Source organism: Chionomys nivalis, chromosome 13 (genome assembly GCF_950005125.1).
Source record: "Chionomys nivalis chromosome 13, mChiNiv1.1, whole genome shotgun sequence".
In the NCBI taxonomy this organism is placed as follows: Eukaryota; Metazoa; Chordata; class Mammalia; order Rodentia; family Cricetidae; genus Chionomys; species Chionomys nivalis.
Window position 1 is genome coordinate 41,936,239 of NC_080098.1, and position 69,461 is coordinate 42,005,699.

The 69,461-nt window shown below is 43.7% G+C and overlaps 9 protein-coding genes and 5 non-coding genes across 14 annotated transcripts; 5 read left to right on the forward strand and 9 right to left on the reverse strand.

The window, feature by feature from the left end:
* Positions 1 to 1,794: 1,794 nt before the first annotated feature.
* H1-5 (H1.5 linker histone, cluster member) lies at positions 1,795 to 2,466 on the reverse strand. The gene has a single exon (XM_057787759.1). The coding sequence runs from the start codon at positions 2,464 to 2,466 to the stop codon at positions 1,795 to 1,797; it is 672 nt and encodes a 223-aa protein (XP_057643742.1).
* A 7,084-nt stretch (positions 2,467 to 9,550) lies between these two features.
* LOC130885916 (histone H3) lies at positions 9,551 to 9,961 on the reverse strand. The gene has a single exon (XM_057787761.1). It carries the CDS (start codon positions 9,959 to 9,961, stop codon positions 9,551 to 9,553), a length of 411 nt encoding a protein of 136 aa, XP_057643744.1.
* Positions 9,962 to 10,894: 933 nt separating this feature from the next.
* On the reverse strand, positions 10,895 to 11,290 carry LOC130885918 (histone H2A type 1-E-like). Its single transcript, XM_057787763.1, has one exon. The coding sequence runs from the start codon at positions 11,288 to 11,290 to the stop codon at positions 10,895 to 10,897; it is 396 nt and encodes a 131-aa protein (XP_057643746.1).
* Positions 11,291 to 11,583: 293 nt separating this feature from the next.
* On the forward strand, positions 11,584 to 11,973 carry LOC130885928 (histone H2B type 1-C/E/F/G/I-like). Its single transcript, XM_057787772.1, has one exon. The coding sequence runs from the start codon at positions 11,584 to 11,586 to the stop codon at positions 11,962 to 11,964; it is 381 nt and encodes a 126-aa protein (XP_057643755.1). The 3' UTR covers positions 11,965 to 11,973.
* Positions 11,974 to 19,651: 7,678 nt separating this feature from the next.
* On the reverse strand, positions 19,652 to 20,162 carry LOC130885929 (histone H2B type 1-C/E/F/G/I-like). Its single transcript, XM_057787773.1, has one exon. It carries the CDS (start codon positions 20,151 to 20,153, stop codon positions 19,773 to 19,775), a length of 381 nt encoding a protein of 126 aa, XP_057643756.1. The 5' UTR covers positions 20,154 to 20,162; the 3' UTR covers positions 19,652 to 19,772.
* A 287-nt stretch (positions 20,163 to 20,449) lies between these two features.
* On the forward strand, positions 20,450 to 20,842 carry LOC130885919 (histone H2A type 1-E). Its single transcript, XM_057787764.1, has one exon. The coding sequence runs from the start codon at positions 20,450 to 20,452 to the stop codon at positions 20,840 to 20,842; it is 393 nt and encodes a 130-aa protein (XP_057643747.1).
* Positions 20,843 to 22,469: 1,627 nt separating this feature from the next.
* On the forward strand, positions 22,470 to 22,782 carry LOC130885932 (histone H4). The gene has a single exon (XM_057787776.1). The coding sequence runs from the start codon at positions 22,471 to 22,473 to the stop codon at positions 22,780 to 22,782; it is 312 nt and encodes a 103-aa protein (XP_057643759.1). The 5' UTR covers position 22,470.
* Positions 22,783 to 33,412: 10,630 nt separating this feature from the next.
* Positions 33,413 to 33,805, reverse strand: LOC130885920 (histone H2A type 1-E-like). Its single transcript, XM_057787765.1, has one exon. It carries the CDS (start codon positions 33,803 to 33,805, stop codon positions 33,413 to 33,415), a length of 393 nt encoding a protein of 130 aa, XP_057643748.1.
* Positions 33,806 to 34,091: 286 nt separating this feature from the next.
* LOC130885924 (histone H2B type 1-K-like) lies at positions 34,092 to 34,481 on the forward strand. Its single transcript, XM_057787768.1, has one exon. The coding sequence runs from the start codon at positions 34,101 to 34,103 to the stop codon at positions 34,479 to 34,481; it is 381 nt and encodes a 126-aa protein (XP_057643751.1). The 5' UTR covers positions 34,092 to 34,100.
* A 4,404-nt stretch (positions 34,482 to 38,885) lies between these two features.
* On the reverse strand, positions 38,886 to 38,968 carry Trnal-uaa (transfer RNA leucine (anticodon UAA)). Its single transcript has one exon. It is a non-coding gene; the product is annotated as a tRNA-Leu (tRNA).
* Positions 38,969 to 45,469: 6,501 nt separating this feature from the next.
* Positions 45,470 to 45,543, reverse strand: Trnai-aau (transfer RNA isoleucine (anticodon AAU)). The gene has a single exon. It is a non-coding gene; the product is annotated as a tRNA-Ile (tRNA).
* Positions 45,544 to 46,071: 528 nt separating this feature from the next.
* Trnat-agu (transfer RNA threonine (anticodon AGU)) lies at positions 46,072 to 46,145 on the forward strand. Its single transcript has one exon. It is a non-coding gene; the product is annotated as a tRNA-Thr (tRNA).
* Positions 46,146 to 61,944: 15,799 nt separating this feature from the next.
* Trnaf-gaa (transfer RNA phenylalanine (anticodon GAA)) lies at positions 61,945 to 62,017 on the reverse strand. The gene has a single exon. It is a non-coding gene; the product is annotated as a tRNA-Phe (tRNA).
* A 4,109-nt stretch (positions 62,018 to 66,126) lies between these two features.
* Positions 66,127 to 66,220, reverse strand: Trnai-uau (transfer RNA isoleucine (anticodon UAU)). The gene is made up of 2 exons: positions 66,183 to 66,220; positions 66,127 to 66,162 (listed from the first exon to the last, which is right to left on the reverse strand). It is a non-coding gene; the product is annotated as a tRNA-Ile (tRNA).
* Between the last annotated feature and the right edge of the window lie 3,241 nt (positions 66,221 to 69,461).

Here is a 69,461-nt window from a genome sequence, read left to right on the forward strand (position 1 = left end):
AGAGGGGCAAAACATTAGAAGGCAAATAAAACATAGGCAGCAAAATGAAGCTAGCATTGTCATTGTAGAAACTTCATTAAAAAGTATGACCAGCACTCGGAAGACAGAGGCAGGCAGAACTCTGAGTTCGAGGCCAGCCTGGTCTACAAGAGCTAGTTCCAGGACAGGTTCCAAAGCTACAGAGAAACCCTGTCTAGAGAAAAAGTAAATAAAGAAGGAAGGAAGGAAGGAAGGAAGGAAGGAAGGAAGGAAGGAAGGAAGGAAGGAAGGAAGGAAGGAAGGAAGGAAGGAAGGAAGGAAACATGGCAACAGAAATTCCAGTTACTTTGCTCTGTATAGATCAAATATACAAATCCACAGAAAAATTCGAATTGCCAGATAGTGCTTACACTAAAAGCCAATTCTGACTCCTACAGTCAGACTAAGTATAATTTAAGTTCTTCATGAACATTCAGGCATTTCACATAAAATAAGCCTGCAGCGACCAAGAAACCACATTCCCAGTACTTACATTGCTAAAGAAATCGTGACTTGAAAGTTGTTCCCTTAAAGACTATTTACTTAAGCATTCTTGACTGCCCAGGTGGGAAGCCTGAAACGGTAAACAATGGATTACTGAAATGTTGACAGCAATCTAACCTTAAAACTGAAAACAACACACACTCTCTAACGCCTAAAACCGACCTAATGTTATATAAATAAAACAAAACTCCCGTTTGGGTGTCACACCAGCCACGTTATTAAACCTTTAAAACAACAAAAGGACTGTTCTCAAGTAACTTCAGTGTCTGTGTACCACCAATGGCAGAACACAGTAACATTGCATAAAATGTGTAAATGAGGACCGGGTGGTGGTGGTGCACGCCTTTAATCCCTTCACTCTGGGGCAGACGCGGACGGATCTGAGTTCGAGGTCAGTCTGATCTACAGAACTAGTTCCAGGACAGTAAAAGCTGTCATATATTGCCTCAAAAAAAAAAAAAAAAAAAAAAAAAAGGTAAAATGACTTGGACAGTTTTGTTCAGTCGGACACGGCGTGTTTGGCACGGGACGTTGGAAGAGATGCCAGTACTGGGTGTAGCTCCTTCAGCACGTGTAAACCTACACTGAGTAACTCTCCTTGGGGCTGGCTTCTAGAGGTCCAGCGACCCGGTCACCGCCCACATAGGGAAGGACTTCCAGCCGGGCGCGGACTTCGCGGGCTGAAGTACTGCGAAGAACGGGAAATTAAAAAAAAAAAAAAAAAAGTGTTTAAATCGCATTGGCAATTTAAACAAGTAACATGTATCTGCAAACGTCACCGACTAACTGTCCAATCAGGGTAAGATTAGAAGAAAACCATGATGCCGTTTGGCTTAGATTGTTATGTTCAACCAATAAACTCGGTCTCTTTTCGCGCCCTGCGTTATTTTAAATTATGAAAGCTTCACTGCAACACATGTGAGCAGTGGAAAACAACATTCCTAACGTACAATGTTTTAACAGGTGGCAATGGTGCACGCTTAAGGACAAGTGTTGGGGAGAGTGGGAACGTCCGTGGTGTCGATTGCTGCACACTGCCCGGAAAGCTTAAGTACTTATGTCAGTACCTGAACGGTATAAGTAGTTTATCACATTAAAAATCCCACCTCGGCCAGTAATTCTAACATTAGCGATTGAGCCAACAATTGCGGCCAGGTTCCTCGACTCAACAAAGACCGGACCATTTAAAAGGAAGTGTACAGCTACATTCAACGAGCTCTCTGGGTGGCTCTGAAAAGAGCCTTTGGGGCTTTGTTGCTGTCAGAAGCAAACCTACTTCTTTTTGGAAACAGCCTTCTTTGCCTTAGCAGCTTTAGGCTTAGCTGTCTTTGGCTTGGCAACTTTAGGCTTAGCTGCTTTTGGCTTCACAGCCTTGGGCTTTGCCGGGCTCTTAGCTGCCTTTTTAGGCTTAGCAGCAGCCTTGGCCTTCTTAGGGCTCTTGGCCACCTTCTTTACTCCAGCCGCCGCAGGCTTCTTTGCTTTCTTCGGAGTTTTCTTCACGGTCTTCTTGGCCCCCGCAGCCTTCTTGGGCTTTTTCGGGGTGGTACCTGCAGGTTTCTTGGCCTTAGCAGCCCCGGCCTTCTTGGCTTTAGGCTTTGCCTCCCCGGAAGCCGCCTTCTTGTTGAGCTTGAAGGAGCCGGAGGCGCCGGTGCCCTTGGTCTGCACCAGGGTGCCCTTGCTCACCAGGCTCTTGAGCCCCAGCTTGATGCGGCTGTTGTTCTTCTCCACATCGTAACCACCGGCCGCCAGCGCCTTCTTGAGCGCTGCGAGGGACACGCCGCTGCGCTCCTTGGAGGCGGACACAGCCTTAGTGATGAGCTCGGACACCGGCGGGCCGGTGGCCTTGCGCTTGGCAGCACCGGCCTTTTTCGTTGTCTTCTTCTTGGCGGGAGACTTTTCCACAGGAGCTGGTGCAGCAGTCTCGGCGGGAGCAGTTTCGGACATGGCTATAAGATGCTAGCAAAGTAAAGAAAACCTAACTCAGAGAGCAAATTTTGCAATGCTCCTTTGCTCAGGCTCGGGGCTTATATAAGGCAGAGCTGGGCTGTGATTGGTGGAGTGTCCAATCCACCGCCCTCTGGCCGCCGCGACTGAATGTTACAATCCCAAATTGTGTTTGTTAGTCCCCAAATTTTTACTTACTGCTGAAAATAATGGCACAGAAATTGGCAATTTGGAGTTCCAAAGGAGAACAGCCTTCGGGTTCACATACCTGTGCGTGCTTTTTTGAATCACACTCAACTGAGCAAAGATATTTTTAAAAATCCCTCCAGTGTTCACGAAGAATCCACCAAGCAGAAGGCATCCTCATAGTTACTTGGGTATTTTTGAAAACGTATACGAAGTAGACAAGGAACATTATTTAAGAGGATTTGTCCACAAGTCCTGCCTTTAATTTTTGCAAGAGTAAAAGTAATAGATGTTTCGGTTTGAGTACAAACTTTGTTTCTGAGTGTAGCAAATAACACAGGTACCGGATGGGCTACAGACTGAAATTAACCATGGTAGATCTTTCTCTTTAAAATGGTCAGGCTCCTGGTGCTTTCCGCACATTGATATCTTCAATGGAGAATGCAAGTTTTCAATTGTGAAAGTTTTTTCTTTGAAGTAGGAAGATTAGACGTCATTGACTTTAGGTGGAAATGGATTGGCAGGCAAATCTGCATTTGTTCTCCAGTACCCACAGGCACTCAACTGTCTAACGCCGGCCCCAGGGATCTCAGGCTTCCTTATAGATTCTCCCGATATCAGGCATGTAAGTGCTGAATATATATACAGGTAGGCGAAACTTCATACACAAAGCTCCAAAAAGTAACTCAAACATTCAAAAACAAATCAGACTTCAGAGACTAACCTGATTAATTCCGAGTCAGAATAATATATGAATCTGGTGGGGAGACTGTCACTTCCTAGTGATATTTAAAGACAGAAAGTACAAAAGATATTTTACATTAGGAAAATTTAAAATATTCAGAAAATTATTAGGGTGGCCCTACAGCCCTCAAATGCAGTGGTATGAGACGGCCAGTGAGAAGTTAAAAACACAGAGCAAACAGGCATGCTCTTAAGTAAATAAATAGTCAATGCCAATATAGGTTTGGTTTGGTTTTTTTTTTGTTTTGTTTTGGGTTTTTTTTGGCATGTTCAGATGCCAAGCAGGAAAATATATTAGAATATTATTAAGGGGCCAACAGTTATACAATTTCAAAGAATTTGAGAAGAATAAAACAAGGTAAAGAGAAAAGGTGTGGAGAAGTTTGCTATATGGAAAAAAGTGAAGCTTGTTATGGGGAGAGACTATAGGTTGAGAAGATGAGCAGAGTTCTGTACTTATTAACTTATGACATCATCAGATGGATTTAGATATAAAATAACAAAGGACGCTATTGTTTTATTTTAAAAAGAAAAATGCAGTTTATTTTGACAGTTAGTCTTGATCCAAGTTTACCTGAACATGCAGACAAATACAAATTACACAGCTGAGGCAAGATTACAAGGTCTTTTGTTGCTACATCTTCAGGTGATTCCAACATTGAACAATAAGCTTCCTGAAAACTTATCTCAAAAAAAAATAAAAACAAAAACTGCCTTACCAATAAGTAATGCCGGACGTAAACAAGGGCGCAAGAGACGCCAAGGTATATTTTTGCTAGAAATGATCTGAGAATGGTGCATACAAAATAGCCAAACTTGCCGGGCGATGGTGGCGCACGCCTTTAATCCCAGCACTCGGGAGGCAGAGGCAGGCGGATCTCTGGGAGTTCAAGGCCAGCCTGGTCTACAAGAGCTAGTTCCGGGACGGGCACAAACCCTGTCTCGAACAAAAAAAAAAAAAAAAAATAGCCAAACTTACATAGTAAATTCTATTACTCTCAAAGCAGGAACTTCTTTAACCATAAAAAATAACATTTAAAGAAAAAACGTCAAAGATGGTATGTTACTTTGAAAACTTAAAACTTTACTTCTTCACCTAGCACCGGGCTAATTAAACACCAACAGGCCAGGTTACAAGAGTTCAAGATTAGCAATACTTCCAGAAAAGCCTGGTCTAGAGCGAAGCATTGCTTTAAAAAAAATTTAAACGGGAATTTTAAGCAATTTCAACTACTAAAATTCTAGATCCTGGGAACACTGATATGCAACATAATGGGGGAGGGCATTCTACATTAACTACTAGCATTTTCAAAGGGTGGAGTTAAAGGACATACTTTGATACTCAATTTTGCAGTTCCTCGTGGGGGAAAAGGGAGAGAGGATTAGAAACGCACATGGACTTAACATTTAAAGAAAACCTAGAATGGGGTTTAGCTATAATGGGATTGGATGATTTTATAACGTGCACACGAGATAAGCAAGTGTTAAACTAGAAACTGCAATTTGCAGCTACTTATGGCGAGTGACTGGATTAGTCTCGGTCAATAGCATGAAGGTTATAGTTCTTGTAAATGAGATTTAACAGCTCCTTTTTGGTGATAAGGGAGGGGCTCTGAAAAGAGCCTTTTGCAGAAGAAAGACAACCAGGAAATTTACGCCCTCTCCCCGCGGATGCGGCGGGCCAGCTGGATGTCCTTGGGCATGATGGTGACGCGCTTTGCGTGGATGGCGCACAGGTTGGTGTCCTCAAACAGACCCACCAGGTAGGCCTCGCAGGCCTCCTGCAGCGCCATGACGGCCGAGCTCTGGAAGCGCAGGTCGGTCTTGAAGTCCTGCGCGATCTCGCGCACCAGACGCTGGAACGGCAGCTTGCGGATCAGCAGCTCGGTCGACTTCTGGTAGCGCCGGATCTCGCGCAGCGCCACGGTGCCGGGCCGGTAGCGGTGGGGCTTCTTCACGCCGCCGGTGGCCGGGGCGCTCTTGCGGGCGGCCTTGGTGGCCAGCTGCTTGCGCGGGGCTTTGCCGCCGGTGGACTTGCGAGCGGTTTGCTTTGTGCGAGCCATCTCAGGAGACAAGAGGAGCGCAAAGAATAAACTGCTCGAAAAATCCTACGTTTATATAACGACTCTCCCTGCTGGATTGGACAGCAAACTGCTGACATCACAGAAGCAGACAAGGGATTGGTCCGCGTTGAAACCCAATACTAGAAGGGAACTCGTCGCCTATGTTGTCTTCTAAATGTACAATTTTCATTTTATACGTAACAATTGCTCTAGCATATCCCAGGAACTATGATCACAAAAAAATGTTCCTTGGAAAAAAATCAAAGTATGTTTATATTGCTTAGAAAAAGGAGTCATTTGGCGGTACAAATTTAATGGAAACTTTGAAGGAAAAATTGACAAGAAATTACTAATTCCTGAAGTCATCCACACTTCTCACACTTGATCGCACGCAAGAACGGCTCCAACAGTTCTATCCCGGGAAACTGCGTTAGAAATTGCAGTTCATACTGCCTTCTCGCAACTGTTGCGGCTTTGGCGCCAAAACATTCAAAATGGTGAACCAGCAACTTCCTGTATTTACAAACCCCTCGGGCATTGAAATTTAACTCCGGACACTGGCTCGTGATTGGCATTCGTTCACTAGTTACACGGTTCAAGGTGTAAGGAAACCCCGAAATTATTCATACAAACAGCAGCGTATACAGAAATTTATGCTGCCCTGCTGCGCCAGACAGATGGCAGGCTAGGTGATGATCCTGTGTATTTTGTAGGTCTTTGCAGTGACGTTTAGCACGGGCTTTAGCCAGGCCCTTCTCTCCTTTAATGTGGTCAGATTTGCCTGATACAAAAGACAATAAGGTCAGACTGTTATGAACAGTTTTTTTTAATCTGGTAGGAAACAACTTGTGCCACCAACATTTATTCAATATTTACCAGAGAACTTTATCAGAATTTTCAGTAAAAAGGGTCCATGCAAGTCAGTTTTGTGTCTAACCCAGAGAATAATGATGTGGACTATGCAACAACATCAACAAACTTCACAGTAAACGTCTAAGCACCGGCAGAGCTAAATGTTAATTTCCAAAGAGAATATACTGTCATACAATCGGCACTTTAAAATTCTGTTCTCCTAAGTTTACATATAAATTATATAGATTTTTCTAAATGACCACGAACCACATATAGAATCATGAATTCATGAAAATAACAAAAACACTTAGGGGGAAAGGGGGAAATGAGTATGGACACAGAAAATTCAATACGAGGCTGAAACAGTGGTGAGCTTTAAATGTCAAGGGATATTTGAGAAGGATGCGAGAATGATTATTGGTTTTGTTTTTGCCATACTGGGGTGAGGATTAGGGTTGACATTACTGATTTCTAGCTGGTAGCAGTCAAAGAGAATGTGGAATACCCTACACAGTGTAGGACAGGCCTCATAATAAAGAATTTTCGAGCCCAATACGCTAACACTGCAAGTATTTAGGAAATTTGAGTGGAGAGTATAAAAATTGTGCTATAGATATGGAACTAACAGAGAAATTATGTAACACACTGGAAAGTCTTAGCAGAGACTTTGACATATGGAAATATGTCATAAAATAAAGACATCTAGTCGTGGGTTTTTTATATATAAAAATAATATATATGTTCATATATATATATAGTAATAATAACTAGAAAAAGAAGAGAATATGAATGTAAGAGAGAGCTATGATGGAAACATGGAAGAAGGTGAAAGAGGACTGGGAGGGGGAAATGATGAAGATGTGGTATGTTTATGTATGAAATCCTCAAAGAAAAGTCCCACCAGTTTGATAGATCATTTAATAAAGACTAGGTCAATGAACAAATAGAAAAAAAAAAAAAAAGGATCCCCAGATTCTATAGAGGCCTATGGGAAAATCTCCAGCCACGTCACATTTGGAGCTACCCAGTGCTAGTGGGCCACCCCGGCTTTGGAGTCAGGCTCCCCAGCCTGCTTCCCTCACAGGAAGGATACAATAGTCTCGTGGCTGATGGATTTGGACTCTCAGTTCTGATCGAGTTATTTCTGACGTGTGGAGTGCAAAGCACTTTCCTTCTAAGAGGAGCTAAACAGCCTGAGCAGTGCATGCCTGCAGTGGCTGCAGTTACTGGAGCTTACATGCGGTTTGCCACCAATTGCCAAACTTCTTGTCTTTGCTCCGTATATAAATATTTCATTAAGAGGGATTCAAACCCAAGTCGTGTGTGCTGCTTTCAATCCCTTTCTTTCTCTCAGACTTTCCACATTTCTGGTGAGAAGTGATCCATGTTTTCTTCATTTCGAAATCATCCAAGAAGCAGGGTTCTTGCTCTGTATTAATTTGCAGTGTGTAGAGATATGAAAGTGCTGTTCAGACCTCACTCTGTCCCCTCTCTCTACCAGTGGAAAGCTCCTAGACCTCCTCTCCTCCACACTTACACATAAGAGGAAGAATGACTGAGGATAGCTTTCTCACAGGACGACTGGAAAGGCAAGAGTCTTGTTTGGTTCCCCAGATTCAAGCTGTCCTATCTTTCACAGCAACTGAGTTTTCCCCCACCCACCTACTCATCTTATCTTCAGTATCAGTGACTTTGCCTTTATAATGTGTCAACAAGTTAAGAACTCCTGGGAAGAAATGTCACATTAAATCTTAACCAGGCAGTTTGTCTAAGTACGTTTTCAAGTGTAATTTGCACATACAAAACAATACACACTCATGTCCCTTACTGAGTATTTCTCATGGAGTTACTAGTTTGTAAGTGACTGGTTTTGGTATCTTGCAGAAAAGGTTCAACAATCCCCTTTCCTTGCAAAGAACTACTTTAAGACCAAGAAGCATTCTATGAAATAGGAAGAGTCCTGGGAGCACTATTTGAATTCCTGAAAAAGAAATCGTGGCTCTGATTCTCTCTCTAATGAAAGTACAAAACAGAAAAATAAAAATAAAAAATAAAAATATTTCCTGTACCTTAAGGTTCAGTGCCTGAGGCCTTTAAATTAACCTGGCAAAAGGCACGCTAACAGGGAAAATTATTTATGAAATATACTAAGTTTTGCAGCAAGCCCAGAAAAGTCAACCATACAACTTATCAGCTATTCTAAGGGTAAGGGAAGTTAATATGTGGAATGGTAAATACAGGGGTAAATTTATAACAGGAAAGGTAACCTCGTGGGAATTCCTGGGAGCATGATGTTCTTATATGTCAGGCCCGACAACTTAGGGAAATTTCCATTTATGAACTTTTAAAGAAAAGGGAAACTTCTACCAAGTGTTTAACAATCACTGTGTTCACTGTTTTAGCTTCAATTAATCCTTATATCTAAGTAATATACTTACGATCAAATATTAAGTACCCTGTGCAAGGTATTTTGAAAGGTAGCTAGTTTTGGTGACCGTGGCTTACTTTGGTAATATTCTCCTAGATGAGGTTCAGAGTTCAGTACTGAAAGAAGAGTGGAGGGTCTGAGAAAGTCTCTGGCATTCCCCCACCCTCCTGTCTTTTCTCCCAAATCTAATTACCAGACAGAATTCCTCTTCAACAGAGCAGGAAGTAGAAACTAGAGTCGCAGTCCGCAAAAGCTGGGCGTTGGTGCAAGGAAGTTCATTCTTTTTTCTCCTTTGCAACGCCGCATTCCATACCTGTGAGGACTCTGCTGCACACAGGTCAAGGACGTGGACCGACAGGCCTTGCAGCAATTGCCCTTGGCACTACAAGCACCGGTCAAATACTGTGGATGGAGCAGCATTTCCAAACCACCAGTCTATTTCATATACTTTACTTCAAACACAGAAGCACACATACTCTGCTGCCTTGGTGCCTTTCATTAAGCTTTCAGATAACCTAGTGAATTAGGAAGTTTAGAGCTGCAGTATCACTGCTGACAACCTTAGAAGAGTGGGTTAGAGAAATCAGTGATTTTAATCGCTGGGACCTGCCACTACTGTGTCACGGAAGGTTATGAACTAAATCTTAAGGGAAATTAAGTTTACTTCTCTAAGATAGCTAGTGTACTACAATATTCAATAAAGTATTTAATACAAGTTGATATTCTAGGACGCTTGGTGCAATCAGCCTCTCTAGTGAGAAATGTGGTGGCTCTGAAAAGAGCCTTTGGGGAAGAACACGCCAGAGAAAACTCAAGCCCTCTCCCCGCGGATGCGGCGGGCCAGCTGGATGTCCTTGGGCATGATGGTGACGCGCTTGGCGTGGATGGCGCACAGGTTGGTGTCCTCAAACAGACCCACCAGGTAGGCCTCGCTGGCCTCCTGCAGCGCCATGACGGCCGAGCTCTGGAAGCGCAGGTCGGTCTTGAAGTCCTGCGCGATCTCGCGCACCAGACGCTGGAACGGCAGCTTGCGGATCAGCAGCTCGGTCGACTTCTGGTAGCGCCGGATCTCGCGCAGCGCCACGGTGCCGGGCCGGTAGCGGTGGGGCTTCTTCACGCCGCCCGTGGCCGGGGCGCTCTTGCGGGCGGCCTTGGTGGCCAGCTGCTTGCGCGGGGCCTTGCCGCCGGTGGACTTGCGAGCGGTCTGCTTCGTGCGAGCCATTTCCGCACAACGAAGTACTACAAAATAGAAGCTGCTGAAGGAGTATTTATAATCAGAATCTGAAGCTGATTGGACGAGAGTAAACTGGGCCCAGCCCACTCAACTATAAAGGTATTGGTCAACTGTGCACGCGCGTTGGCTTTATTTTTTTTGCGAATCCTGCGCTTAACGTTTGAAAAGTAAATGTTAGAATATTAAACCAATACAACCGTTAATCGGGAAGCTGAGGCAGGAGAATCGCTTCTAGGTGGAGAACAGTCTAAATTATATAGTAAGAGATCTTGTTTCAAAGAAATGTTTGCAAAACTTTTGATAGCCTTGGTGATTTATGGGCTGTTTGTTTATTCCTCATGAATACGTTGTTTCATACATCCTTTTTCCATTTGACATAAGTGCGAGTGACAATTTTTCCTAAGTACACTAAAACGGTAAATAAATATGCCAGGTAATGTTTCCTCGCAATTATCGCTTGTAACTAATATGCTCTCAAACGTCTTTTATTTTGGATGTTAAAAATTTAACACATTCTATATGTCAATTTTGGGTCTATCAATTTTCCAATTCAAATGGCAAGTGGCCACCGTCTCAACCGTCTACACAATTACTTTAAAATTTTCAGCGTTTAATACATAGGTAAGAAATTCAAGGACTAATTTTCCATCAAATTTAGCAACATTGTACACAATTTAACTGAAAATGGCACGCTTTCAGTTGACTAACCAAATATATTAAACTATTACATATTTTAAAACAAGGTATTAAACCTTATGTGAGGGGAGTTATGAATGTGTAGGGTAACATTAAACTTAGAAACAAAATCGTACAGATCAAACTGATTGATTCCAACTCATATTGCTATCCACGGAAATGCTCAGATCTTTTAAAAGACGGAGTGGGTGGCTCTGAAAAGAGCCTTTGGGAAATTTAGGGGACTTATTTCCCCTTGGCCTTGTGGTGGCTGCTCTCGGTCTTCTTGGGCAGCAGCACCGCCTGGATGTTGGGCAGGACGCCGCCCTGCGCGATCGTCACGCGGCCCAGCAGCTTGTTGAGCTCCTCGTCGTTGCGGATGGCCAGCTGCAGGTGGCGCGGGATGATGCGCGTCTTCTTGTTGTCGCGGGCCGCGTTGCCAGCCAGCTCCAGGATCTCGGCCGTCAGGTACTCCAGCACGGCCGCCAGGTACACCGGGGCGCCGGCGCCCACCCGCTCCGCGTAGTTGCCCTTGCGGAGGAGGCGGTGCACGCGGCCCACGGGGAACTGCAGGCCGGCCCGGGAGGAGCGGGTCTTGGCCTTGGCGCGAGCCTTGCCGCCCTGCTTGCCGCGTCCGGACATATCGGAGATAAAACAGCCTTTAGTAGCTGTGTAGACGAAAATGGCAAGAGCTTGGGCTTTATAGTTTTCGCTGGGCGCGAAAAAGAACCCTTCCGATTGGCTGCCTTTTTCTTTTCATTTAGACCAATGGGAAGCATTTGTGCCATGGCGTATTTCTATTGGGCCATAGTCCAGACGTCGTCCAAACATTGCCCAATTAGAAGTGTGCTTTTCTAATCCTCATTTGAATAACGCCTTATAAAAAGGGAGGCCCTGGACCACCTGCCGTTGTAGTTCTGGTAGACTGTGTCGCTATGCCTGAGCCAGTGAAGTCGGCGCCCGCCCCGAAGAAGGGCTCCAAGAAGGCCGTGACCAAAGCGCAGAAGAAGGACGGCAAGAAGCGCAAGCGCAGCCGCAAGGAGAGCTACTCGGTGTACGTGTACAAGGTGCTGAAGCAGGTCCACCCCGACACCGGCATCTCTTCCAAGGCCATGGGCATCATGAACTCGTTCGTCAACGACATCTTCGAGCGCATCGCGGGCGAGGCGTCGCGCCTGGCGCATTACAACAAGCGCTCGACCGTCACGTCCCGGGAGATCCAGACGGCCGTGCGCCTGCTGCTGCCCGGGGAGCTGGCCAAGCACGCCGTGTCCGAGGGCACCAAGGCCGTCACCAAGTACACCAGCTCCAAGTGAGCGCTCCGACCTCACTCTTAACCCAAAGGCTCTTTTCAGAGCCACATACATTCTCAAAGAGGAGCTGGTTTGCTTCTAAACTAATAATTGGCAGCGGTAACTGACGTTGTTTAGGCTTAGGAGCTCAGGTTTGTCTGTTTCTTGGGTCCTGTTGCTAAAACTACACACTCGCGGCGCTAGCTTTGCTTTTATTTGTAATTTTAGATCCTACGAAGAGTGATGGAAGTTTGCCCTGTCTTGTCCGTGTTGTGATGTATTACTTTTAAATCCCCTTGATAACTGCTAAAGCTGAGACATAATAACTTTTATTCAAAAAGTCACCTGTTTTTCTCTTAGAGCTAGGTTTTAGGGCCCAGAGCTCTGCATGTTAGATGATGCTTACTGAAGATGAAGGAGGCATATTCCAACGCAACGGGACCCGTTTTCTTTGTTTTGTTTACACAAAGTTTTGTTTGTTTGATTTGACACCAGGTTTCATCATTTAGCTCTAATTAAATGGATCTTACTGCTTCAGCTACTCATGACGTCTGAAGGAGTAGCTGAAATTAAAATTTATTACCAAAAAGAAATTAGGGTGGAAAAAGACAGTTTCTGTACATTTTCTAGTCTGGTATATGCAAATAAAGTATATGAACAGCTTAAACTAGTTGAATATCAAACAAATGTTAGGACACTAATTCTGAAAAATGTATGTCAGCTATTGTCTGACTAGTGATATGTTAAAGCCTAACCATTTTCCCTAATCATCCCCATTAATCTCTACAGTATATTGCGTGGCAAAATCTGTTGTCATCCTTCCTTTAAAGATGAGGAAATTAAAATGACCAAACTGAAGCCACAACATAAATTCAAATCTTGTCTGAGATGAAACCAAACTGAAAGACCCATCAAAATATGATCCTGAGAAAGAACTACTTACTAGATTATTAAATAAATGATTTTAATTGTCCCAGAATGTAATACAATTGCATCCATTTGTCTCTTCATTTGGGTTTCGGTTTTCTGGGGATCACTTATTTGGCTTTTTCCCCCTTAATTTTGTGTATGTACGAAAGAGAGAGGAGTGTTGCTCTGTAGCAAGACTTAAGGAGAAAGCCTCCTTCCTCATCTGTATTCCTCTCCATAAACTGCAGTTTAGAGACAGAAGAATTTCAGCTGAGCCGGGCGGTGGTGGGGCATGCCTTTAATCCCAGGCAGAGGCAGGTGGATCTCGGTGAGTTCAAGGCCAGAATGGTCTACAAGAGCTAGTTCCAGGACAAGAACCAAAAGCTACGGAGAAACCCTGTCTCGAAAATCAAAAAAAAAAAAAAAAAAAAAAAAAGAATTTCAGCTGAATTCCTGTGGAGGGTAAACTTTCCTTCTCTACTCAGAGTGTGCCATGATTACATAGATGACGATAAACAGAGAAGCCAAAGAAAAGTGTGTACATCTATTGCATGAAACAAAGTGAATACCTACACTTCAGAGAAATCTCGAAGTCTATATCCCTTTTCAGTGCAGGAGGGAGAAAATACTGGAAAACTGGTGGAAAGGAACTGACCTGGGGCATGCTCTTGGGAAATCACTTGCAGCAAGTCTATATGAGCAGGGAGCTGATCTTAAGTCTCTGCTGAGACAATCTGTACTTGAGGCACATTTGAAAGAAAGCCACAATGTGGTAACTTCTAGACATTTGCCTTTGTTCATTTAAGGGAAATTCAAATCAAGTCCGCCCTGAATTTAATGGTTCTCAAACACCCTCAGTCGGCAGTGCAAAGGACATAATTTGGGGTAGCGTTCAGCAAATTCCTTCACTTCGTATCTGTATATGAAAAGACAAATACTTCGATTTAGACATGTGCTATTAGACTCAGGAGCAAAAGGAAGAGAAACATACCTCACTGCTGCATCACAGCACAGGAAGTTCCCTTAATATTGTGAGGGCCCCAACTCAGGTGCTACCAAGTCCTTAGTCCAACCTATCTTTGTCTGAACCTCAGCTCCTTTGCTCTCACTTTTGAGGTGTTGATCAGCGGCCTTGGGTAACCTAGCAACTGCTGAGCCTGCTCTCTGAGCTCCTTCTCATTCATTAGATGCAATTTCGACCTGACGTATTTAAGCCAGTATGTCCTTCACAGCCCTCATTAGGGGCACCTGGCCTTCCTTCACTCCCACTGGACCTGGACATCAGTAGGTTTGTTCCTCGTGGTTCTAGAACGCTATCCTCCCTAACGCTTCCAAAACTCGAGGTCCAGGTAAGCTGCAACACCTTTTCCATTGGGTTTGCTGTCATCTTCATAGCGTGGAAAGTAATAATTTATTCCTTGAAGTGAAGTTTTGGGTCATTCTCATCTTTTTAAGTTTTGGATCCTTGGTGCTGAGCCTAACATAATTAACATAATAGGTAAAGCCCACATGTTTTTGGTGAATGAAGGAAGGACACTGGCCATAATTCCTCAATTTATTTCATCCCTGTAGGAAGTAAAAGCATTCCGAGAAGAAAGGTAAATGCATCCATGAAGTAGTGCACAATGGAGCTGCAAACGTCCATGGAATCAGGCTGTCAATCACAGCCATGTGTATTCACCCAGCAGGGGCACACTTTGACAGTGAGCTAGGAAAGGGGACTGCCACCGTTTACTGGTTAGTTTTTGTCAACTTCACATCAACTGCAATCACACTGAGAAAAGGGAACCTCAATAGAGGAACTGCCTCCATCAATCAGATGGGCTTGAAGGGCATTTTCTTGATTTATCATTAATGTACGGCGGCCAAGCTGACTTTAGGTAGTGCCACCGTGGCCAGCTGCTGTAGGCTGTATAAGGAAGCTGGTATAAGTCAGAAAACAGGATCCCTCTATGGTCTTTGCTTTAGTTTCTGCCTACATGTTTGTGGTGGCCCACAAGTGGCTCAGTTTCCATCTGGAGGCCATTCAGGCTTAAAAGTCATTCGAGTTCAGACTTCCCTGCTCCGCCTGCTCCAGTATCCTTGAGAGCTATGAGAATGTTCTGATTAAGCCCATGGGAAAGAGCATTTTGCCCACGAGAAAGAACACATTATCTACTAAGATACAGGCTGCTGACTGCCAGCCAAAGGCATACCCAGATGAAAAAAAGAAGCTGCTTGCTTCTAGCAGTTAGCAATAGATAGCAGCCCCTTGCTCGTTCTTCCAAGGACAGAGAAGGGAGATGGTTTACTGACTGCAGGGCTCTTTGTTCTGCTTTCTGTCCTTAATCTGTATAGAAGCAGGTTCTGAAATAAACTCTGGGCTGTTTGGTATTGGCCAAGAGCCCTCTGGAATCTACCCTGTGTCTCTGTCTCAGTTCCCTTCGTCCACCATTTCCTCCATCTCTCGCACCCTTCCACGTACTCAGGTTGACTCGGAGCGAGCTCTGCCATCCCTAGCTTGAATTTCAGATCCCACTTCCCTCAACCATGAACTATAACCCAGAAGATGGAACAAACCCATTCCTCCCCTACGTTGCTTTGGGTCATGGAGTTTTATCAGAGCAACAAAAGCTAACGTTTGAGTCTCAGAAGACAAATTTCCCTGAGATGAAAGATTGGCAGATAAGCCTGAACCAACTCCAGGCACTGTGCCACCTCACCAGAGGACACGTTCCTGTGGTGGCAGGCATTGGACACTTAGAATGAGGCATGCATTGCAGTAACCTAGAAAGTACTGAAGACATTTATCTGCCCGCTGAAATAAGAACACTGGATGGTACAGAAACTTTTACACAGAGCAGTCCCAGAAAACCTTACCTAGGAAGGATTTTGGAAACAAAGCACACATTTCTAGCAAAGTCGTTAGGTTTGGGAAGGCAGAATGGCTAATGGAGGCCAGGAAGAGGAACATCTTCAGTGAAAGGATTACCTTCTGAGCCAGTCCAGAGATGTTAGGGGACTTCCCAGGATGGAGGCACTTGATATAGATATTGGAAGAAGGGCTAGTGACTTAAAGTCTGGGAGCTCAATTAAGACAACATCACAAACCAGGCATGGTGGCTCAGGCCTGTAATTTCAGCTTCTGAGACGCTGAGATAAGATGACCACTGTAAGCTTAATGACAGCCTGGGCTACAAGCTCAGTTGGCAGAAGACTTGCAAGAAGGTCCATTCCTAACACCACATAGAACCCAGCACTGGGGCGAATGCCTGCAATCCCAGCACATGGCTGGTGAAGGCAGAGAGTTAGAAAGTCAGGCAGAGAGTTAGAAAGACAAGCTACCCTAGGCCTTGTCTCAAATAAAAAACTGAAAAGCAAAAAGGCATGGTCATCTTTTTACCAGGGTGGCCATCTTCAGAGGACTTCTGCTTCACAGCCAAACCCAGCAGGCAGGGATTATTCTGTCTGTGTTCTTGCCTAGCTTTCCTGAGGTCTGCATTTAATGTTTCCGTACTGAAGATGGGGTGAGCACAGTGTGGTGATGCATTGCCTGTACTTCTGGCATGGGTTGCTGAGGCAGGAGGATTGCTGAAAGCTAGAGGCCAACCTGGAATATATAGCAAGACCCTGTCTTAAAACAGAACAGAACCAAGAACCCTCCTCCCAAACAAAAGAGTAAGAGTAACTAGGAAAATTGAGAAAATAAAAGGAGCAAACCCCATTTTTTAACCATTTGAAGGTATCTCAAGTGCAAAATTGACAGGCAACATGTAAAAATTACATTGCTTTCTTGCCTCATGTTAGTAAGATATTTTTCTTCCTCCTCCCGCTGGTCTTTGTGGAGGGGGAAGCAGGGTTTTGCTGTGTAGTCTTGAAGTCCTGCCTCAGTCTCCCCAATGCTGCTGGCAGGAGCCACCACTGGCTTTTCTTCTTTATAATGTCTCTTTTATTCATTTTTATTTCTGTATGTTTGTGTCCCTCAGTGTACATATGTGCACCATGTGTTTGCAAGAGCTCAAGTAGTCAAAACAGGGCATCATGTCCCCTGAATCTGGAATGACAAGCAGCGTGTGTCATCATGTGGCTTCTGGTATTTAAATGTGAGTCCAAGCTTTCTTCTTATTTTTAAATATTGTTTTCTCCTTTAGCAAACCGTTGTATGATAATGTTACATGTCTTCTTGGCAGGTCAATGAGCTAGATATCCACAGAGTTGGCCAAACATCACCATGGGTTTCGCTGTGTACCTTTTCATTCATCTATAAATGAGTTTAACATTTAGCCAGGGGAAAGAAGATGCTCCTCTTAGATGGAAATGGGCTTCATCCAACTAATTGCAGAGCCAAATAAAGCAGCAGCCGCAGCAGCAGCAACCACACAGAGAGAGAAAAGGGCCTGCCTTCCAGCACTGACAGCTTTGGGGCTGAGACACTGTCTTGCTGGTATTAAACTCGAAATGTCAGCTCTTGCAGGGTACTGAGCTGCTAGCCTCTGAATGGCAAATACACCATTGCCTCCAGCTTGCTATCTGTAGTTGTTGGGAGTTGTCTGTCTTATGTCTCTATGCAGGTTTACTTCATGGTTTGTTTCTGACTAATCAAATGGCAAAGACAGGCTCATTCAGGTGAGACAGTAGAGGTGTAATACCTTTATTTCTCTACAAGAATGAGCTCGGTTTAATTTTTTTTTTCTTCCTTGAATTAGCCCCTCTTTGAAAAGACAGTCCAAGCTAGGCAGTGATAGCACATGCCTTTAATCAAAGAGGTTGCTGGATGGATCTCTGTAAATTCAAGACCAGCATGGTGAACAGAGTGAGTTCCAGGACAAAAAGAACAGAAACTCCATCTGTGGAATCGCTCCCCCTGAAGCAGAAAGTCAGGTAGAGCAAAGAATCATGTTTCCCACAAGTGCTGCATGCCCAGTACTCAGACGTGCGCTGGAAATGGGCCTTCAGCTTACGGGTAACTGACATGCATTACAGGCTAGGTATACACTTGATATCAACAACTACATGCATACTGTACTCGATTTTGTAAACTGTGTTTGTGCAACATAGAAAACCAGTACTCATATTAATCTAAACAAAAATGGATCAACTTCCAGGTAGTGAGAGGAAGTGTCGGGCCCATCAGAAGCAGAGGAACCAGGACAGAAAGGTCTAGATGGCTGGAGGTCCTAGAGGTGCTCAACCCACTCTGTACAGTCCTTAGCCACCTACCCTGTGCAACCCTGGTGTCGGCCACATGTCCATCTTTAAATGTTATTTCAACATACAAAACACTCATTAGGTTTCTGCTGCAGTGTGGAACATTACAGTCCAGCGCCTAAAGTGTTCAGTTCTCTGCTAACAATGAACAGGCAAAGAAATGTAGGCACTCCAGGAAGAAGACAAGAATGTGACCTTCTTCACTCAGACCAAAACATGGTTGCCAGCAACTGAGGAGGCTCCCTGCAGTATTAATTTCAGGCTGTGGGCCTGCTTGTGAAACTGTGTGGTGAGGTTTAGGGGTTGTTTAATACTGGGGGACAAGTAAGTTTCAAGGAGTAACACTACTCAAAAATGAAAACCTAGATAATTCCATCAAGATTTGCACTCAGATCCCTGGATTCTAAACTCAGACCACTAATCATTACACCGCATGGCTAGCAGGTTCCTCTTCCTACTGAGATTTTCCTGGGGAAACAACTCATCCCTGAGATACCGCTGACTGCAGAGATGTTAAAGATTGTTTTCCATGAAGCTCTACTGCTGCTCGAGGCAGGTGTTGACAATACATAGGTGCTTTGCGTCTCTGGAGCATAAAATTGACATTTCACATTTTGCAAGGGAAGAAAAGAAAGTCAGAGACTGAAGTCCTGCAGTGCCAAGGGCACTTGTTGCCACGCAGAATGATCCCGAGGCCCTCCTATTGTTGGTGAACGTTTGGTCAAGTTTCCTGGGGAATCCTGTTGGGCAGTGAAATCCTTGCTCAGCTGTGCCTTCCACTGAAGCATCCTCTCAAAGACATTTTTTTTTTATTCTGAAATAAAGCTTCATACCTGCCAACTGGATGTCCTGGGAACGCATTTTTCCAAACTGAGCTATCAGATGGCAAATGTGACTCTGTAGCTATGGGTTGTCCTGAGCATCCCAGTACAATCAACATCAGTTGCCAGATATGTGTGGGCAGATCTGAGGTGAGCTCAAGCCTCTCTTTCCACCTAAATCTGCAAATCTCCCAGATTTCAGCTGTGTTCAGTCCATAATCACTGACCCCAGAATCGGAGATTATGATACAAACTAACAAACGGAAGACCAGGAACTTACCTGTGGCCTTTTCCGTATTCAAGGTACACACCCTGAATCATAGCAACTGGAAGGCAAAGGCGGGTGTCTTTAGTTCGAGGCCAGCCTGTCCTACAGAGCAAGTTCCAAGACAGTCGCATTTACACAAAGACACCTTGTCCTGAAAAACAGGAAATGAACATGGTGATTATAAAGGGTTTTTTAAAGCTCGGGACCCACTCGCCCCACAATAGTCCCTGGTTAAAAACAGTATTTATTTAATGCTCACGTGTTCAACTTGATACTCCCTGTCACAAGAACACCTTTAAGGAAAAAGACCGCCGTTGCCTTACTCGCTGGCCTACACTCGTTAAGGTTAGCCAACAAGTTTTGAGAATGGGTCCAGTAACTAACAGACGCCCAGGAACTTACCTGCCGCCTTTACCTTCTTCGTTTTCATTCACTTTTATGAAAGGTAGAAGAGGCCGAGGGTCTGGGTAGGAGCCTTGTGGACACTTGGGGAAGGCAAACCCGCAGGGTCTCACAGGAACGGGCTGGCCGCTAAAAAGAAAAGGGACTTAAAACGTCCACACATCCGCGACAAAAGCGAGTACAACTTTTCTCTGTGAAAGTGTAGGTGGGTCTGAAAAGAGCCTTTGGGGTTGCAGTCAGAGCGTTCACTTGGAGCTGGTGTACTTGGTAACGGCCTTGGTGCCCTCGGACACGGCGTGCTTGGCCAGCTCCCCGGGCAGCAGCAGGCGCACGGCCGTCTGGATCTCCCGGGACGTGACGGTCGAGCGCTTGTTGTAATGCGCCAGGCGCGACGCCTCGCCCGCGATGCGCTCGAAGATGTCGTTGACGAACGAGTTCATGATGCCCATGGCCTTGGAAGAGATGCCGGTGTCGGGGTGGACCTGCTTCAGCACCTTGTACACGTACACCGAGTAGCTCTCCTTGCGGCTGCGCTTGCGCTTCTTGCCGTCCTTCTTCTGCGCTTTGGTCACGGCCTTCTTGGAGCCCTTCTTCGGGGCGGGGGCGGACTTCACTGGCTCAGGCATAGCGACACAGTCTAGCGGAACTACAATGGCGAGTGGTCCGGGTCCTCCCTTTTTATAAGGCGTTATTCAAATGAGGATTAGAAAAGCACACTTCTAATTGGGAAATATGTGGCCGATGTTATCTTAAGCATGGCCCAATGGAAATACGCGATGACACAAATGCTTCCCATTGGTCTAAATGAAAAGAAAAAGGCAGCCAATCGGAAGGGTTCTATTTCGCGCCCAGGGAAAACTATAAAGCCCAAGCTCTTGCCACTTTCATCTACACAGCTACTAAAGGCTGTTTTATCTCCGATATGTCCGGACGCGGCAAGCAAGGCGGCAAGGCTCGCGCCAAGGCCAAGACCCGCTCCTCCCGGGCCGGCCTGCAGTTCCCCGTGGGCCGCGTGCATCGCCTCCTCCGCAAGGGCAACTACGCGGAGCGGGTGGGCGCCGGCGCCCCGGTGTACCTGGCGGCCGTGCTGGAGTACCTGACGGCCGAGATCCTGGAGCTGGCTGGCAACGCGGCCCGCGACAACAAGAAGACGCGCATCATCCCGCGCCACCTGCAGCTGGCCATCCGCAACGACGAGGAGCTCAACAAGCTGCTGGGCCGCGTGACGATCGCGCAGGGCGGCGTCCTGCCCAACATCCAGGCGGTGCTGCTGCCCAAGAAGACCGAGAGCCACCACAAGGCCAAGGGAAAGTAATTTGACGGCGATCAGAACTTTCAAAAGATTCAGGCCCAAAGGCTCTTTTCAGAGCCATCTACAATGTCTCTTAAAGCGCTGAACATTTTTTGACACTTGACACTTTTAATATATGTTTTTCTTAACTAACATGTTGGCGATTTATTTCCCTGTAAAGGTGTGTCGGTATTTGGACCTATGATTAAAAACCGTAAAGTGTAAGCCGTGCGGGGTGATGCTGCGCGCCTTTTCTCTCAGCACGCTACAGGCAGGCAGGGTCAGACGGATCTCTTGTTCCACAACCCAAAATTGAGGTTTAGCCCATGTAGTTTTTCCCTGTCAGCTTCCCATCTGGAATTCAACATTAAACATTCCACGAATTTATAACTTTTTTTTTGTACTTATTTCAACCATGGGGGGTTCGAAGAAAAGTTGACAATATCGTGGTACGACTCAGGTGGCGACTTTAAATTTTAAATTTTGAACTTGTGGGTTTTGTTGTTGACTTCTGAGACATGGTTTCCGTGTTGCATCCCGGTCTGTCCCCTAGCTCACCGTGGCCTCGAGCTAGACATCCGCCTGCCCCTGCCTACGGAGTGCTGGAATAAAGGCACACCGGGCTAATAAATCTTGGTTTGTGTTTGTTTTTCAAGATTCGGGTTCTCTGTGTAGTCAGGGCTGACCAAGCTGGCCAGATCCTCCTGCCCATTCCTGGGAGGTCTGGCTGTGTTCAAATGCGGGCACCACCGCCTCCGTGCTGTGTAGTATGAATGAATGAATGAATGAATGAATGAATGAATGAATGAATGAATGAATGAATGAGACTATTTTTGGTCATTATTCGGTTTTTAATCTATATCTCTAAAGTGAAAAAAATCATACTTATGCCCAAATAGTGAAAAGAATATACAAGTGCTACAATTCTTGCCTTTGTAAGAATTATTTATTATGTATACAGTGTTCTGCTTGCAGCCCAGAAGAGGACCCAGATCTCATAGATGGTTGTGAACCACTGTGTTGTTGGTGGGAATTAAACTCTGCACCTCTGGAAGAGCAATCTGTGCTCTTAACCTCTGATACATCTCTCCAGCTGTTATTATTTATTTATATTTGTTTTATTTTTAAATTTTTTGCTTTTGTATTCCAAGACGGCTTCTCCGTGTGTCCTGCAACTCACTCTGCACATGTAGACCAGGCCGGCTTGAACTCAGAGATCTGCCTGCCTCTGCCTCTCGAGTGCTGGGATTGAAGGATTGCTCACCATTGCCCGCCGCCTCTGTATATTTTATAATAAATTGTGTTTTATACCGACACGTCAGGAATCACATTGAACGAAAATGGTCAAAAGCTCTTTAAAAACTCGCAAACATTGACTGCGCGCCTGACTCTTCGGTTGTTCGATACGTGTAAATTAAGTAAGCATGGTCCTACACAAATAATACTACAGAAAAATTTTAATGGCTGGTGGGATTAGCTTCCTTTCCGTCTATAATCTGTAGCGTTAAATTGACGCTGAGGGCCCCTCCCCCAGACACGAGCAGTTCCCGCCACTGCGCTTCCTGTTTTCACTCCGGTCCGCACATTCCCTATAAGGGAGCCCTGCTGTCTCGGTCAATCCGTCAGTCGGGTTTTCTTCCTCTGACTTAGTCATGTCTGGACGAGGCAAAGGCGGTAAGGGCCTGGGTAAAGGAGGCGCCAAGCGCCACCGCAAGGTCCTGCGCGACAACATCCAGGGCATCACCAAGCCCGCCATCCGCCGCCTGGCCCGGCGCGGAGGAGTCAAGCGCATCTCCGGCCTCATCTACGAGGAGACCCGCGGGGTGCTGAAGGTGTTCCTGGAGAACGTGATCCGCGACGCGGTCACCTACACGGAGCACGCCAAGCGCAAGACCGTCACCGCCATGGACGTGGTCTACGCGCTCAAGCGCCAGGGCCGCACCCTCTACGGCTTCGGCGGCTGAACTGCACTAAGTAGCTTTTGTCGATTGCTTTCTAAAGGTCCTTTTCAGGGCCAACCACCTGTCTCCCGGAAGGGCTTTAGCACTGTCGTGAACTCCCATTGACAGCGCTTGTGGGCTGTGTCAACCAGTCCGCTGCATACTGTGTCCTTAAGTCACACGGTGAGTGCCTCCTGTTGCTGTGGTAATCGCGGTTAGCTGATGGCGTCCCCTGTGTTCATTCGTGTTTGTCCAACTTGTGCAGTTAAATGTAGGCCTCAGATATCTTAGACGTGAGCCTCTGCTCAAATGGCTTTAGTCATAGATGTAGTTAATGAGAACTTCCAACATGTGTGACTTCCTTTGCAGAAAAGGAACTTGCTTTGTACCCTTTATCATTCCACCAGGAGGGCCCCTGGGTAACATGTCAATAGATCGGGCCCAGCAGTTGGGACACTTCATCCTTCAAATCTTAATGACATGCTCTCAATTAGGGGAGTAAAACGAACCCAACTCTCGGCAAAGAGACATCTTACTGTGCCACTGTCTTAGCAGGGTCAGCATTTTCTAACAATCGGTTCCTGTGGAACTCATACTCCACGGTTTCTTATTTCAGTCCCTTGGAGAGCTCATCCGCCCAGGCACTAAACAGCTTCTGTCCTTCAATGCCTTCTAGTTTTCTCTTTCTTTTATCTCCAAAAACAAATCAGAACCTCCAATCCCCCAACCATTTCTGCGCTGAAGAGAAAGAGATAGTTGATCTCTGTCTGGGTTCAAGGCCAGTCTGGTTTACAAGTAAGTTCCAGCACAGCCAGAGCTAAATAACACTCTTAAGCCAAATAAAGAAAAAGAATCTATAAATTGCTAATGCTTATTTTCTGATCTAATGAAACATTAAATGGATGTAACAAACAGAAATATAAGATTATTTTTATTTTCTATTAGCTGGTCCTGGTGGTGCATGTCTTTTTTTTTGTTTTGTTTTTTGTTTTGTTTTGTTTTGTTTTGTTTTTCGAGACAGGGTTTCTCTATGGTTTTGGAGCCTGTCCTGGAACTAGCTCTTGTAGACCAGGCTGGTCTCGAACTCACAGAGATCCTCCTGCCTCTGCCTCCCAAGTGCTGGGATTAAAGGTGTGCGCCACCACCGCCTGGCTAAAAATACTTTGTACTTGTTTCCTTTTTTTTTTTTTTCTTTTGGATTTTTTGGTTTTGGTTTTGGTTTTTTCGAGACAGGGTTTCTCTGTAGCTTTGGTGCCTGTCCCGGAACTAGCTCTTGTAGACCAGACTGGCCTCGAACTCACAGAGATCCTCCTGCCTCTGCCTCCCGAGTGCTGGGATTAAAGGCGTGTGCCACCACCGCCCGGCCGCATGTCTTTACTAAGTCCTTAACATCAACACTAAGAATGCACAGCAATCAGAGCTCCGAATGTGAGGTCTATGTAGGGAGTATCAGGACAGCCAGGGCAAGTAGAGGGTCCCTGTCTCAAGACAAACAGACTTATTTTTATTCATGTGTATCTATGCACAAGTGTCCATGGAGACAAGAAAGGGGTGTAAGATTCCTAAACACAGCGTACAGGAGGTTACGAGCCCCTGATGGGTACTGGGAACTGCTCAGGTATTGGTATATGCTCTTAACCACTTAAGGTTAACTCTTAACCCTCCAGGCCCTTGATATAACAGCTATTTCTTTTTTTCTCTCCCTTTCACAGTAAAAAAACACATTTTGAAATAATGGAACTATTAAAGTATTAGTTGTATCTCAGTTATCTTTGGAGTTTCCCATTACATTTCTTCCTCATTTTACAGAAGACATACTGTGTGTAAATACTCATACAATTGTGAAAACTGTTGTGTGTAGAAAGGGGCAAATCACAACAGGGAGTTCACCAGAATAAACTCAAAAGTAAGAATGTTTACCTGGCAGAAACCTCACACCCCACCAGAGGCCAGGCTGGTATCCTGACACCAGGTATGATGTGGGATTCCCCTCTGTATGCTATAAGTATATTTTATTACCATTGCTTATTAAAGAAACTGTTTCGGCCAATGGTTTAGTAGAGTAAAGCCAAGCAGACAGAGCTAGAGGAGAAAGTAGGTGGAGTCAGTGAGACACCATGCAGCCACCTAAGGAGAAAGACACGAGGCTACCACCAGCCAGAACCCTACTGGTAAACCACCAGACTCGTGGTAAAATATAAAATAATAGGAATGGGTTAATTTAAGATGTAAGAGTTAGTTAATAAGAATCTTAAGCTAATAAGCTAAGCATTGTTGTAATTGATATAGTTTCTGTGTGATTATTTTGGTTATGGGAATTCGGGAAACAGACAAGCAGCCTCCACCTACACAGGTAGGACTGCCTTCCAACCCACCTGTGGTCAACTAACATAGCCAAAACTTCCCTTATCTCCTTGTCACCATATCCTGACCCACATCTTTGGTGAAAGCCTCCTACCCCACCTGAGCCTGGCCTGCTCCCTGAAAACCAGGTAAGTCAATCACTAGCCACAACTCCAGTCCCAACTTGGGCTGGAATACTCTGCTGGACCAGAGGTCATCCAGCCATCAGAAGGTCAGCCAACTTGGGCAGAGACCCTCTACTCAAGTACAGATCACTCTAGCCAGAAGATGACAGACGAAAGAGAAACCAAGGAAGAAAACGCTCATCCAACAAATACAAATCCAGAAATCAACACCTGAACCAGTAATCACTCCAAATGCACATGTCTAATCTAATGCTAGTAAAAGAACGCAATCAACAACAATCAGGGCAACATGTCACCACCAGAGCTCAGGCATCCAACTAAGTAAAGCCCTGAATATTCCAACACAGCTGAAGCAAAGACAACAACCTTAAAACCAACTCTATGGAGATGATAGAGGTCCTTAAAGAAGAAATAAATAAATCACTTAAGGAAATTGAGACAAAGACAATCAAAAATATTGAAGGAAATCATTAAATCCCTTAAAGAATGTCAAGAAAATCAAGAAAAAAAAATGGTTGAAGGAAATGAATTAAACTGTTTAAGACCTACCTAAAGATGGAAAAAGAAGCAATAAAGAAAACACAAATTGAGGGAATTCTGGAAAAGCAAATCTAAGTAAGTGAACAGAAACTAAATATGCTAGCTAGCATTACCAACAGAAGACAAGAGATGAAACCGATAATCTGAGATTGAGGACACACTAGAAGAAATACATCAGTCAAAGAAAATTTCTTACATAAAACATTCAGGAAACCTGGAATAGTATGAAAAGACCAAACCTAAGAATAATAGAAATAAAAGAAGAAGATTCCCAGCGCAAAGACCTAGAAAACATTTTTAACAAAGCCATAGAAGAAAATTTTCCTAATCTAAAGAAAGAATTACATCCCTACAAAGGTACAAGAAGCTTCTAGAACATCAAATAGATTGAACCAGAAAACAAGGTCTTGTTGACACATGATAATTGAAACAGGAAACACAAAACAAAGAATATTAAAAACTGAAAGAAGAAAAAGGCCAAATAACATATAAAGGCAGACCTTTTCAAATTAGACCTGAATTCTCAATGGAGACTCTCAAAGCCAGAGGACCTAGACAGATGTGCTGTATACTCTAAGTGACCAAAGACACCAGACCAGACAACCATACATACCCGGCATAATTTTTAATCACCATAGATGGAGAAAACAAGATATTTCATGATAAAGTCAAAACTTAATAGTATCTCTCTACAAATCCAGCCCTACAGAAGAAAGGGTTCCAATCCAAGGAAGTTAACTACACCCAGAACAACACAGTCAACAGATAATCTCACACCAGCAAAACCCAAAGAAGGAAAACACACACATACACACACCCTTTCGCCCACCCTGTTACAGTGCTTGGCTTCTCCTACAGTTCTGATCTGTCACATACTAACTCTGCAAGGAGTTACTGCTCCATTGTTCCTGTGTTCTGAACATTCTGACTTTTCTGCATGTTACAGTTAGGGACTTTCCACCTGACCATTAGACCATGGTTAGGTTGCCTAGTAAGTTGCTTAGTTACCCATATACACAAGGAGAATTTCCTCATTTTCCTTACCCTGTATTTACTTGAATTATTCCCTTAAATAAACGAGACTTGATCAGAATCCTGTCTTGTCTCCATCTCTTGTGGCTCTTGTCCCTTCCTATTCTCACTCCCCCTCTAGGGTCTCTGTTGAGCCAGGACAACACACACACACACACACACACACACACACTACCACCATCAACTACAACAAAATATCAAGAATTAGCAATCATTGGTCATTGATATCTCTCAATATCAATGGACTAAATTTCTAAATAAAAGGACACAGACTAACAGAATGGATGCGAAAACAAGATCCATCCTTCTGCTGCGTGCAAGAAACACATCTCAATATCAAAGATAGACATTATTTAGGAGTAAGAAATGTTGCATGAATTCTAATATGTATTAACAATAAAACCTGAAGTCAGGTATTAGGGGGGTGAAAGCTGAAAGATTGGAGAAATAGAGCAGAGGCCACTAGAGATCTTACCTCTGCTGCTCTCAGCCCAAAATAGAGGATGAGTGCTTCCCTCCTCCCACCTTCTATACCTCTCTCCACCCAGCCATATCACTTCCTGTCTGTCAGTACAGACCTCCAGACCTCGATGGTTAACTAGTGGCTAGCTTCATTCTCTGATCTTCAGGCAAGCTTTATTTGTTATAGCATAAAGAAAATAATCACCATAAGAAAGGTTTAAAAAGATTTTCTAAGCAAATGGCCCTAAGAAGCAATCTTGTGTAGCTACTCTAATATCTAACAAAATAGACTTCAAACCAAAATTAATCAAAAGAGATGGGAAAAGACACTTCATACTGATCAAAGATGACATTTCAATTCAAAATTAATCAAAGGAGATAGGAAAAGACACTTCATACTTATCAAAGATGACATTTCAATTCTCAACATCTGTGCCCAATGCAAGGACACACACATTAGTAAAAGAAACATTACTAAATCTTAAATCACCTATTGACCCTCACATGTTGATAGTGGGAGACTTCAGTACACTGTTCTCACCAATGTTATGTTTATGTCTATAAACTGAACAGAAAAATAATGGAGTTAGCACATATTATGAACCAAATTGACCTAACATACATCTACAGAACATTTTACCCAAACACAAAAGAATATACCTTATCCTCAGCACCTCATGGAACATTATCTAAAACTGAACACATGCTCAGTCACAAAACAAGTTTCAATAGATACAAAAAATTAAAATTGCCCCCTGCATGCTATTAGACCACTACAGATTAAAGCTGAATTTCAACAATGACAGAAACAACAGAAAGATTAACAACTAATGGAAACTGAACAACTCTATACTGAATGACCACTACTGGGTCAAGGCAGAAATAAAGAAGTAAATTATAGACTTCCTAGAATTCAATGAAAAGGAATGCACAACGTACCCAAACCTATGGGACATAATGGAAGCTGTGCCAAGAGGAAAGTTTCTAGCAGCAAGTGCCTGCATAAAGAAATTGGGGAAAACTCACACTAGCAATTTAAGAGCACTAGTGAAAACTCTAGAACAAAAAGAAGCAAACACAACCAAGAAGAGTAGATAGTAGGTAGAAAATGATCAAACAGAGGGCTGAAATCAATAAAATATAAACAAAGAGAGCAATACAAAGAATCAATGAAACAAAGAGTTGATTCTTTGAGGAAATCAACAAGATAGATAAACTTTTATCTAAACTAACTAAAAGGCAGACAGAGAATATACAAATTAACACAATCAGAAAGAAAAAAGAGGGCATAACAAGAGACACTGAGGAAATCCAGACAATCATTAGGACATACTTCAAAAGACTGTACTCTACAAAACTAGAAAATATAAAGAAATAGACAAAATTTCTTGATAGATAACACTTATTTATCAAAGTTAAATCAAGATGAAATATATAATTTGGATAGACCTGTAACCTCTAAGGAAATAGAAGCAGTCATTAAGTGCCTCCCAACAAAAAAAATAAAATAAACACAAAACAAAACAAACAGGGCCAGATGATTTTATCATAGAATTCTATCAAACTTTCAAAGAAGAATTAATATTAAATAATCCTCAAATTATTCCACAACATAGAAAGAGAAGGAACATCTCAAAACTCATGTTATCAGGCCGCAGAGATCTGCCTGCCTCTGCCTCCCAAGGTCTGGGGTTAACCATCGCCCCGGCTAGTTATTCTTATTGTGATACACACACATATTTTGGGGGGCTCTTGTTTGAAATGTATCTATGCAATCTTCTGAACTGCTGGAAGAAAGATGAGACATTGATGGAGATTTGCATGTAGGACTAGGGGACGACAAGAGATTGAAATGATACAGGAAAAGGAATTCATCTACGTACAATACTAAGTTTTAAGGGAAACTATAAAAAAATGTTGAGATTTTACCATGTGAAGATAATTCTGGTTGACTTTCTTCATTAATAAGGCTGGTGATTCGTCACTACAGAATAGTTATGTTAATAATGGGATCATGTTCTCTAAAGATGAAAGGAGGAGTGAGGTCCTAAATACAAGTTACTAATTAATCATCATAATGCAACCCTCTGAGTTACAGGGTTCTATATGATCAACCTCCTATGAAATGACAAAGCTAAAGCTCTTTGCTACTCAGATTTTCATAGAAAAGTCCAAACATGTTCCTTGAAAATTGTCAACATCACATCTGAGGTCTGAAAATGAACACTGCGGTCTAACTGTTCCTATAATGGTTATAAATAGGACAAAATGCTTATATTTTGAGTCTATATAAATTTTGAGGGTCTAAAAAATATAATGGCCTAAGGTCATCTACATAGGTTGTAAGGATCTGAAGGCATAAAAGTGTGGATTATATGGGTCTGAGGGAATATCCAGAAAAATATAAATACAACTTATAAGAAATAATGGGTGAAGGGGTATACAGAAATTATTACAAGATTTCTTGCTATTGGGAATTTTCCTAACGCAAGCTCTCTGCTGATGCAAAAATCCCAATCAAGCCAAATCACAACAAGCCAAATTAAGAAATATCCAGGTTTAATGGGATTCCTGCACTCTCGAGTGGCTCCGAGGGGGAACCAGGAGGCTGCGAACGCAACCACAGTGGGGAGAGGAAAGAGACAACGAGAAAACTTTCCAGGGAAGCAGTTTAAATAAACTGAGGGCGTGGTCAAGATTTTCTACAATATGAATTTCAGTACAGATTCACAGTGCTAATATATCTGAAACTTTTATGTCCTTTTATAAAATGGAGATTCATATAAACTTCAGAACATGGATCCACTTCTCACAAATTAAAAGGATTGTGGTATTTTCCCTTTCTCCTGGTCTTGAGACCCTTCCCCTTTCTCAATCACCGAGACTATGAATCTACAAGTTTCAAATGAGTTCGTAAATTTTAAGTTCTGCTCCCAGTTTGCATCTGTCTTGACAGGTTTCCATTTGCCTGACAAACACATCCACACATCAATTGCTGATAACAACCTGCTCCAAATGAGTCCTAAACTTGCTGAAACCTGATGTGGACCAATCCAGTCAAAGTGATTGCCTTTTCAGCTTCTCAATGAACCAGATGCTTCTAAGTTCCTATGTTGCCTTTGGCTCACAGTCTAGCCTTTCGGGGCTCTAAGAACAATGTCCTAATGTCAGCAGGAAGTAATTACAGAAGCCAATGCATCATCTCTGCCACCCTCCCCCACCACCAGATGTTAGATCAAAAGGGAATTTCTTGTCATGAAAAGCATGAGATAAAATACTTTTTGGCCCCCATTCTCATTTCCAAGTTGATGTCTTAAACAAATGATAATTCCTGTCTGGGTACCGTTAAGCTAATGGTGTTAAAACCCCAATATCAGCCTCTAGAACAAACCTATCTCAAGAATTTGAGATGATGCACCATTAAAGGGCAGAAAAGTGTTGAAAGGGCACATGGGAATTTTAAGACTCAATTAGAAATAAAATAAAAAGGGGCAAGTTAGAACCATACCCATAGTCACCATATATGTTCTTTATTTTAAATTTTTAAAATGTGGATGTCTGTGAGCAATATTTCATGAATAATTTTTGGCATGAAAGTACCACCACACACTTTGTTCAGGTCTAATGGAAAGAGTCATCTGCTGGTTTCTGAAGGAGTTCTGATCTTGTTTTGGTATGGGAAGAGAATACGTTTGTATTTTTTCACAGGATGAAAATAAAGCTTAGTTGGTGAGATGTCTGAAGCCAAAAGATGCTGATCCTCATGCTGCTGCTGATAATCCAGAAAAGCCAGAGATACCTATTGAGCCTGTACTCCCGATCCACCTATTTTACATCCTGCTGTGTGGGAAGGAAGAGAAATGGTGGTCACAGCTGATGATATACATCTTTCAGACCGACCTGCCACACAAGAGTTCCTGATCACTTGAAAATTTTCCTATGTTGGGTATGGCAAAAGAATTCCTGTATGTTTTGCAAAGAATATTGCTTTTGAGGGCTGTCTTTGAGTGTTCCCAATACCAATCATGGGTCCTGATAAACAATGTACATATTATACCAAGTTATCACTCAAGGTAACTGGGTAAATGATACTTCATTCCCTCAAGGATTTCCTCCGTTCACGGAAGAATTGCGAGGAGCTACTAGAACTTTGTTGTGGAGACGAGGTTATCCCGTTAAAGTACAACATGACAGCGACATCACAGTACATTCCTGGCTGGTCTGGAAACCAATATTATAGTGACTGTTATCCTTTGTCTGTTGGCGGAGCCTACTCATTTGTTCCTGGCTGCCCAGACCCGAAATGACCACAGAGAAACTATTTTAATTACGTCATTGCTTAGCCTATTAGCTTGTGCATATTTCTAGCTAGCTCTTACATCTTAAATTAACTCATTTCTATTAATCTGTATCACGTGGCTGGCTTACCAGGCAAAGTTCGGGTATTTGTCTCCCCTGGCCTCCCTGACTCTGCCTACCTTCTCCTCTATCTGCTTAGAATTCCCACCTTGCCCTATTCTGCACTGCAATAGACCCAAAGCAGCTTCTTTATTAACCAGTAGCAGTCACAGCATACAGAGGGGAATGTCACATCATTTGTCAAGAGACGCCAACCAGCTAAGCAGGTAACGGCGGTACCGACAGCGACAGGAGGCACTGTGTGAAGGAAACAGTATGCAGCGCACTGGTTGACACAGCCCACAAGCGCTGTCAATGGGAGTTCACGACAGTGCTAAAGCCCTTCAGGGAGACGGGTGGTTGGCCCTGAAAAGGACCTTTGGAAAGCAATCGACAAAAGCTACTTAGTGCAGTTCAGCCGCCGAAGCCGTAGAGGGTGCGGCCCTGGCGCTTGAGCGCGTAGACCACGTCCATGGCGGTGACGGTCTTGCGCTTGGCGTGCTCCGTGTAGGTGACGGCGTCGCGGATCACGTTCTCCAGGAACACCTTCAGCACCCCGCGGGTCTCCTCGTAGATGAGGCCGGAGATGCGCTTGACTCCTCCGCGCCGGGCCAGGCGGCGGATGGCGGGCTTGGTGATGCCCTGGATGTTGTCGCGCAGGACCTTGCGGTGGCGCTTGGCGCCGCCTTTGCCCAGGCCTTTCCCGCCTTTGCCACGACCAGACATTGCTAAGTCAGAGGAAGAAAACCCGACTGACGGCATGACCGAGACAGCAGGGCTCTCTTATAGGGAATGTGCGGACCGGAGTGAAAACAGGAAGCGCAGTGGCGGGAACTGCTCGTGTCTGGGGGAGGGGCCCTCAGCGTCAATTTAACGCTACAGCTTATAGACGGAAAGGAAGCTAATCCCATCCATTAAAATTTTTCTGTAGTATTATTTGTATAGGACCATGCTTACTTAATTTACATGTATCGAACAATCGAAGAGTCAGGCGCGCAGTCAATGTTTGCGAGTTTTTAAAGAGCTTTTGACCATTTTCGTTCAATGTGATTCCTGACGTGTGGGTATAAAACACAATTTATTATAAAATATACAGAGGCGCCGGGCGGTGGTGGCGCATGCCTTCAATCCCAGCACTCCGGAGGCAGGGGCAGGCGGATGTCTAGCTCGAGGCCACGGTGAACTCAGGGACAGACAGGGATAAAACACAGAAACCCTGTCTCGGAAGGCAACTTAAAAAAAATCCACAGGTTGAAAATTTAAAACTTGAAAGTGGACACCTGAGTGGCTACCACGATTGCCAACACATTTTTTTAAGCCTCATAGTTGAAATAGATGTTAAGTACACAAAAAAGTATGAATTCGTGGAACGTCTAGTGCTAAATTCCAGGTGGGAAGATGACCGGGAAAACAAATGGACTAAACCTCAATTTTGTGTTTTGCTTGTTTTGGAACAAGTGATCCGCCCGACCCTGCCTGTAGCTTGCTGAAAGAAAAGGCTTGCAGCATCACCCCGCACGGCTTACACTTTACGGTTTTTAATCATAGGTCAACAAATATCGCAGCACCGTTCCGGGGACATAAATCGCCAACAAGTTAAGAAAATCACCACCAGCTAACTTCCATATAAAAGTATCATTGTATAAAATGTTCAGCGCTTTAAGAGACATTGTAGATGGCTCTGAAAAGAGCCTTTGGGTGTGAAGTTTCTAAAAGTTCTGATCGTCATCCAATTACTTCCCCTTGGCCTTGTGGCTGCTCTCGGTCTTCTTGGGCAGCAGCACCGCCTGGATATTGGGCAGGACGCCGCCCTGCGCGATCGTCACGCGGCCCAGCAGCTTGTTGAGCTCCTCGTCGTTGCGGATGGCCAGCTGCAGGTGGCGCGGGATGATGCGCGTCTTCTTGTTGTCGCGGGCCGCGTTGCCAGCCAGCTCCAGGATCTCGGCCGTCAGGTACTCCAGCACGGCCGCCAGGTACACCGGGGCGCCGGCGCCCACCCGCTCCGCGTAGTTGCCCTTGCGGAGGAGGCGGTGCACGCGGCCCACGGGGAACTGCAGGCCGGCCCGGGAGGAGCGGGTCTTGGCCTTGGCGCGAGCCTTGCCGCCCTGCTTGCCGCGTCCGGACATCTTGGAGAGATAACAGCTGTTAGCAACTGTGTAGACGAAAGTGGCAAGAGCTTGGGCCTTATAGTTTTCGCTGGGCGCGAAAAAGAACCCTTCCGATTGGCTGCCTTTTTCTTTTCATTTAGACCAATGGGAAGCATTTGTTCCATGGCGTATTTCTATTGGGCCTAGTCCAGACGACGTCGCCCAAATATTGCCCAATTAGAAGTGTGCTTTTCTAATCCTCATTTGAATAACGCCTTATAAAGAGGGAGGACCCGGACCACTCGCCGTTACAATTGTGCTAGACTGTGTCGCTATGCCTGAGCCAGTGAAGTCGGCGCCCGCCCCGAAGAAGGGCTCCAAGAAGGCCGTGACCAAGGCGCAGAAGAAGGACGGCAAGAAGCGCAAGCGCAGCCGCAAGGAGAGCTACTCGGTGTACGTGTACAAGGTGCTGAAGCAGGTCCACCCCGACACCGGCATCTCTTCCAAGGCCATGGGCATCATGAACTCGTTCGTCAACGACATCTTCGAGCGCATCGCGGGCGAGGCGTCGCGCCTGGCGCATTACAACAAGCGCTCGACCGTCACGTCCCGGGAGATCCAGACGGCCGTGCGCCTGCTGCTGCCCGGGGAGCTGGCCAAGCACGCCGTGTCCGAGGGCACCAAGGCCGTCACCAAGTACACCAGCGCCAAGTGAGCGCTCTAACTCTAACCCCAAAGGCTCTTTTCAGAGCCACCTACACTTCCAGCGAAAAAGTTGTTGCACACGCGTTTTTTTTCGGGCATGTGGGGGCGTTAAGTCCTGTTTTCTTTTAGCGTCCAGCCTGTTTGTGTCCCTGTGGGTTTGCTGGCACCAAGTGTCTACAAGGCTCCTGCCCAGACGCTCGGCCTCGTATACTTTTCCAAAAAGTAAAGGAAAACGAAGTATAAGGCCAAGGCGGCATGTAAGTTCCTGGGCGTCTGTTAGTTACTGGACCCAGCTTAAAAACTTGAGTGTACGCTAGAGAGTAAGGCCCCAAGAGAGAACCTAAAATTATTAATTTTAACAATATTATTCAGTAATTGAACACAGGGTTAAGCTGCCCTCTAAATTCTAACTTCCTACCCATTTGTGTAGCTCTCAGACCTCATCAGAGAAGTTCCTTTGTGCTGTGGACGGCGTTAACACAGAAACTCAACGACTTGTCAAAGCACAAAGACTACATGCCAGGGAAGAGCTCAGCCCCAGGTAGGACATCTCTTGCACACATAACTGGGACTCAGGGACCACCAGCGAAGAGGGGCAGGAAGTAACGGTTTAGCCATTTTAAAACAAACACACAAAAAGAATACTACAGGATGTATATTGAGATATTTTCTTAGGCCAAATCATAATCCTATGCTTAATTAAAAAAAAAAAAACATTCAACTCTTGCAGACCCAGGGTCCACAATATTGAAACAGGCTTCATCTGGGGAACTATGTGACAGATTATTAAATAATCCCATCAGGAGTCTATAGCCTCTGAAATTCAATGATCCACGGAGGGGACGGGCAGGAGTGAGAGGGTGGTGGATCAGTACTATCTGGCAACACAGAGTGAATATTTAGATATAATTACTGTGTGGGGCTTTCTTCTGGTTACTATTATATGTCAATCCAAAACTTGCTGATTAAATCCAGCATGTATCATAACCCTGGATTTTCTTGTATTATAATTCCGGACAACTTTGTATCATAATCCCGGATTCTGGGGTCAGTGATTAGGACAGAACACAGCTGGAATCCAGGAGATTTGCAGACTCTGGCGACTGGTGTTGACAGTGTACTCCGACACTCAGAAGGACAACCCACCGCTACAGAGACCTCCTACAAAGAGTCACATCTGCCATCTGATAGCTCACATTTGGAAAAATGAGTTCCCAGGACATCCAGTTTGCAGGTGTGAAGCTTCATGTCAGAATAAAATGTCATGTGTCCTGCCCTGCATCTGAGGGGATGCTTCAGTGGAAGGCACAGGAGACCAAGGATTTCACTGCCAAACAGGATTCCCCAGAACACTTCACAAAACGTTCACCAAAGGTGGAAGGGCCTCGGGATCATTCTGCATGGCACAATTGTCCTTGACACTGCAGGACTTCGGCCTCTTTGACCTTGCATAAAATGTCAATTTTATGCTCCCGAGACACAAAACACCTGCCTCGAGAGGGCAGTAGAGCTTCATTGAAAATGACACTTAACATCTGCAGTCAGCGGTATCTCAGGGATGAGTTGTTTCCCCAAGAAAATCTCTCAGTAGGACAAGGAACCTGCTGGCCCTGGGGTGTAATGGTTAGTGGTCGAGCTTTGAATCCAGAGATCTGAGTTCATATCTTGGTGGAATCATCTAGGTTTTCATTATTGAGTAATATTATTTCTGGAAACTTACTTACCCCTACACCCGCCCACCACACACTTTCACAAGCAGCGTTAGTTTTATCTATCCGTAGAAATGCGAGCTTACATGTCCAAGCAGGCCCACAGTCAGAAATAAATACTGCAGGGAGCATCCTCAATTGCTGGAAACCTTGCTTTGGTGCTGAGTGAGGAAGGGCACATTCCCGGTGTCTCCTTGTTCCTGGAAAAGAATATTCACGTGCATTTTAAAGAAATGCCTATTTTCCCCCTGTTTTAGAAAGAATGTTCACATTATTCCCCCTAGGACTGGAGAACAGTACCTGAGTATTGATAACTATCTAATGAGAAAGCAACACTCTGAGGAAAATATGCGCTCTCCTCCCAGACTCTACACTGTAAGGTGCAGGCGGATCAGCAGCTGGTGGGCAGGCCACTGTGTCCAGTCACAGCTGCAGGTTTCTAGGGCTGTCTCTCGGATTTCAGTTAGGGAGAGCTCCTCTGTTAATGATTGTTCGTCACTTTCAGAGACAAGCCACGCCCACTCCCTGCAGCCCCTCCCTCCCCGCAGCTGAAGATCGCCATGAATGTGCCACAACACAAAACCACAAACTTATTTAAAATTTAATGAGATCTCTTTGTTTTTTATAAGCCTATTGCAGGGCTACATGGTTCCGTAGTGGGAACTCTGTAGCCTGCAGCATCCTGATACAATGTCAAAGACTGGACCCATCTGACAGGTCTTTCCCCAAGTTTGTTTTAATCGTCTTTCTCATCGAGAACTCCTTCCATTCCCCAAATATAACTCTGACGTCCCAGTCTTTCTCACTGGGATCTGCACCGGTTTCCCTTTATCTGGGCTTGGTATCCAATCCCATCTGTTTCCCCTTCTCACATTGCCTCAAAGTCTAATTCTTGTCTCTTAGCTCGTCTTTCCCTGAGTGGCTCGCAGCAGGAGGTCAAGACCACCTCTGGATGTATATGATTTTGCCTGTCTGCTTTGACCACCCGAGAACCTAAGATTGCTTATGTCTGTTTGGTTGAAAGTCATCCTGCTTCTTTCTTCCCAGTTTCCTTTGCCCCTTGCCTTCGCCTCTCCGCAAGTGCAGATCCACCCACAGAACACATGTTGGAAGATCTCCACAGCAAGGAAGGTCTTCCTGGAGGTGAATTCCAACCATGACTGTGTCAAAGGTGGAACTGAGGCTCTATACTTCCCTAGTTTTGTTTAAAGACTTACCTGTGGGAAGAAAGGCTCCTCTCAGCCCCCACAACCCGACCCCCGACCCCTCGCCCCAACTCCCATTCTTGGGCACCTTCCTGGAAGTCCACTCTTCGCTGTAGAAGGCTCTACCCTGGCAGGAGCCAAACCTCTAGAAGACACTAACCATCTGTGATTAAAATGAAGTTTGTGGGGGGTGTTTGTGGTTTTTAGCCGTGTACCCAGTCAGCAAGGGCGGAGGACACCTGTTTGCTTCTTCGAGGTACAGGAAATAGACAGGGCCTCTACACTAGCTCTTCCCCTTCTGGTCAGTAAGATTCCTTGTGCGCTCGCTCTCAGCAGGAGTTTGAGGGTGGTCCTGGAGACAGCAGCAGTACAAACTCTGAGGACCCCAGAGAGGCTGCTGAGGTCCCAGACGCCAGATCCAACGGTGGTACACTTTTGATCACCTACCCCGCAGCATCAAGGATACTTATTGGCTTTGAACTGAATTAGTGTGTTCCCTCTGGCTGGTTACGTCCAAGGAAGGGTTCAGAGCTTTTCCCATGAGTCTGAATCCCACCCGTCTTTTCTTAAAGATCTTTTCCTTTGTCTCCAACAGGGCTTAGCAGTTGCCTTGAAGAAAAACCAAAACGGAACCCAGCTGATTTCAGTTTCACTTGTTTGCTGAGGAGGTGGCAAAGTGCTGGGAGCTTGTCTCCGTGACCTGGGAGGCCAGGCCGTCCCTAAATCAGGGAAACTCAGTATCTGTTCAAGCCCCTGTCGCTAGACAGGCATCTCCACCACCTCAGCTTCTCAGAGCAAAGCTGGTCAAATGCTGGGGGACATGCTGAAAGGCGGACTTCAGATAACGCAACTGGCCTCTCTAAATCCCTGCGTTAACTGAAGACCAGCCACATGCTCCATTGTTGCCCACCGCAAAAAGCGCCGATTCAGAACCAGTATCCAATAGCCCCTAGAAAGCACGATTGCTTCTTCCTCTGTATACAGCTACCCTAGTTAAAGGGATATAGGTCCCTCTGAGGAAGGATGGGAGAAAGGCTAACAGTAAAACTTTCATTAGATATTTTAGCAAGAGCCTATCAGGGAGACCTGGCATTTTCTTCTTTTAGGGAATTCGGGGTCTGCAAACTGCGGAGAACCGGAGCTTATTTCTGTAAGGACAAAAAGTACAAAGGCTCAGCTAGTCCTCTTAGAATGTTAAAAACTCAGGCAAGCCAATAATGTCGGCTAGGTATCCCTCACTTTGGAAACCTGAGAGGACTGTGGTTGAAAATCATGCACAGGCCACTGCCTGTGGCAAAACGTGAAGATGGAGCCACTATGTCCGGTGCTTGAGAGCTGGGGACGAGCTGAATCGGAAGCGAGACCAGCCCAAGCTACGGGTGAAGGGCTTGTTGCAAAATAAGTAAATAAACACAAAATAAATAACACTCTTATTTATGGGTTAGGTGTGCTTCAAAATTACTAGAGGGCACACGAATGCATAATAACCACACCTAGTCCTACTGGGAGTGGGGTTCGAACCCACGCAGGCATTCGCCCATTGGATCTTAAGTCCAACGCCTTAACCACTCGGCCATCCCAGTGCCAAGGTAACATTTAGCTAAACATATTTCTCTACTAAAATCGATACACCTGTGCTGAATCGTTTTTCTTGTAGACTTTCGTTGGAACAGGATGACTGACGGCGAATTTTTTTTAATGTGCCTTAAGAAATCGCTCTTCAGGGTTGGGGGAAGGGGAGGGAAATGGGAGGAGGGGAGGAGGTGGAAATTTTTAATAAAAAAGAAATCGCTCTTCATAACCACCTCTAACATTCTAGAAAAATCTTTATTTTTCCTTGATTTCCAAAGAAAAGTCACTGGTGGCGGGGAAGAGTCAGGAAACCTCCTGCTCCACAGGCTTGGATTACAGGAGTGTACAACCACATGCTAAGTACACCAAGGTTGACCTCAGAGTCACAGAGATCTCCCTGCCTTTGCCACTCTAATAATGTTGGCACAGGACTGCGCCAGCAGGCCCTAATCAAACCCAGGGCTTGAGCAAGCTAGGTAAAGAGTATGTTGGGTGGTCTAAAATTTGAGGTTTTACTGCCTCCAGATGCTAGGATTGCAGGTGTGCCACTATGAACATGACTGCCGGCCGTTGTTTGCTTGCTTGCTTGTTTTCGTGATGCATCTGCTTTCATCTTAAATAGCTGGAAATTCAAATTTGGAAGCATGTTCTTCGAAGATTCCTTACCCAAGGAACTGAACTCAAGAAATGTCATCTGTTGGTGTTGTTTAGATCACGTCACCCCAGTACCAAGTCCGAGTAAACGAGGCTGAGAGCATTTCCCATGTGACACTGAGAAAACTGTAGGGTCTGAAAGGCAGAGAAGAAACGGATAACAGAAGGCGATCCCCTCATGTTTCAGTAACTGAAGGGGTACATAATAAAGTCTGAGTTTGGGCAAGGAATTATGAGGGTCAAATTTGAACCAAACTAAGACCATCCCTCTCATGCCTTCTCCATGACCCCAAGTTCCCTAAACGAGTTGAACTTCACCCTGGGTATGACTGACAAGGATAATGTCACGTGGCTAATGACAGCTACTAACCACACGCCTCAACCACGCTTGATGTATTTTTAACTACTGGAATCTTCAATTCTGTACTTCCCGTCCAATCAAACGTCAGCTACCGCAAGGCCAGCTGACAAGGAAGGCTGTGACCCGTTTGTGGTTTTCCCTATATAAACCCTAACCTGTAAATGTTCAGGGCGGCTCTCCATCACTCATTGCACCAAAGTGCTGGACAGTGGACTAAGCCCAGACCTGCAATCAATAAACCCTTTTGTGTTTGCATCAGACAACGGCTCTGTGGTGGTCTTGTTTGGGGGTCTCATGACACGGGCACAACAGAATTTTATAATATACTATATTATCGTAGACCATAGCTTGTGGAGCCTTATGGTATAACTGGTTAAAGTACCTCTCTGGTAAATGGAAGAACCGGGGTTTGTGTGCCAATACCACATTTTCCTTTCTCTGCAGGTTTTAGGCAAATTCTTATCACCGGAGGTAACTGAGATTTGTGTCTAATGAAACAGCTTGGCCATCAGTCTTCATGGCTGAGACACTTAGAAGCGGTAATGGTCAGAACTAGCTAGCAACCCTCGTGAGTGACTCGGGTATAGTGCAGAGGGTGGAGGTGAATTTGCCTTTGGCTCACAAGAAATTATCAGCATTTATGCTGGAGACCTCCCACCTAGAGAATGAAAAATGATTAGTGATGAAACACAGAACCAACCAACCCAAACAAACAAAAAAGATAGACGGCAAAGAGAAATCTAAAACGTCTCAGATTGTCTCCTAGATAAAAAATTAAAAGGGTGGGGAAAAGGGGGTGAGCCCTGTAATAAACTTTTAAAAATCCTATTTAGTGAATGTGTGCATGCATGTGTGTGTATGTGTATGTGTGTAAAAGTGTCCAATAGCACGCACGCAGCAGTCAAAGCACAACGGGGCTACTTGTTTTCATTTGATACTGGAGTGTCTTTTTTTTTTTTTTTCCACTCTGCAAACGCCTCCTCTCACTCGTCCATAGTATTGCAGCACTAGCTGCCAGGCAGATGGGAACACAGCCCCGCTTATCTTTTATTTATTTATTTATTTATTTATTTATTTATTTATTTATTTATTTATTTATTAAAGATTTCTGCCTCCTCCCCACCACCGCCTCCCATTTCCCTCCCCCTCCCCCAATCAAGTCCCCCTCCCTCGTCAGCTCTAAGAGCAATCAGGGTTCCCTGCCCTGTACTTAAATCTTTCTTCTTTCCTTTGACAGGGTTTCGTTGTGCAGTTCTGGTTGCCTGGAAATCACAATGTGGACCATCTTACACCAGAGCTCAGAGCGATTAAAGTGTGTGCGACTTCCTTGTCGGATTTGTGAGATTGTGTCTCCTGGGCTGACAATGATCTGCTGATCCTTGTGTAGCCCTAGCCTGACCACACCTGGGAGGCAAGATCTTGGGTGTGTGTACCACCATTCCAGGCAAGACTTGGATCACTGAACCCAGTGCTCACACTTCTTTTCCTAGTCATTGTGAACAGAGAACTGAACACTTTTAATTCGCTGGACTGTGATGTTCTATACCACAACAGAAAACTAATGAGTGTTTTGTTTATTGAAACAGACAACAGAATGCAAATAATGGAAACATCATGGTCAGCACTTGGGTTGCACAGGATAGGTGGCTAAGGACCGTACAGAGTGGGCTGAGCACCCCTAGGACCTCCAACCATCTAGACCTTTCTGTCCTGGTTCCTCTGCTTCTGAGGGGTCCTAACACTTCCTCTCACTACCTGGAAGTTGATCAATCATTTTATTTTATATTAATATAAATACACGTTTTCTATGTGTCATAAACACAACTTCTATGATTGAGTACAGTACACATGTGGTTGTAGATCTTATCCTCATGTCTAATATACGATGCAACACCATCTATCACTGCGCTGAAGGCTCATTTCCAGTGCACGTCTGAGTACCAGGCATGCAGCACTAGTGGGAAAAATTATTCCTTGCTCTACCAGACTTTCTCCTAAAGAGGGAGGGTCTCCACAGATGGAGTTTCTGTGGGATTTTGTTTGTTTGTTTGTTTTGTGCTGTTCACCAGAATGGCCTTGAACACAAAGAGATCTACCAGCCTCTGGGATTAAAGGCCTGTGCCATCATGGCCCAGCCTGGATTGTCTTTTCAAAGAGAAACTCATTCAAGGAAGAAAAATGAAAATATAAATTAGGTTCATCCTCCTCTAGAAATTATAAAGCCATCCACACCCCTACCGCTTCACCCTAATGAACTTATCTTTGTCATCTGATTAGTGAGAAACAAAACCAACGTGAAGTAAAAATGTGCATACTGATATAAGCTATATAACGTATGGCAGTTGTGACCCAGCCCAAAGAAGAAGCAAGAGGTTACTGCCTCACTAAATAAGGTACCGAGCCACATGGCTAACATAGACAAGAATAATAATGGGCTAAAATAAGTTATATGAATTAATAAGAAGTCTGAGCTACTAGGCCAATCAGTAGCTAAAAAAAAAAAAAAGAAAAAAGAAAAAGAAAGATAGACAACTCACAAAACTTACAATTAGCAAATTGGAGTCAATGGCATATTTGCAGTTCAGAGACTAGCAGCTCAATACCTAGCAAGAGCTGGCAACATGACAACATTTCAATTCTAGTTTAATAGCAACAAAACAATGTCTCAACCCAAAAGCTGTCTGTCCTGGAAGGCAGGCCCTCTTCTGTATGTGTTGGGGGGATGGGGAGAGGGGGTTACTGCTTCTGTTCTATTCGACTCTGCAATTAATTGGACGAAACCTACTTCCATTCAGAAAGATTATCTCCTTTGCCCTGAGTAAATGTTAAATTTATCTAAGGAGGTATGAAAAAGCTACACAGGAAAAGCCATGGTGATGTTTGGCCAACTATGTGGATATCTAGCTCACTGTCCTGCCAAGAAGACATGTAATACTAACATACAACAGTTTGCTGAAGAAAAAAAAACACAAGATTTAAAATTAAGAAGAGGGCTGGAGAGATGCTTACTGATGCTCTTGGTCCCACATTTAATTCCTAGAACCCACATGGTGACACACACTGTTTGTCACTGAGTCTCTGGGGGCGTGATGCCCTCTTTTGACCATTTGAGCTCTTGCAGCACATGGTGCACATACGGACACTGAGGGACACAGACATACAGAAGTAAAAATAAATAAAACAGATCTTGTAAAGAAGAAAAGCCAGTGGTGGCTCATGCCAGCAGCATTGGGGACACTAAGGCAGGACTTCAAGGCTACACAGCAAAACCCTGTTTCCCCCTCCACAAAGGGGGAAAAAAATCTAGACGGAGGAGGAAGAGATATATTTTCCTAACACGAAGCAAGAAAGCAAGGTAATTTTTTTTATGTTTTCAATTAGTTTTGCACTCGAAATCCATTCCTATGGTTCAACAATGCAGTGTTTGCCCCTTCTTTTATCTCCTCAGTTATCCTTACCATGCTTTCCACTTGTTTTGGTTGGGGATGGTGGTGCTTAGTTTTGTTTAGTTTTAAGACAGGGTCTTGTTGTATACTCCAGGCTGGCCTCTAACTCTCAGCAATCCTCCTGCCTGGCCTCTCATGTGTTGGGATTCCAGGCATGCAGCATCACATTTGACTCACCTCACCCTCTGTACAGGGAATTATATGAATGGCCTCAGGAAAGCTAATCAAGAGCACATGCAGAAGGATCTCTGTGAGTCTGAGGCTGGTCTACAAGGGCTAGTTCCAGGAAAGGCTCAAAAAAAAAAAAAAAATAGGAAAATCTGCTAGCTGAGCTGCATCCTAAACCAAGAAGAAACTCAGGGGAATTAAGAAATCTCGTGCTATTCTAATAGTTCCAGGGCAGAACACAAGAGCTCCTAACTTGGGATAGGCTCCTACTAACCCACAGCCCACAGTGAGTGTCGTCAATGATAAAAGCAATTTCAATTCCAGTATATTCATTTGGAGTCTATATATCTGGTGGTGAAGCAGAAGTCCTCTGGTAAAAAAAGATGACCATGTCTTTTGTTTCTGCTTTTCAGTTTTCTGTTTGAGACAAGGCCTCATGCCGGGCGATGGTGGCACACGCCTTTAATCCCAGCACTCGGGAGGCAGAGGCAGGCGGATCTCTGTGAGTTCGAGACCAGCCTGGTCTACAGAGCTAGTTCCAGGACAGGCTCCAAAGCCACAGAGAAACCCTGTCTCGAAAAACCAAAAAAAAAAAAAAAAAAAACCAAAAAAAAAAAAAAAAAAAAAAAACGAGACAAGGCCTCAGGTAGCTCAGGCAGACTTGAATTTCTAACTCTCTGCCTTTACCGGCCCTGTGCTGGGATTACAGGCATTCACCCCAGTGCTGGGTTCTATGTGGTGATAAGGATGGAGCTTCTTGCAAGTCTTCTGCCAACTGAGCTTGTAGCCCAGGCTGTCCTTAAGCTCACAGTGGTCCTCCTATCTCAGCGTCTCAAAAGCTGACGTCACAGGCCTGAGCCACCATGCCTGGTTTATGTTATTGCCTCCACTGAGCTCCCAGACTCCGAATTACTAGCCAATATAGGTACCTCCCTGCTGGGAAGTCCCCTAACATCTCTGGATTGACTCAAAAGGTAATCCTTAAAATATCTCCAAAGATGTTCCTCTTCCTGGTCTCCTTTAGCCGTTCTAATTTGTCTATCGCTCCCCAAAGCCTAGCTATTTTCCTAGAAAGTTGATACCATGTTTCCAAAATCCTACCTAGGTAAAGTTTTCCGAGACTGCTCCATATAAAAGTTTCTGTACCATCCAGCGTCCTTAACTCATTCAGCAGATAAATATCTTCAACACAGTCTATGTTGCTACAATGAGTGCATTTTTCTAAGTATCTGATGCCTGTCACCATAGGAGTGTGTCTTCTAATGAGGTTACCCAGTGTCTGGAGCTGGTTCAGGTCATCTGATAATCCATCATCCCAGGGAAATTTATCCTCTCAGACTCAAATATTTGGGTTTTTTGCTATGATAAACACCATGACTAAAAGCAACTTGGGGGAGGAAAAGGTTTGTTCTCATCATGGTTGAGGAAAGTCAGATCTGGAACGAAAAGAAAAATCCATAGAGGAATTCTGTTTCCTGGCTTACTTCAATTCTTCATACTCAGCCAACTTTCTTACAGACTAGGGCCACCTGGCCACTAGGACCTCAATATTTGGAGCTGTTAAAAAGGATAGCGTTTTAGAACCAAGAAGAACAGACCTAGCAAGGTCGAGGTCCAGTGGAAATGAAGAAAGGCCAGGTGCCCATAATTATGGCTCTGAAGGACTTACAAGCTTAAATAAGTCAGGCGGAAATTGCAGCTTATGAAGGACCGAGAAAGAGCTCAGGTTTAGCAGTTGCTAGGATACCAAAGAGGCGCTGATCAAAAGCACAAAAGTGGTGAAAACACAGGATGTCTCCAAGACAAATGTCAGACAAACTATTAGAAAGAAGTGAAGGAAGACTTCGGAACCAAATATTACCTGCAAAATCTGCAGCTTGTACTGGCCCGTACGGGGATCGAACCCGCGACCTTGGCGTTATTAGCACCACGCTCTAACCAACTGAGCTAACCGGCCACTGCGAAGAACGTTTACTTCTTTCTTACCTACAAAGATCTCAAATAGAAGCTTTTTTTTTTTTTTTTTTCTCCTTGATGCTTGGGGATCAGAATAAGTAATTGTACTGATTTATTTTGCTCCAGATGTGGACTCAAGGAGTCCTGTATCATCCAAAGAAACGCTTGGGATCCTTTGTTTTTGCTTTCCCTTAAACCAGATAAACCGAGTCTGCTAACGGGTTTTCTTCCCAGTGCTTCGCCTGCAGCGCCTGCAGATGCGACTCACAACCGCAACCACACACCTTCAGATGCGGTTTCGAGACAGCGATGTTTGAAACGAGATTTCCTCTGACTTCAGCCTTTGTCAACGGGAGGTCGTTGCTTTAGTCCAGATTTTAGAAGCAATCATTTAAAGGAAAGTTCTTTTTTGGGTGTGACTGGTGTTTCTGATCTTTTTCATTTCCAAGCCAATTTCCAGGGTTGCTGAACCTTACTAATGTATGACATCCTATTCAAATAATACATAACTACATGACTTTCCAGCTCTGGCTCCGTGGCTTAGCCGGTTAAAGCGCCTGTCTAGTAAACAGGAGATCCTGGGTTCAAATCCCAGCGGGGCCTTTTTTTCTTTTTCCTTTTCCTTTTACAAATCTTTATTAATCCTACCGAGTATTTTCAGATTGACTTGCGGTGCTTTTATTCACATCCTATGAAGTGAAGCACAATCCAGCCTTTTAAACTCTTCTGAGAAACTGAACAGCCGTGCATTGGAAGATGGAGGTGTGAAATGGAGCAATTCAGGAAAAGCTTTCGAGTAATTCCTGAGGACAGGACAGAATTTTGTTTCTGAGATCATGGGACTAGAGATGCATAGTCGGTCTAGACTAGCTGAAGCTTGTTCCTTTTCACTACACGTTGTTTGAGAAGTAATGATAATTTATGAACTTTAAACACGTTGGGAGTGATGACGCACGCCTGCAATTCTAGTATTTCGGACTTTGAAAGCGAAAGGTCCGGTTTCTGATACATAACACGGCCTTACTTTTTCTTTCTTTTTTTAAATGATGATTAGTAACAAAACATAAGTATTTAACACCTGACAACTGACTATAGGTAATTGAAAAAAGTCATTCTGAACTTGATGTCTTCAGATTTTTTTCATAGAATAACTGAAAAAGACACCGAACCCTGAAAAATTAAGACATCCATGTTTTATTTTCTGTTTCTTTTCCTACTTTTTATATTCTAAGGTATATTTTCAGATTATGTTAGACTCTGTAAAAGCCTAATCTCCCTTCCTTAATAAGGTTCACAGAATTCTATAAGCAGAGAATTGGATTTCACGAAGGTTCTTCACCTGCCTGCCGGTAATGATTTAATGAGTAGTGACTAGTGGGGTTTTGTTTCTTTGTTTGCTTGCTTGCTTTTTTGAGCTGAGCATGTGTGACAGATTGACAGTGTAAAGGACCCCTTAGGCTGGAGACATACTTCAGTGACAGAAAGCTTGCGTCCTTGCCCAAGGCCCTGTGTTAGATTGCCCTTACTACAAAACTAAATAAAGTAAACATGAAAATAACCACACTGCACAAAATGGTTTCCAAACACAGTGTTGTCCAGACCAGCTTCAGTCCAGAGTTCTTTTGGTCTGCTATAGTGTTTTCTTTTGTGTCTAACACAGAGGCCAAGTCTACAGTTCCACTTAAGGAACTTGGGCAGAGAGAATAAATAGGAAGAAAAAATCTGGGAAGAGAAGATCAAGGAATGAGAAAGAGGAGGAGAGAAAGACTTCAGGGGCCAGCCGCCTAGGTACATGGCAAGCCACAGAGAAAGAAGTAAAGAAAGACATACAGAAATAGAGTAAAATAAAAGTTCAGAGGTGAAAGGTTAATGGGATAATTTAAATTAAGGGAAGCTGGCCAAGAAACAAGCCAAGCTAAGGCTGGGCATTCGTAAGAAATAATAAGCCTCTGTGTGTATTTATTTGGGATCTGGGTGGCAAGCACCCCAAAGAGTAAAGAGCAAAGAGTAACAAAACAACCAACTACATTACAACAATGCAACAAACAACCAACTGCCATTGTGACTTATAATCAACCACTCCTGACTTACAGCTGCAGTAACTAAGGAGTGATCACACATTGATAATTACCCTGCTCGAGGTCAGACAGATTGTAGAATTTGGAGCCCATGTTTGCATCAATGCGCGTAAGCCCGATGTTTTGGGTTCCTGGAGAATGAAGGGGCTATGATGGGACCTGGTAGTAAGAGGATGAAAGTGAATGAAGGTGGCTACAAAGAGGGAGAAACAGGCAGAGAAACCCAGAATCCAGAGACTCTAAGAAGTAAGCCAAGTCTAGTGTCAAGGGCCTGTAATATCAGATACTCATGTGACTGAGGCAGGAGGATTCTAAATTCAAGGCTACCCAAAGGGCTGGGGAAATAGTATAGTGGTAAGTGTTTTCCTACCATACAGGATACCCTAGGCAAGAATACAGGGAACACATGAACTAAAGTGAGCTCGCATAAACACTCTGCGCCCTTGAAGGAAATAGGGAAGGCCTATTTCAAGATAAATTTCAAAATGTTTAGGCTATATAGTTATTGTGTGTTAATACTGCCTCTGGTTTACCACAGCAGTTACTTCCCAAAAATGTTACTTACAGAAGGATTGAAAGAGTATTTGAGTCAGGTGGTGGTGGTGCATGTCTTTAATCCCAACACTCTGGTGGTGACTGAGTTAGAGTCCAGGCTGGTCTATAGAGAAGATTCCAGGATACCCAGAGCTACACAGAGAAACCTTGTCTCAAAAAAACAAAAAGAAAAAATATTGGGAATGTGGCAGTGTGGTCTACATATGTATACCACATTACAAGTCTATTGGAGATCCTAAGTGATTTCCTTTTGTGGCATTTGGAACAAAAGCAGTATATACTACTGAGGGAGGTTGTGTCCTGACACAAACAGGTTTTCACCTAGCAACAGTTAAATATTTTACAACTGGGACTGGAGCAATGGCTCAGCCACAAAGAGTACCCAGGTTCAGTTCCCAGCATCCACATAGTGGCTCAAAACCACCCATAACTCCAGTTCAAGGAGAGCCAGCACCCTTTTCTGACTCTGCAAACATATGGTGCATCTCTATACTCAAACACATAAAATAAATACTGTTTCATGAGTTCTAATTGGTCTTAATAATAAAAACCTGGAGCCAGATACCAGGGTAAACGCTGAAAGATGAGAAAGACAAAGGAGCAAGCTACAGCCAACTCTCACCTTGATAACTTCTCAGCCGAAAAAAGCTGCACTCCTGTCTCCTCCTGCCTTATATTCCTCTCTTTGCCCAGCCATATCACTTCCTGTGTGTCTGCACAGATCTCCAGACCTCTATGGTTAACTAGTGGCAAGCTCTGCTCTCTGATCTTCAGGCAAGCTTTACTTGTTAGAACACAAACAAAATACCACCACAAAATACATTTAATAAAAAGGAATTTTTTAAAATATGTGTTACTATCATTTTAGCTTTTTTTCCCTTTTTGTTTTTATTTTTAATGTTTTTTTAAAGATTTGTTTATTTATTATGTATACAATATTCTGCCTGCATGTGTCCCTGCAGGCCAGAAGTTGGCACCAGATCTTATTGGAGATGGTTGTAAGCCACTATGTGGTTGCTGGGAGTTGAACTCAGGACCTCTGGTAGAACAATCAATGATCTTAACCGCTGAGCCATCTCTCCAGCCCCCCTTTTTTTGTTTTTAAAAAATTTTTTTTTTCATTTCGGTTTCTTAACACTTCTCCAGAAAAGGCATTAAGAAAGTCTAGCAGGCCGGGCGGTGGTGGCGAACGCCTTTAATCCCAGCACTCGGGAGGCAGAGGCAGGCGGATCTCTGTGAGTTTGAGACCAGCCTGGTCTACAAGAGCTAGTTCCAGGACAGGATGTAAAACCACAGAGAAACCCTGTCTCGAAAAAACACCAAAAATGAAAAAAAAAAAAAAAAAAAAGAAAGAAAGTCTAGCAGGCCAAGTGTGGTGTCGCACGCCTTTAGTCCCAAACACTACGGAGGCAGAGGCAGGTGGATCTCTGAGACTGAGGCCAGCCTGGTCTACAGAGTAAGTTCCAATACAGCTAGGACTGCACAGAAAAAGCCTATCTTGAAAAGCCGAAAAGAAAAAAAAGAGGGGGCTGGAGAGATGGCTCAGAGGTTAAGAGCACTGACTGCTCTTCCAGAGGTCCTGAGTTCAATTCCCAGCAACCCACATGGTGGTTCACAACCATCTGTAATGAAATCTGGCGCCCTCTTCTGGCCTGCAGCCGTACATGGAGGCTGAACACTGTGTACATAATAAATAAATCTTAAAAAAAAAAAAAAGAAAAAAAGAAAAAACAGCCTAGCATATTTCACATCCAGTGAAATATAAACTCATTTCAAGAGTAGCTGGTGAGTATTTTTTAATATTGCAGTATTAAAGTTTTTAGTTCAATGAAACTATAATAAATGCTAACATATTACAGAAGTACAGAAAAAAAATTAGGATGAAGAAGAAAAGCAATGTCCAGATCAAAGAGTTAAATATGGACATGAGCAACATCAGCACCTACAAAAACTAAAGTTCAAGACTTCTACTAGGACTCAAGAAACTGCTGTCGGGTGTCTTTCTGTACACTGAATATGTGTTGTTCCATTGGCTGATAAATAAAGCTGCTTTGGCCTTTGGCAAGGCAGGATAGAGTCAGGTGGGAAATCTAAGGCGAGACACAGGAGAAGAAGGGTGGAGTCTGGGCGGTGCCAGTCAGCCACTGAGGAAGCAAGGCATAAAGAAAATGAGATAATGCCGTGGTCACATGGCAGCAACAGATTAATAGAAATTGGTTAGTTTAAGTGTTAAGCGCTAGTTAGCAAAAGCCTGAGCTAGCAGCCGAACGTTTATAAGTAATATTAAGCCTCTGAGTGATTATTTGGAAATGTCTGTGGGACAGAGAAGGACAGAGAAAAGCATCCATCTACAAGAAACTCCTGAACTCCAAAAGCAACTGTCAAAGAAAAGGAAGAAGTGGGAAGGATGGAAACGTCCTGATGCCGACATTCCAGGAAAGGGGAGAGAAGCAGCAGTGAGAACGCAGAATGCCTTCCTCCTGAAAACAAAGGGAAGGGCTCTGATGGATGGCATTAACAATAAAGCACGAAAAATCTCCGAAGAAAGCAGAGGTAAACTGGGCATGGTGGTGTAGACCTTTGATCCTAACACTCAGGAGTCAGAAGCAGGCAGATCTCTGTAAGTTCCAGGACAGTCAAGGCTGCCTCAATAGAAAGCCAAGAGGTGTAGCATTAAGATTGGGATTAGACAAGGCAAAAATGTTTTGACTATTTTACAACCACAGCTCTTTAAAGAAGATTTCTTATTTTTCTAGAAAGAGAATTCTTCTCCGTAGAAGAAAAGGATAAAATAAAAAGTAGCTATCTCTTAAAAGCAAAAGGGAAGCATAAGAGAAAACATTAAAGGAGACACAAAGTGAGAGAAAAGGTTACATCACTGAGAATATTGTCCAAGTAAGCACCCTGTCATAAGCAAGCTTACAAGATCCCAGGACTGCGGGACTTCAGGGACAGGGACTCATATAGACAAGACTGATCTCAAACTCGTAGAATATTAAATGCCTACCTTTAACTCCTAATTGTTCTGCCCCACCTCCCCTGATGGAGGAAGGTCATTGGCTAATAAAGAAACTGCCTTGGCCCATTTGATTGGCCAGCCCTTAGGTGGGTGGAGTAAACAGACAGAATGCTGGGAGAAAGAAGCCGAGTCAGGAGTCGCCATGATTCTCCCACTCCAGACAGACACAGGTTAAGATTCTCCCTGGTAAGCCAGCTCATGGGACTACACAGAATATTAGAAATGGGTTAGATCAATATGTAAGAGCTAGCCAATAAGAGGCCGGAACTAATGGGCCAGGCAGTGTTTAAAAGAATACAGTTTCCGTGTAATTATTTCGGGGCATAAGCTAGCCATGAGGGCGGCTGGGTGCCGGGGACGCAGCCCCGCCGCCACTCATATTACAACACTCCCCAGTGCTATAACTGCAGGCACATGCCACCTGCCTATTAAGAGACCCTGTTTCCACAGCCATTACCTTCCCTCTCTATCCTCCCGTCCTCCCCCCAAAAATATGACCATTAATATCACGACAAATGTTTAAAATATATGTGTATGTATTAATCTTATAAATCTTATACCTTAAGAAAAGCTGTTAAGGAGTCAATATAAAAACCAAAGGTTTATGAGATTAGTAGCAATAAAATAGTCCTTACGTTTTTGTTTTTCTTCTGTCCCATATCAGGTGGCTCTTCTGACATAAGACAGAGATTGGGATTTCACTTTGATAAGTGCGCTTGGGTTTAGGAAAGGAGAGCCACACTCCAAGCCAGCTTTAATCTTTGATTGAACTAGGCCTACAAAAAGACCATTTGTATTATATGTCTGTAGAGAACAACTGACACAAACATTTGGGAAGATTTATAAAATTTTATCCTGTTGGACAATGTAATATACCAATAAGATAATTTACTCTTTTTCTTGAGACATTTTTTTCTGGATGGTTTGTCCTTTTTTTATCAGATGTCTCATCTGTCCAGTAGTCTTCAAATTCCTTAGGTGGATGTCTTTGTTCTCCTGAAAAAGGAAACAAAACTCTTTCCCAACCCTAATTTTGGGGAGATTCTCTCTCTTTTGGCAAGTTTTATCTCCTCAAATTAAAAACATTTTAGTTTTATAGCATTTGTTAGTTTTATAGGTTACTTTAGTCTAAACAGCAATGCTATTTGATGAAATATCATCTCTTCTAATTTGCCTCTTGTTCAAATCGAATCTTTCTCAATTTTGATGGTATCCATAGTTTTTCTTCTCCCGTGAAAACAAAAGCAAAACCTCTTCCCCAGCATGTTATCCAATGCCTCTCTACAGCTGTTGTTTCTTTCTCACTAGCATTTAGAAAACCCAAAGTTAATAAACATTATGCAATCTATTTCTGGGAGTATTTATCATTCCTTTCTGTTTATTTAACATGTTCTTTAGACTTTGATTTGATCTTTCTATAACTGCCTGCCCTGTAGGATTGTGTGGAATACCTATAACATGCTTTTATTATAATAAGCAAAAAACTGTTTCATTTTCTTTGAGACATATGCTGGAGAATCATCTGTCTTTATTTGTGCAGATACACCCATGATGGCCATAACTTCTAACAAATGTGTGACTACCGAATCAGCCTTTTCCAAACACAAAGCAGTTGCCCATTGAAAACCGGAATAGGTATCAATGGTGTGGTATACATATTTTAGTTTTCCAAATTCTACAATGGAACATATCCATCTCCCAGATTTTATTTCCTTGAGTACCCTTTGGGTTACTTCCTGCAGGTAGTGGTGTTTGGTTGTATAAAGAACAAGTAGGACATTTCCTTATAATTTCATTGGCTTATTGCCACATGATGGAGAAGTCTTTTTTAAAAAAACCTTTGCTATTGACATTATGATTTTTATGAAATTCTGAGGACATTTCCAATCAATAATTGCTTGATTTCTGTATTACTTTGTGCTAGAAGACCTGGCAGACCCATATGGGATCAGATCTATGTTATGTATATGGGATGATGCCTATTCCTGATTATATCTTATAACTCAATAAAACAATAAGATCAATTTTGTATCATCTGGTATAAATTTAGTGGTTTCAATACGGAAGACGACTCTTTCTCCATATTGCAAATCAGCAACTGTATTGAGTGTTTCTTTAAAATCCTTTAGTACCATGAGAATAACATGTAGTAGGAGCTGTGGGCCTCTTCCCACAGCCCGGCTCATGGCTGCCTAGCTAGCTTATGCCCCGAAATAACAACACATAAACTGTATTCTTTTAAACACTGCTTGACCCATTTCTATTCATGTGTGTAGCACCCCAAGGAGCCCTTACCGGGAAGATTCTAGCCTACGTCCATCCTGGGTCGGAGCTTCATTGCGTCTGCCAGGGAGAGGGGAGCATGGCATCTGTTTCTCAGAGGAGCTGCCCTACATCTGATCTCACTTCCTCTTCCTCCCAACATTCTATTCTGTCTACTCCACCCACCTATGGGATGGCCTATCAAATGGGTCAAGCAGTTTCTTTATTTTTAACCAATGACCTTCCTCCATCAATAACATATAATTCTGACTTTTGGACAGAATCATAAGGGCTTTGATACACTTTACTTAAATTTTCTGATTTGTAACCTGCTTTCCTGATTTATTTGCATCAGTATCAAATGTAGGGGCTCCAGTTATTGGTGTGTCCCATACAATGTGAAGCTGTATTTAGTTAGTTCTCTTTATAAGTTGAATTCTCTTGCTTTGGGGATAGTCATTGTTAATCTCTCCCAAAAAATTACTACAACCTCTTTGCCAGGTTTCACTTTCTTCCCATAATTTATCATTTCATCATTATTAAAAGATACTATAATTTCTGCTGAGTCTATTCCTGCTAATTAAAAAGTCTCAATTTTCCTTTCAGAATTAACTCAGAGACTTTTTCCATATAAGTTTTTAATTTATTACTCAGTTTTTGTGGTAAAAAGACCCATTCTCCATTCTAAGTTAGTATCTTCCCTCTGCATAAATTTCCTGTGAATATTTGGAGGATAATATGACCAGAATTCAGTTAAGATTCAGATCCACATGATCCACATGTGCATTTTGTAATTTCTCTTAAAGTCAATTCTCTCTCAGCTTCATCTGATATTTCCCTGGGACTGTCTATGTCCTTGTCACCATCTAAGGTTTTATTTAAATTAATTGGTTCATCAGGTCTTATCCCAATAGTGGGCTATAACTGAGAAATGTCTCCTAGCAATCTTTGGAAGCTACAATCAATCTCTCCTAATTTGTACCTTTTGGCATCTAATTTTTTGTTAAACCTATTTTATAGCCTAAATAATTAATAGAATCTCCTCTTTGTATTTTTTTTCCAGGAGCAATTTGTAATCAACAAGGTAAATTTTCTTTACTTCTTCAAACATTCTTTCTAAAGTATCTACATTTGAATCCGATAGCACAACGTTGTCCATGTAATGGTAAACTATAGATTCAGGAAGTTGCTTATATATCATTTCCAGTGGCTGACACAAAATATTGGCATATGATAAGACTATTTAAAATTCCCTGTGAGAGAACCTTCCTTTGATATCTTTTAACAGACTGATAATTATTATAAGTAGACAATGTGAAGGCAAAATTTTCTTTTTCTCGTAAAGGTATAGTGAAGAAAACATCTTTTAAATCAATAATTATAAGAGGCCATCCTTTAGACAATAGACCCAAAGGAATGCCAGACTGTAGGGAGCCCATTAGCTAAATCACCTTATTAACAGCTCTTAGATCTGTTACCATTCTCCATCTTCCAGATTTCTTTTTAACAACAAATACAGGAGAATTCCAATGGCTGATTGATTCTTCAATAAGCAGAACATGTAGTTGCTCCTGTACCCACTGTTCTAAAGCCTACAGTTTCTCTATTGTTAAAGGACATTGCTTAACCCATATGGACTTGTCTGTCAACCATTTTAAAGGTGGGGTTGTTGGTGCCTTTGAAATATCAGCAGCTGTTTTGGCCTGTTCTTGTACAATCTGAATGGTCAGTGGCTGTCCTTTATAATAGCTTGTAATATTTTTCCCAGAAGCATACGTTAATTTATGGTTTGTTTCTAAGATTGAGAGAATGTTAATCTGAGTATTCCATTGCTATAACAAATCATGTCTGTCCCCACAAATTCATTGCTATGTTAGCCACATATGGTTTTAATATTCCTCTCTGTCCTTCTAGCCCTATTCATTCAACCCATCTCACACTCTGTTTTACCTAAAATAAAGTTCTGATTCCTAAAAACTGAATGGCTACACCCTGAAGAGGCCAAATTGGATGGCAAGACTCCGATGAAATTGTTACATCCACACCTGCGTCATTCAGAACTTCAATGATGATGTCAATTATTTGTATGTTTAATTTTGGTCTTTGTTCATTCATAGAAGTTTGCCAAAATACTTGCTTTATGGTTTCTCCTGCAATTTTTGTTCTCTCTTCTTCAGTTCTTCTACTACACAGAGCAGTAGGTTCCTTACAAAAGACACTAGGTTCTTTAATTGCTTTGGGAAGGAGTTTCTTCTACGATGGCACAAAATAACTGAACCAGATTTGGCATAGGGACCTGCGAGAGGACCCTCATGGAGTTTTCTGATGGCAAAGGATTACCATGAATATCCCTCACTGACCTGCATTTATTAGTCCAATGCCTACTTTTTTTTTTTTTTTTTTTTTTTTTTTTTTTTTTGGTTTTTCGAGACAGGGTTTCTCTGTAGCTTTGGTGCCTGTCCTGGAACTAGCTCTTGTAGACCAGGCTGGCCTCGAACTCCCAGAGATCTGCCTGCCTCTGCCTCCCGAGTGCTGGGATTAAAGGCGTGCGCCACCACCGCCCGGCTTCCAATGCCTACTTTTGCCATACCTCACATAATCCAGAAAGGAAGGACATCCCAAATGAATTATTCTTTAAAAAAGCAAAACAAAACAAAACAAAAAACATTGTTTCTAGGAACGCTGTGACTATAATCCCTTTTCAGATGATCTTGTTTGGCACAATTATAACATTTGACATTTTGCTATTTTCTCAAACCTCTGGAAATCACCTCTCCTATCCATGCATCATCATGGTCATGAGATTCAATATTAATTGTATCTCAGGTCCATTCCTTCAAAGGTGCTGATCTTGTCTTTAGCAGCCTAATAATCCTTTTGCATAGAGAACTGGCATTTTAAAAAGCCAGATATTCAATTATTATTTGTCTAGCTTCTGAATTTGGTATCATTCTATTTACTGCTGAAGTCAGTCTTTGTAAGAAATACATAAAGGCTTTCCTTGGACTCTGAATAGCTTTAGTAAATGACTCAGTTTTCTTTCCTATTTCTCCAATTCTGTCCCAAGCATTCAAAGCTGCTGTGCAGCATAAATCCAGGGTGTGGACATATACAGTTTGCCTTTCTATAGTAGCATATTCTCCTTCTCCAAGAATTTGATCTTGGGAGATAACCCTACCTCTAGTTTTACTCCATTGTTTAATAATCTTAGCCTCTTCTCTGAACCAGGTAGGTACACCATTATAACTGTGGACCACTCTCTAAAACACCTTTAACCAAACTTATCAAGTCCTTAGCAATAATTCTATTGCAAACTGATCATGAGTTTAACATTTGCTTCACAAAAGGTGAATGCATGCAAATATGAGACCATTGCTTCCTTGCATCTCCTTAAATCTAACATTGGCACAGGAGTTCAGTTAGAAGCAACAAAGCCTCTGCCACTTGATAATTCCTATAAGGTTACTGGATGTAGTAAGGTTGGCTGTTTGAAAACCTTAGGCTGTTGCTCTTTATTCTTATAATGCAATGTTGAAATTGGCTCTCCATTAAATTCTCCTGTCTGGATTTGAATATCTCTGTGATCTGTTTTATTAGATTCTTCTAAGGCCTATATTTGAGCATTCAGATTAACCAACTTTTTTAGTGATAAGACAAAAATGATAAAGCTAATACTGTTTACAATTGACATTGCATAAATTCCATCTAAGTTAGATATCCTCTAATTTAGTCACTCCATTTTCAAACTGTCTTGCACAGAGACTCAAATCCCTCCATTATAATGGTTTTCCCATTATTTTAATGTAGGGAAAAACTCTCTTTTAACTAATTCCTCCCTTTAAGAATTCCCAATTGCCTTGCCAAATCTACTGACAATATTGATGAAGATGTGAGGCAGATTGCTTTTATGTAGAACAGTAAAAGCCTGACTGGATTTCAAGGCAGCTACCTAGTTTGGCAGCAGCCCAAGAAGGGGGTCCAGGGAGAGCCCACAACTGACAGGAGAAAGAGAGGGTGGAGGGGAGGGAGAGAAAGATAGAGAGAGGATTGTTTGAAAAAACATGGGGGATTGTTTGGAAAAAGCACATGTGTTAGGGGGCTGCCTGAATGCCACAACAGAAAAATTCCCAAGTTTCTCAGAGGCTTGGGGAAAAAAGAAAAGAAAACCTAGCCACATAGGCTGGAGCTCCACGTGCAGCTCCAGCCTGTGTCGGTGGCTTTTTTGTGAGTTTTGTACCCCAAATGTTGGGCACCAAATGTAGCACAAATGATAAAAACCTAGAGACAGATATTGGGGTTCAAGCTGAAGATCAGAAAAGCAAAACAGCCACACCACTAGAGAAGTCTTATCTCTACCAAGGCTGGGCAACTGCAGACTGAGCCCTGTCTCCTCCTGTTTTATATTCCCTTTATTGCTGGGATTAAAGGCATGTGACTCTCTAGTACTGAAATTAAAGGTGTAGGCCACCACCACCTGGATCTGTTTCTGCATTGATCTTGTGTATCCTAGGATGGCCTTGAACTCACAGAGATCCATCTGCCTCTGTCTCCCAAATCCTGGGATTAAAGGTGTATGATACCTCTGCATGACCTCTAGTGGCATCGTTTTACCCTCTGATCTTCAGGCAAGCTTTATTTATTAAGATGTCACTATACAGAGGAGTTCTGCCATGCTAGAAGGTGTGCAGAGTCAGGTGCTTGCTGTAGGAGAGAGTGTACTCTAAGGAGTGACTGTCAAGTGGAGCTGAGTCTCATCTCTAGCTCACACTGCAGAGCAAATGGTATATGTTCATTTTTAGATGAGTAAGTCTTCCTACATTAGGTTGGTGATGACTGAATGGTTAAGGCATAGGACTCTGAGTGCAAAGGGGCTCCCCATGCAGGTTCAGGTTCAAATTCTGCTTACAGCTACATTTTCCTGTTTGATTTCTGCAAAATATTCAGTGGCCTGGTGGTGGGATCAGTACCCTACCCTGACAAACCCTTTACAACCTGAAATCATACAGGGAGCACCCAGAAGTTGAATTCTATTTTATATTTAAGTGTCCTTAGTTATTTCTTTGCGTTATAATACCACTTTACAATGCATTTATCCATGGTGATTAGTTAGACTGTTGACATGTTTGGACACAAGGGAAAGATTAGCTAAACTAAAGAAACAGCTCAAAACTGGGCACAGAAAACAGTAAAGTCCAAATCTGAAGAAATTAATCTCCTCATAGCATAACTAATATCTCAGAGATAAAAGTGGTCTTTATGAAAATAGGAAGGGGTCTAAAAAGAGGGAAACACAAAATATGGCATATTTTATTTCATATGCAGGATCTATATGTAAATGTCCACATATATGTGCATGTTAGTGCACCAAAACAGGAAGCCTCTCTGTGTAGAAGGACATCATTGAAGGAGAAAGAATGACAATGGGCAAGGTACAATGATATGTGTTTTTAAAAAGTCATTATTTTATAAGTTAACAAATTAATTTTTAAAATTATAATTGGTCCTTGCTTCCAATAGAGAATTTTGTGTGGAAATATGTAGGCAAATAAATCATGATCTCTTAATTGCATGTTGGGCTCCCACCCAACCCTGATATGGCTCTGACTGTGTTAGTGCCTAGATATATAATCAATCATTTTTTCTAGTTGTTGAGTACAGCAAAGTCCTGGGCTGATACTTAAAGGAACTTGGGGTGCAGGTCAGTTGCGCGATGAATAGGATTTCTGACTCCGAATCGGGAGATTCCTGGCTGGACTTCTAGCTGCTTCTGTTAGCTTGCTTGTTTCTCTTCTGCATGCTTTCGTTCAAATTCATGTAGAAACAATTCAAGCGCCTAAACATCCATTATCTGTGAAGTTGTTTTCTGTGTCTGGAAGCTACTTCCGAAGCAGTTAAGCAAACTTATTCTGAGAACTTTTCTTTCTGATTTCTAGCTCTTGCTAATTCAAGGAGTCAGAAGAAATGCTTTACCACCAAAGAAAAGCATGAAAGCAGAAAAGGACAAAGACAGCGGCGGGGGCGGGGAGTAAGATAGTAACAAAAGGTGTAGAATCTGAAAAGAATTTGGAGGGAGGAAGAGAATCGGCAAGGGAGGGAACCGGTCAGAGCAAGTGGGAGGATTATATCAAAGTATAATGATATCTGTATGAAAATGTCACAAGAAAACTTATTTCATTACATAGTAACTTAAAAATAATACAAATTACATTAAATAAACACCCTAAAGGAGCGGCCGGGTAGCGGGTCAAAAATGCCAGCGTTCGGGAGGAAGAGGCAGAGCGGAGGAAGAGGCAGAGCGATCGCTAGTTTCAAGGCTAAATAGAGATCCAAGTAAGCTAAATAGAGATCTCTTTCCTATCTGGCTTCACCAATACTTTTTCCTACCAGAAAGAGCGCTCACTTATGGAGTCGGTCACTCCTTCCCCGCACAACTCTAGAAATGGCCCCTGCGAAAAGTAAGGGGACATCTCCCTGGGGATTGCTGATACAAGCCGGGCGGTGAGGTCGTGTGACTCTGGCGGTTTGGCCTCAGTGGAGCCGGCTAGACTCGGTTTGGCCACCGACCTGGTCGACCTAGCAGTTCCTCATCCTTGACCCTCAGCTCCGCGATGTTTACATAGAGATGGGCACAGGCTAAACACAAGAACAACCTAGGGAGGGAAAGAAGGAGGCAAGGCGAAGAAGCGCGAAAAGCAAGCCTCAGAATGCGCACCTAAATCGAGACTTTTTTTTTCTGCTTCAGGTACAATGGAGAAAGACGCTGGAGGCTGAGGTTACGATCAAATGGGAGGAATTTTCTGAAGTTATACCAAGAGCATTTTAGTTTGTGGATGGACTTCCTATCTTCCCTCTCACACAGAGCTTGGAGATTACTCATGTCCCAGAGATTATGCAAAGGAAGCTAAGAGCTGCCTCCAGGTGACAGTGCCTGTGGCTCCGTGTTCCGGTCACTGCTCAGGTGCAGACTAGGGAACATATAGATCTTTTAGTGGGCCCTGCGCTAAGAACCAACATAAAAGCGGCCATTCGCACCTCACAATGCAGTCGAGTGCAGATATTAATTAACTCTTGGAGTGTCTGGTTAGATGAGGCTGTGCAAGCGACACCTAATACAAGAGAAAGAGCCGGGCACAGGGAAGTCCTAGGCTGCTGCTGCAAGGAACCCTTGATTCTGCACCTCGGCTGGGTCTTTGTACAGCAAACGCATCGCTGAGTCTAAGATTCAGCGGCCCCTGCTGTCCAGAGGACCCCACGGGACCCTTTAGACCACATCATCCCAACCGGCCTCCAGCTAATTTCTACATCTATAGCTACCAAGATTCTTTCCGAGGGCTGCCTGGAAGCCTCACCTGGGCGGGTGAGTTACCCCAGCAAAAATGAAAAAGGTAAGTCCAGCTGAGAGGCTGAATCAGGAGATCAAAGACAGACTTTGCTTTGGATACCCAGCCAGTTCAAGGCCAGTCCTAGCTAAGTGAGACCCTGTCTTAAAAATTAAAAAATAAAGTTTAAAAAAACATACTTGAAAGAGAGAGATAGAGAATTTTGTACCTTCTCCTAATTTCCTCTAAGATTACCACCAGGATTTCGAACGTAGCTCAACCTAGATAGGCTTCAAGCTGCCTTCAAGGTGAAACTTGCAACGAAGGTTAAACTTTGGATTATGAGCTTGCGGGAACCCTGAGACCTTGGCGTTATTAGCACCACGCTCTAACCAACTGAGCTAACCGGCCATGTAGTACACAGAAGGAAAATTACATGAGGAGGTTTTGCATTTGGGCGCTTTAAAAAACAAACAAAAAACAACTTCATCTTTTCCAAAGAAACTTTTGAAGTTATATTCGTATATTTAAGCAAGAAAATCTGGGATACTTCAGCATCAAATTCAAACCAAAAGTTTTAACAGTTGATGTTCTGTTCCTGAAAAAGTGCTCAGGACCCGATGTTTCACTTTCGAAGCCTACCAGTCACTGGACTGCAAATTGAAAACTTCTCAATCATTTGTTACTAAGTTGGCTCAAAGCAAATACTCAGTGCCCCGTGGGGTTGAGGAATGGATTCTCTAAAGAATCACACACATTAGCGTCTAGGTTTGGAATTAGGGTTGACCCACAGGACGTAGAGAACCGGGTGTGACTTTCCATCTCGGTACGAGGAGGCCCAGGGAACCATGGTGGTGCTAGAGACGGAACTCAGAACCTAGCATATGGGGCCACTACACTCCCTTCCCTGAATCTTATACATGCATTTAATAGTACCTACTTTCACACAAATAGGGCACTGGATTTTTTTTTTTTCCTTCTTATTTTCCTTCGAGGAATTACTGGAAACTGAGGAAGAATTTAGCTTCGTGGGCGCAAGAAGATTTTCAAAAGCCTTTATCCATTATAGCAGTAAAATTACAAAACCCGTTATCATATAATGGAGTCAGTCGTTCAGCCTTACCAAAGTAACAAAGTCAAACACAACTTGCTTGCGAAAAACAAGTTCTTGCCGAAACCCGGGATTGAACCAGGGACCTTTAGATCTTCAGTCTAACGCTCTCCCAACTGAGCTATTTCGGCTTGTTTTATGAGTTGTGAGCAGCCATATCATGGTTTCAGTGGGTCCTCGGAAGAAACATTACAGACCAAAATAAATAAATAAATAAAAAAGGAAGGAAGGAAGGAAGGCAGGCAGGCAGGCAGGCAGGCAGGCAGGCAGGCAGGAAGGAAGGAAGGAAGGAAGGAAGGAAGGAAGGAAGGAAGGAAGGAAGGAAGGAAGGAAGGAAGGAAGGAAAGAAGGAAGGAAGAGTCAAAGCTGGAGTCAGGAAGATTGCAAAGTCTGAAGACCTAAGCCAGCGAGTTTAGCAGGTAACAAGGCAGTAAACAAGTCAAGAAAACGAGTAAAGGGCACCAAACAACAGAATTGCAGGTATGAAGGTCTGGATACCAAGCCCAAACTCAATGAGAGAACAAATGCCAGAAGGTAAAGTCTCAAGAGCTAGCTGGTGGCACTTCTACTCGGGAAAGAAATGTGTGCCCCATCTGCAGAATACATCATCAGTCTATTATTATTATTATTATTATTATTATTATTAAAAATTCCACCTCCTCCCCTCTTCCCATTTCCCTCCCTCATCCCCCCCCCATTCTACCACCCCTCCCTCTCCAGTCCTAAGCCCAGTCAGGGTTCCCTGCCCTGTGGGAAGTCCAAGGTCCTCCCCCCTCCATCCAGGTCTAGGAAGGTGAGCATCCAAACGTCATCAGTCTTTTATACAAATGTTGTTGGACAAGTAAGAAGCAAGCAAGCGGATTACAGGGGCCAATGAAAAGCAGTTAGCTTGTGCTAAATCACAAAATTGTTTAAAGTTTTCAATAACAGGCAAGGGTCCAGGTGTGCCCTAGTTTAAGCAACTTTCCTGAACAGATGTTATCACCTTGCTGTTACTGCGCCTTCCTTACAAAGCACACTGAACCTGTGCGGTTTACCGATTTAAGTTTTTCTTTTGGAGATGTTTTTCTCCTACGTCACATTACGGGGAGTTCAAGACACTTCAATTTCCCCTTTAGCAAGGTACATTCTGGGATGGCAAACAAAGCATTTTGCATCTCGGTGTCTGGAGCATCTGACCACAAACATGCGGGCGGGGAAAGGGGGGAGGCGGGTAAGACCAAGTGCCAGTTCCCGGTCTACAGCCCCACCGAAAGTCCCTTCAGTTCTTAACCAGTTTTGCCTGGCTTGATTCTGACTAGGCGAGGGGAAAATGTCCGCATCCCATCACCTTTGGGCAATCTCCAGTCTAGCCCCCAACATGTGTCTCTCCAGTCTAACCAATTCTCTCTTCCTGTCCCTCTGTCTGTCTCCTCTCTTTGAAGCAGAATTTTCCTGTTGTCTGTAGTTCCTTTTACTCACGTTCCATTACAAAAATCGTGTTTGCTGAAAACATAATCTCCTACTCACTTAAAGAATAACTATGGAAAGAATCTCTAAAAGGGGGACCAGCGGGAAACAGGTAACTGGGAAGGGGGAAAGTGAAAGACGGGGGAGGGGATGTTAGTTGGGAAGGGTGTATGGGCTCAGTTCAGAAGGAGACGGGAAAAAAGGAAAAAATAATATTAAGATTGTTGAAAAAACCACTGGGATCATACTATTTTATGTTTACCTAAAATTAAATTCAGTGCATGTGAGTGCGTGCGTGCGTGCGTGTGTGTGTGTGTGTGTTTAAATGAAGTTACAACAGATGAGTGATAAGGATTCTGCCAAGAGCCACAAATTATCGGTCAGGGAAATTCCAGGAAGACTCCCCAAACGGGCGAGGCTTGGTTGCCTTCCAGAGGTTGAAGATTAGTGCCTGTTGCCGAAGCCATCCCGCAGTTTAGGACTCAGGATTCTACCCTCTGACCTGAAAGCCTCTTCTTGACGACTAGCTTCACACTGCTGGGAGGTGCTATGTAAGCTGCCAAGGGAGGAGATGGATTGATAGTCCTTCCCAGCTGTGGGGCCTATATTTTGGCTGTAACTAACGGTCGGGCTTAATACCCACGCAACTCCTGGAAAATGTTCCCTAGTACTGTCAACACGGCTAGTGGGGTCTTGGAAGCAGAGACAGGCAGATCTCTGTGAGTTCAAGTCCAGTCTGGTCTATATAGTGAGTTCTAGGACAGGGACATGTAGAGAAACCCTGTCTCCAAGCCCCCCCACCCAAAGACTGCCATTTTCATAAATGTTTCCCCTCTGTTTTGCTGGGAATACTCTTGTGTGTGTAAACATATATATTAAATATCTTTCCTTTCCTCTCTCCTAAGATGTTAATAACTTTCTCTCACTCTTAAAGTATTGTTCACTTTACTCCATAACTTTTAAGTTACATGATATCAGATGAACAATACATCATGTGGGTGCATTACTTCCTTTTCTGGGGAAGGAGTGACCATGTTGGGAACAGAGTTGACCAGAGGGTGATGCTTAAACTGTGAGGGAGTTCCCCAAGACAGAAGGTGTAGGTCGAACTAATCAGACATACTGCAAAATAGGAAAGCAAGTGTCTGCAACTGAGGACTGACAGCAGGCACTTCGGTGTTTCAAAGTCAAGGTACCCTGGCTGTGGGTCTCATAGGGTGGGACACCTGTGTGGGTTTGTTTCTTCGGGGGCCTGGATATCTGTGCCAAGCAGGTATAGGTCACCAGGGAGTCAAACTTTTGAAACTCCGAGCATGCTCAATAAAGAATAGCTTTCTCTACAATGGTAGCAGGATGACCTGAGGCCCATTGCGGTTAAGAGCTTGTTAAGGTTAACTCATTTTGGTCCTGAGTTCAGAGGCATCAGGGACCTTGATCTGAGGCAGAAGGGCAGAAGCATTTTTATCCTGAATAGCTGAGCAGGGCTGAACGTCGCAGAGTGGCATCCACAAGAGTTAGCATGTTTCTATTGTGTGTCTGCTCGTCCTTTCACGGAGAGGCCCAAACAGTGAACCTATTGTATCTTGACTAGTGATCAGTTCGTTGGAACTTACCTCTGTTCCTTCAAGGTTATTGTCTATTTTTACCTCAAACAAAGGTCCCACCTTGGTTTAGATCCTAGAGTTCTGCTCTCTCAAGGTTATTGTCAACAGGTGTGGTTAATATCCAGACCTTGTATTTCAGGTATCGAGAAGTAGATCTGTCCCTACCTCAAACAAAAGTCCAAGGATCCAACTAAATTCCTGCTCCCTTAGGAAGATAACAGTGGATTCCACCCAGGAAGTGGTTTGCCTATGGACTGTTTTGGTCTAGGGCATGTGGGTTACTTGTCTTGTTTTAGCAACAGAATGTTTAACTAAAAATGTAGCCTGCAATCTTCAATCGTTATGTTCATTTCCTTGTACCTTGTTAGAGCAGTTTTTTTATCTTACTCCTACGTTTTGAGGTCGGGGTATTTAAGCAAATGGAAATTAAATGCGGTCGGTTTCAGTATTTGCTGGAACTCCCCCTGATATTACTTACCCTATGTTTTTGTTTTGTAACTTTCACTCGTGTCTTCGTTCTCTTATTTTTCTAACACCCATGCCCCTACCCTGGTAAGTGCTATACTTGTTGAAGCTGGTCTCTGACACTTTCATGTTAGGAGGATTGCAACTGTATTATTGTCTTTATTACAAGATAAATTATGTTTTATGGAGATGTCTATATGAACCAAGCTGACAAGGATGGAACCAGAATGGTTAACTTTATCTCACTATATGCCAGGCTGGCCTGGAACTCGGTAATGTATCCCAGACTGGCCTTCACCTCCGGGCAGTCTTCCTGCTTTAGCCTCTCCAGTGCACAGGTTACACAGAGCGCCTTTTCTAAGCTAGGTGGTGAGGCAGGACTTGGCACAATTGTAGATTTAGGCCTCACTTCAAGCCTTGTGGAAATAGCAGAACATGAGATCAGTATTAGCATTACCAGATACTGACTCAGTCCTCAAAATCTAAAGAATCCTGTCCTGATATGGGTCGGGAGTGGGTAGTGTTTCTGCCTGTCTAGAAATTAGCGTTTAGTTAATTTAACCTCTTGACTCATGGTTTTCCACCCATGTTTGAGTAGGACCAGATGCTCTTTGTCATAGAAATTTACATGCTCGCCCCACGGAAAATATTTACCATTTCTTGTTTTCTTGGAAGGAAAAATGCATTTTCAAACACGTTTGAGCCGGAAAGGGAAGAAAACATGCTCCAGGTGAGGCTCGAACTCACAACCTCGGCATCACCCGCACATATACTGCTGTATAAGTACCGCGCGCTAACCGATTGCGCCACTGGAGCATGCTTTCTCTGTGATGGCTGTGCACACTCTACAGAGGGATGCACGGGAGTGTGCCTGGCGTGTGGAGCATCCTTTGCTTGGTCTGTGCTGTCCTCTCCCCGACCCATCTCAGGACAGGATCCTTCAGATTTTGGAAGTTTCATACCCACGTGAGCTTTCCCAGGTTCTCTTGGAACCAGCTTTGCCAAAGGATTTTCGTGGAAAGCACAGGTTAAGGGATGGGCACACAGCATTCCTGCGTACCTGCAGGCGCCGGATGCTGCTTGCTAGATCTGGGAAAAGCCAAAGAGCCCGCCTGCCTCCGCAGTTTCTGGAAATTGCCGAGGTCGCTTTCTGATCCCTGAATTTTCCCCCATAAATCTTCATCCATCTTGCCGAAAAAGCCAGTTCTGTATTGCAGAGCCCTCTGGTCTGGCTCTCTTCAAGGAAACCTGAGGATCACCATTCTTTTGTGCAGCGCGCACGGAGGACGGAGCTGTGTGCACACCAGCAGCTTTTCCTGCAAGACCTTCTTTAGAGGGTCATTTCAGAGTGCCTCTGTGACACACGCCCGCTTTCTTTTACTTCTGGGGGCCCTAATTATAGATGTTAAATTTGCTAACTGGGTGTGGTGACTCGTGCTTGTAAATTTCAGCACTAAGAGTCTCAAGCAGGACTGAGACGAATTGAGAACCAGAAGGGAAGCGAGGGCGAGTTTGCTTGTGCTATCCAGGTACTCATGTACCCGCCACAGCAGCTCCTCTTGTTTCTTGCACGATTCTTGTCGCACATCGGAATTGTTAGGGAAAGGAATGACAGGCCCACTCCTGACCCCTAACACCTGAAAAGCAGAACCAGGAGAAACAGAGATGTGACCAAACTTCTTCATGCGGACCCAAGGAAGAAAACAAAAGAGGAGTCGCCTCCCAGCTGACATTTATTGCATCGCTGTTTAGGCAATCTTATGTGTGCTGTCTTTAAATTTACATAATTTTTAATTATTGATGCTGTTACATTAGTTTTTGGAACAGAATTCTATGGCACCCAGTCTGGCCTCCAACTTACTGGCCTTGAACTGCTGATAAACCCTGTCTCTAATGAGGGGAGATGGACAGAGGCCCTTTTGTATTACATATTGTAGAAGGGAGTCCACACCTGCATCTTATTAATAGCGTATGCACACTGCCAATGGCTTGTTCTGAGTTCACTCTTCAGGGAGCACCTGGAGGAGGGAGGGTTGCTGCCAACAGTCACTAACTAGATCCAACATTCTTTTTTTTTTATGTATACACATGCCAGAAGAGTACAAAAATATACGTTTTTAAGGTAATATATATATTATAAAATAACAATACATTTGTGTGTGTGTGAACCTAGGGTCCCAAACACATGTTAACCAACCACTCTACCTCTGAGCTCCATCTCCAGCCTTCTTCTAGCCCCTCTCCCTGCTTTTTGAGACAGGATCTCACTCTGGCCCTGGCTAAATGGGACCTTGATATGTAGATCAGATTGACCTTCTTGCCTCTGCCTCTCTAGTGTCAAGATTAAAGGCATGCACCTTCATGCCTAACTGCCCCTCCCCATCCTTTTTTCTTTTTTTAGTTTTTATTTTGTTGTTCTTTGCTTGTTTGAGATGGTTTTACTGTGTAGCTCAAGAAGCCTGGAGTCTCTTTGTACACTGATTGTCCTTGAACTCAGAGATCCATCACCATGCCTGGCAAAAATATGTAGCCCAGGCCGGTCTTAAACTTGTGAGCCTCCTGCTTCCACCATTTCTACTGCATATCCTATTGGTGTGTGGCACTGTCTTAGATACTCTTCTATTGTCAGGACAGAACATCATGACTAAGGAAGTTTATAAAAGAAAGCATTTAATTTGGGGATCATTGTGTAGAGCATCATGGTAGGGACTGTTATGTCCAAATCCGCGAAGTCCCCCAAAAGCCAATAAGGAGACTGAACCCCGATGTAAAAGCAAAGAGCCTTTATTTTATGCAAGCTTGCAAACTCGGTCTCTCCGCATGCCCAACATCTTGGAACAAACGGAGAGCCCCAAGCTCAGTTAGAGTTGGGTTTTTATAGTAGTAAAGGTGGGGAAGAAGGGCTCTGAGGTTCAGGACCCCTGACTGGCTGACATTTGTCTAGGGGTGTCCTGGTAAGTGTGTGCTGGCAGGTGATCCTATCTACAGTGGTTGGAATGTTAGGCATTTAGGCATTTCCTTTTGAATGCTCTGTTTTAGAGTGGGTAATCTCGGTTTGTGGTTCTTCCTGCAGATAGGTATTGCTTCAGGGTAAACTACTGAGACTCAGGCCTCTATTAAATTTATCAATGGCTGAGTCCTACACTGGCAGGAGATAATGGTTGGAAATAAAAAACTTCCTTTGGGTGATCTGTTCATATTTAGCTTATCATGGCTGGCTCCTACATTTCCCCCTTCACAAGCACAGATGATAGGACCCAATCTTGGGTCCTGCTTGCCCCTGGTTTTAAGGAGGCATGGAACTATTAAATTAATAAATTCATTAATTGACAACTCTGGACCTATTTTTTTAGTACAGTAACAGGCACTATAGGTAATTGTCTTGTCGCCCATGCCAGGGAGTTCCCCCTTGTCTCAGCCTTTTAATCTATTTTGGGCAGGGGATACGGCACGACATTTTCCTTTCTGCAACTACTTTAAGCTGACATTGGGGCATTTTTATCCAGGCCCAAGCAGGTTGAAAAGCTAGCCAAAGGTGGGTGTTAGGAATTTTCCTAATGCAAGCTCTCTGCTGATGCAAAAATCCCAATCAAACCAAATCACAACAAGCCAAATTTAAAAATATTCAGGTTTAATGGGATTCCTGTACTCTCCGGTGGCCCCAAGGGGGAACAAGGAGGCCGCCAAATGGGGGAGGGGGGGAGATCACCTGATTCTCCTTTGGGAGCTATCTGAAATACCTTGTGGGAGTGGTCCTGACCTGGCATGCTGGGATTTGGAGTCCAGACCAATACAACTCTCAGGCCTGGGGGCAGGGGACTATGCTCCCAATTTAACATTCCAGACTCTTTGGATATAGAGATGACAGGAAACTGAAGTGATAATTGTGACCAACAAGTTGGGCTCTCTAGGAAAAAGGGGCATTGAGTCAAGTCTGGCTACTTTCTTTGGGTATAGGGCAACATGGGGAAGGGGAGAGCTAGGTGTTGTGGGTCCACACTCAGTGAGAGGTGTGGCTGGAAAGGTGTCCCATGTACTGTCACCCCGGAGATGCCAG

What these genes read in the sequence shown, in the direction of transcription:
- LOC130885919 (XM_057787764.1), top strand. Translation starts at nt 20,450, where the DNA reads ATGTCCGGACGCGGCAAGCAAGGCGGCAAGGCTCGCGCCAAGGCCAAG.
- LOC130885929 (XM_057787773.1), bottom strand. Translation starts at nt 20,153, where the DNA reads ATGCCTGAGCCAGTGAAGTCCGCCCCCGCCCCGAAGAAGGGCTCCAAG.
- LOC130885932 (XM_057787776.1), top strand. Translation starts at nt 22,471, where the DNA reads ATGTCTGGACGAGGCAAAGGCGGTAAGGGCCTGGGTAAAGGAGGCGCC.
- LOC130885928 (XM_057787772.1), top strand. Translation starts at nt 11,584, where the DNA reads ATGCCTGAGCCAGTGAAGTCGGCGCCCGCCCCGAAGAAGGGCTCCAAG.
- LOC130885916 (XM_057787761.1), bottom strand. Translation starts at nt 9,961, where the DNA reads ATGGCTCGCACGAAGCAGACCGCTCGCAAGTCCACCGGCGGCAAGGCC.
- LOC130885924 (XM_057787768.1), top strand. Translation starts at nt 34,101, where the DNA reads ATGCCTGAGCCAGTGAAGTCGGCGCCCGCCCCGAAGAAGGGCTCCAAG.
- LOC130885918 (XM_057787763.1), bottom strand. Translation starts at nt 11,290, where the DNA reads ATGTCCGGACGCGGCAAGCAGGGCGGCAAGGCTCGCGCCAAGGCCAAG.
- LOC130885920 (XM_057787765.1), bottom strand. Translation starts at nt 33,805, where the DNA reads ATGTCCGGACGCGGCAAGCAGGGCGGCAAGGCTCGCGCCAAGGCCAAG.
- H1-5 (XM_057787759.1), bottom strand. Translation starts at nt 2,466, where the DNA reads ATGTCCGAAACTGCTCCCGCCGAGACTGCTGCACCAGCTCCTGTGGAA.